Source organism: Phascolarctos cinereus, unplaced genomic scaffold (genome assembly GCF_003287225.1).
Source record: "Phascolarctos cinereus isolate Bilbo 61053 unplaced genomic scaffold, phaCin_HiC Scaffold_4;HRSCAF=312, whole genome shotgun sequence".
NCBI classification, from domain to species: Eukaryota; Metazoa; Chordata; class Mammalia; order Diprotodontia; family Phascolarctidae; genus Phascolarctos; species Phascolarctos cinereus.
The window spans coordinates 90,245,881-90,304,116 of record NW_027555847.1 but is presented as its reverse complement, the minus strand read 5'-3'; the positions used below and the strand labels follow the sequence as shown (position 1 = coordinate 90,304,116).

Sequence of the window (58,236 nt, the reverse complement as noted above, 5' to 3'; positions counted from 1 at the left end):
ATCTCATTTGGCTCTACTTTTCCCATGTTTTTTCATCTGATAATTGTTGGGGAAAGGATTTGCGCTCTGGTGGTCCGACTTCATATTTAGTGTTCTTTCCAAGGTGCTAGAAGTTAATGTTACTATGGTGTTTTAGGGTTTAAAAAGCATTCTACAAGCATCTCATTTAATTCTCACAGCAAAGAAGTCTATTATATTGGAGGGTGCAAATATTATCATCATCTTACAAGTAGTCAACAAGAAAGAAGAAATTATTTTGTTCAAGACCATGGATACATAGTACTTATAGCAATAGACAATATGATAAGGCCTTTTTATACCAACACAAGCAAGTAACATTCTTCTCAGCCTCAAAGAGGTTGTGGCAGTGTCTGACAAATAGGTGCTTAATGAATGTTTAATGATTTATTAGTTTGCGCCTATTCTGACATTAAAGTCACCCAGTATTACAAGCTTATCTTCTTTCCATACATTGATGATGAGGGTTTCTAGGCCTTCATAAAATTTTTCTTTGACCTCATCAGGGTTCATCATACACACTGATAATGGTGGTGTGTTACTTTCCTGCAAGTGGCAATTACATTGCCATAAGCCTATCATTCACTCCTTTTGTAAGGCATACAAGCTTGTTTAACAACATTAGATTTGATTGCAAAACTTACTACAGTTTCATAGTGATACCCCATCACTGAAGCCGCTCCAGAAAAATGTGTATCCATCTCCAACTGGCTTTCATTTGCTAGCCTTATGTCACTCAGGGCTACCATTTGGATGCAATACCTGCTGAGTTGTCTGGCAACAAGAGCTGCTTGTCTTTTGGGTCGACTGGATTTCTTGTTGTCCATAAGTGTGTATGTGTTCCATGTACCGGTGATGAGTGGAATCATGTTTGCAAGAGTTTTTGTGCATGTTTTTGTGTTTCAGTCCCAGGGTGGGACCCCCACCTGCAGAGGTAAGCAGGCCAGGGTTAGGTGAAGTGAACCATTTTTAGGGCACCTTTTCTAGCCCCTTCATCATGCCAAGAGGTGAGCAATGCAGTCCATAAGAAGACTGTTCAGAAACCTAGGGAGCTACTGAATCTCACTGCTGCTTCAGTCTAGTGAGAATAGGACCGTATGGCGTGGACCACCTGTGTTCAAGGTTGTGATTATACCTCCTAGTGTATCCACACCTGCTGCTTTGTTACTAGCATCTTACCACAGGACTTTGAGGTAGGTAAAATAGTAATGTAATAAAACAGTAAAATAATTGAATAGTAAAATAAAATGGTAAAATTATTGAATAGTAAAATAATAAAATGATACAATAGTATAATAGTAAAATGGTATGGGTGATGCCTTTTGACTTGTAGGTAAATTAGATTTAAGTGAGGCAGGGTTGTACAAGTTCTAAGCCCTCCACAGTGCCTGCTTTGTGCCACCTTCATAATCCATTGAAACAAAATATTCACATCTGCCTATTCTGCCCAGGAAGTCTTCATATGCTTGGGGTAGACACCCCCAACTCACCTATAGATGTGAGGCCCATTGGTTGCCCTCAACCTGGTTTATCGTGTTTGCCAAGATGGTTTTTACAAGGGTGTGGCCACTGTACAGGATACAGTTTCTTGGAACCACAGGTAAGAGGTGGGTGGCAGGTAGACACCAAATGTGGATGCTTACTCTCCTGCTTTTTAGCGTGATGTTTTCAGCAGTGTTGTCAGATGCCTTCAATGAGGATGAAAATGGCATCAAGTCAACTATCACACTGACATTAAATTATTTAACTTGAAAAGGCTACAAGCCAAGACTAAAGTGAAGGGAGAATTGGTGTGTGACTTTTTGCTTGCAGATGATTGGGCACTCAATGCAGCTGCTGTGGCTAAGATGCAACAAAGTATGGATTGATTCTGTGCTGCTCTTTCTAATTTTGGCCTGACAATTAACACAAAGAAAACAGAGTTCTCCACCAGCCAGCACTGCACCACGGAACCATCAGTTACAGTAAATGAAGAAATTTTGAATGCTGTGGATAAGTTCACTTACCTTGGCAGTATATATTCCAGAGGTTGATGCACAAATTGGCAGAGGTAGCTCAGCTTTTAAGAGGCTTTGAAAAAATGTGTGGTAGAGAAGAGGTGTTAGGCTGCCTACCAAACTGAAGATCTGTAGAGCCATTATGCTGACCTCATTGTTGTATGCCTGTGAAACCTGGACAGTCTACCAGTGCCACACTGGAAAATTGAACCATTTCCAATTGAATTATCTTAGGAAAGTTCTGAAGATCACCTGGCAAGATAAGGTACTGGACACTGAAGTCCTTTCTTGACCTCAACTGCCAAGCATTCAGATTCAGAACAGAGAGCACAACTCCAATGGGTTGGCTATGTTGTTCAAATGCCAAATGCACGTTGCCGAAAAGACTATTTTATGGAGAACTCACATAAGACAGGTGCTCACATGTTGTCAGGAGAAATGTTACAAGGACTCTCTCAAGGTCTCTCTGAAGAACTTTGAAATTGATTATGAAACATGGGAGACACCAGCACAGGATCATCCGGCATGGTGTGCCTACATCAAAGAAGGTGTGCTCTGTGAGCACAGCCGAATTGCAGTAGCTCAAAAGATGGCTATACAGACTATTTGTGCCTGATCTGTGGTAGAGCCTTCTGAGCTCATATTGGTCTGATCAGCCATAGCTGGATACATTATACATTGACACACTATACCAACATTGTGATATCATTTTGGCCTTCTTTGAGCACAAAGGACAAATGACAATAACATCAATGATTTATTATATTCCGATGGAGGAATATAGCATGTAAAGGGGAGCTGGAAAACAGGTAGGGAGAAGGGGATTAGTTGGAATGCTGGGAAGCCCTGTGAAGGCTTGATCCCAAGCAAGATAAAGCAAAAAGTTCACTTATCAGAGACTGGGACTCAGGAATGGGATAAAATGTTCCAGTGGGAAGGGGATGAAGATGATGGCTAGAAAGCAGCCACAGCAATGAGGAGGCTGCCTAGAGTATGTGGCGAACAAGGTTCATCTCTACTTATGAAATGCCTATTCTGGGGCTCAGTTTATCCGTAAGGCAGGACTAGATGACTTCTAGGTGCTTCAGTGTCCTCTGAAGTAATCAGAAATACTGCTGTCACCGTTGAGCTATGGTTTTCTACTGCTTTAGTCTTTCTGCCACATTTACCTCTATGGGGCACCACCACAGTATTGTTCTTTGCAGAATTCTCTGGCATTTAGAGGTATAGGATTGGCTTTCAGAAGGAACCCTGTCCAGGAGTAAATCAGGCCCAAAGCAGGTTCTGGAAACAGCTTCTTAAAGCGATTATAATACATCCTTCTGTTCATCAGAAGTAGGCAACAATGTGTAGTCAAAGAAAAAACATTTACACGTGTTTGTAACTGTGTGTAACCTGTTATAAAAGCCTGATAAGATGAAGACAAGGAGTGTTATGAAAAATACAAACTGAAGGAAGCTGGTCCTCACAGAGGTAGTGTAGCACAGTGGAATGAACACTAGTAATAGTAGTCAAGGCTGGGTTGTAATCCTGCTACCATTTTCTAGCTGAATGGTTTTAAACAGCATTTAACCTCTCTGCAGCATAGATTGCTAGACTAAATTGAGATAAAAATCTATTAGTCTAAAGGCAATGGACTAGCATAGGCATTTTTTTTTTTAATAAGGCAGGTGGAGTTAAGTGACTTGCCCAGAGTCACGCAGTTAGTAAGTATGATATGTCTAAGGCCAAATTTGAATTCAGGTCCTCCTGGTTCCAGAGCTGGTGTTCCACTGCACCACCTAGCTTCCCCTTAAGACAGGTATTTCAAAGAGCTCTTCAGCTTTAAAGACTTTTATTATGAATTCTATGGTCATTAGATTATAAGCTTCTTAAGAATAGGATCTCCAGGGGCAGCTAGGTGGTGCAGTGGATAGAGCACCAGCCCTGGATTCACATTCACTGAAATGGTAAAAGGCCAAAAATTTCACTGTGAGGTTCCTTTATTCCTTTCCAATTTATTTTTGGAGTAATTATATGTAGAATTGCCAGAACAGAACTGGATCCACTATTGGCCCTTTTCCATCTTGCTTTCTTGATTCTGATATTATTACCCAATGCCATTTCTAACCCAACCAATTTGGAAAGTCAGGGGACTAACACACAGCCTTCTAACTCTGGGAGATTAGCTAGGGAGGTGGTGGTTGTACATTCTACCTGTAGCAATACTCATTTTCTTTTTGCTCGTTATGACATCTGTCAAGCTCCCTTGCTGCTACTTCCTGATTATCTTAGCTGTGCTACCCTTTGTCTTTGGAGGACTGATATCTAGACCGAGTCCCAGAATACCTGCTTTAGAGTCTCACTTTGGCATAGATCGTAGGGGCGGAAGAAACCTTGATTATATACCACACTCACAGGGAAGAGGTCTACTTTGTGGGGTTGTCCTATCTGAAAATCCACTGAGTACAGATTTCACCACCCTTCCCCTTTATGTAGAACTAATCTTTCAGCCTGGGGTTGCAGTGGGTTTAGTGGATCTAGTGAAAGGTCTAGTGGGCATTCATGTAGAAGGAGTGACACGTACAAAACAAACCACAGTGTACAGAATTGGGCACAACACTGCAGCCATGTTGAGGGAGTTTTTTGGACCGTATTTCCAAGTCTGGGTGTAAACGGAGTGTTTGAGTATATAAGGAATATTTCTGCCAACGTTGAGAGGTTAGCACAGGCTACGACTCAGGCCGTAGCTCAAACAACTACTGCTGTCACCTCCATACAAGTGGAAATTGATTCCCTTGCAGTGGTAGATGGTTTTGTGGCACCCTCTGGTATTAGACTTCCTCACTGCTGCGCAAGGAGCATGCACTGTCACCAACCAAACTCGCTGCTCCCACGGGAGATATTACCACCAGTGTCCATGAACTTAAACAAATTATGTCAGTTTTGCAACAAATTGGCAATGAAACCCATGCACAAGGAAGTGGCTCCTGTTGGGATCTCTCTTCTCGGTTTGCCTCACTATTTTCCTGCTTTCAAGGGAGTGGCATATTTGTCACTGTCATTAAGTGGGCTTTCATTACCCTGGCGGTCATTATCATCCTCCTTCCCTGTGTTCAGCTCTGTGCTGCTTGTTGTACTAAAGCATGCTCCAATTTGGTTCCTAGATACATCATGGCAGTTAGAGATGATGATAGGAATGAGAATATGTTGAATTATATAACTTTTTTAAAATTAATTTGTTTTGATTTATCAACAATCACTTCCATATGCTTTTGAGTTGAAAATTTTTCTCCCCCTTCCTCCCCCCCACCCTCCCCAAGACGGCGCACAATCTGATATAGGCTTTACATTTACATACCCATGAAACATATTTTCACATTAGTGAAGTTTTAAGTAAAAATTAAAATCAGTAGGGGGAACCATCAGAAAGATGAAACAAAACTCAACAGAAGGTAAAAATAAGTGATAGCGATTCGACTTCCATAGTTCTTTCTTTGGATGTGGGCAGCATTTTCTATCACAAGGCCTCTGGAGATGTCTTAGATCCTTGTAATGCTGAGAAGAGTTCAGTTTAACAATCTTAGTCATTGCATAACATGGCTGTTATTGTGTACAAAGTCCTCTTGGTTCTGCTCACTTCACTCAGCATCAGACCATATAAGTCTTCCCAGGTTTTTCTGAATTCTGCTTGCTCATCATTTCTTATAGCACAATAGTATTCCATTACATTCATATACCACAACTTACTCAGCCATTCCCCAATTGATGGGCATCCTCTCAATTTCCAATTCTTTTCCACCACAAAAAGAGCTGCTGTGAATATTTTTGTACATGTGGGTCCTTTTCCCATTTGTTTGATCTCTTTGGGTTATAGCCCTAGAAGTGCTGTTGCTGGATCAAAGGGTATGCACATTTTTGTAGCCCGAATTATATAACTTTTAATAGCATTTTTTGCTTTTTGTGATCAAGCTTTCTGCCAATATAGATGAAGTCTTTAGACTTAGGTTTAGACTAGATTTCGGTCTTTGGATAATGATGGAGGAAATTATGGAATATTAATCAATTATTGACCAATCACTTATGTTTAATCACATTCTTTAGTTACATATATAGTTTTATTCTTATAATCGTAGTAGATTAAGAAGTGTGTATCAGTTTCTGTGTAAGCTGCTGCAGCTCAGCTATCAGACTACATTCCCCATTTCTATTAAAAGCCTCTGTCAAATTAAGTTCCTTATTTCCAAGAGCCTTGTTGTGGATCATAGTCATAGTTATGCTGTGATCAAATGTAAGTCACATGAGGATGGAAAACACCCTGCGTATTGCATGTCTGTTAAAGTTCCCCATTCCAGTGGAAGTTCCCTGTTCTCATCAAGGATGTGACAGGCTTCCATGATGGCAATGGAAACTTCCAAAACACTCCAGCCGATAAGAATGTGTAAACACCCATGTGAATTAATGCCATGTTCCTCATTTTGGGATTCATGTTCCTCATTTGTTGTTTATATTTCTCATTTGTGGGGATAAAAGTCTTCTGTAAACTCAGTCCAGGGTCTTTGTACCAACTGAGGTGATCTTGTACCCACTTTATTGGCAAACTGCTAATAAACTGATTTGCTTGGAGCTCTTTGCCTCAGTTTCTCTTATTCACAGATTTTAGTCATGATAATAGACTGTTGAGAGGTGGATTTTATATTGAGAAAACATAGATGTGAGAGGGAGAGACTACCAGATGAAGATAAAAGCAGAAGAGGAGAGTGAGTATGGGAAGATTAAGGAACAGAAGACACATAATGTGATAAAACAAACAAACAAACAAACAAACAAACAACTGTTTACAGAAGACAAAATAAAGTTAAACTTACAGTCATACTCTGCAGATGTTTTTGCTATAATAGTGCCGATTGGAAGAGATACATTGTGTTTCTGAGAGCTAAGAGCAGAATGGCTGGAGCAAGGCAGAATTGCTAACTGAAGCTTAGATGGCATTTGCAACTTCTAGGTCAATAGAGGAGAGCTGAATCCTGCTGCTGTGTGAAAAGCTGTCTAGGCTAATTTCCCTCCAATACTATCAACAGTCTGAGAGAGAGGAAGCTTCTTAGCATGTCAGTGATGCCTTTTACTGCCCGCTATCTTAAAAGTGGGACAGACAGGTTTTGCTGCTGTTTTGGGCTGTGCTGACATATCTTTGCTTAAAAAGTATTATGAAGACCAGAAGGGGAACAGATAGCAGAAGAGAAGTTTTGCTTAGAATGTGACATGTGGTATAGACCACTTTCTAAACAGATCAAGGAAGTCTAGGCCTGCCATCCAGAATTGTGTGTTGCCCTGGGCATGTGGACTTCTCTATTTATTTCCTTTCTAGCCTTCTGTGAATATGTGACTATTCTCCCTCATGGACAATTGTGTATTGGTTTATGGGAAGATTGTTATATTTGATTAGCCCTGCTTTTGTCTTCTGTTGAATAATGTTATCATTATTTCTGCTTCTGATTTCTACTGATTAAATGTTATCATTGTTTTTACTTTTGCCTTCTTTAGTAAATGTTTTTTTTTTGGCTAGGCAATAGGGTTAAGTGACTTGCCCAGGGTCACACAGCTAATAAGTGTTGTGTGTCTGAGGTCGGATTTGAACTCAGGTCCTCCTGAATCCAAGGTCGTTACTCTATCCACTGCACCACCTAGCTGCCCCTAAATGTTTCATTTTTAAGAGTTGATGGTATCATTGTGACTGACTTTGTGTAAATAGGAAGCAAGCTGGCTGGGGGCTCAGGAACTCAAGTGGTGAGTAGTAGGAGTATATCCTTCCACTTTGGGAAAACCCCTGAGATCTGTTAGCGTGATGTTATGTTGAGGGTGATTTAGTCAACCCTGAGAGAGAAGGGGGTACCAGTGTTGGGGCACTGTGAATGGGTCAGTGCCATCTCTGGGCTGTGTTAGATAATGTACTACTTCTTCCGCCCCTGAGGTCTACCCCTCCAAAAGTGCCTTGTAAACCTTAAAATTCTTTAGGAATAGGAGTTATTGATATCATCCCCACATCACAGAAAAGGAAACTGAGGCTCAGAGACTTTAAGTGATTTGCCCAGGATCTCAGAGAAGATGAGTGGGAAGGTCAGCCCTAGAACCTGGTCTATCAGAAAAGTACTCCTATGTATAACCTAGTGTCTATAAACTTTTTAAAAATCTTAATAACTAATTCCACATAATTGGTTTTATACTCATGACAGCAGTTCTTTGAGACTTTTTCATCTTTCCTTATCCTCCCATGGCTTTCTGTCATCCACTCTCAACTGAGAACCTTGCCTCATATTTGAAAAATATTAAGGACATTAGCCAATAGGTCCCCCCCTATCCCTTTCTCCTTACGTCAGATTACCCTGATGCCTTCTACCCATATCTTACATGAAGAGGTGGCTTTATTTTATTTTATTTTTTTGCCAAGACAAACCCTTCTGTGTGCACAAGTGATCCGATTTCATCCCATTTTCTTCAGCAGAATGTTCCTTCCAACATCCCTCTCTCACTTATCTTCAATCTTTTCATGTTTATTGGCTCCTTACATACTGCCAATAAACATGCTCATGCCTCCTTTTTCAAAAAATTGTTACTCAGTCTGTCTCCCCTACCTAGTTATTATCCCATATCTCTCCTCCCTTTCGTGGCTAAACTCCTTGGAAAGGCCATCTGTAATAGATACTTCTCCTTCCTTTCCTCTTACTCCCTACTTTAAAGTCTGTGCAGTCTGGCTTCTGACCTCATCACTCAATCTTAATTTTCTCCAAAGTTACTAATGATCTCTAAATTGCCAAATCTAATGGCCTTTCCTCAATCCTCCTTCTTAATCTTCCTGCAAGCCTTTACTATTGTTGATCACCCTTTTCTTGATACTTTCTTCTCAGTAGATTTTATAACACTTCTTCCTACCTATCTGACTGTTTCTTCTCAGCTTCTTTTTGCTGACTCTTCATCCAGGTCACACTTGCTAATCATGCTAACTTTTTGTGTTCCACAGGGTTCTGTTGGGGGCACTCTTCTCTTTTTTCTCTATACTGTTTCACTTGATGATCTTATCAGCTTCTGCAGATTAAATTATCATGTCTTCATTGATGATTTTTAAATCTACTTATCCAACCACACGATCTTTGCTAACCTCAATTTTGCATCTCCAACTGCCTATTGGACATTTCAAACCAGATATCCTCCATACGTCTTAAATTCAACATGTCCAAAACTGAACTCATTATCTTTCTCCCTAAAATGTCCCCTCTTTCTAAATTCTCTATTACTTATTAGGACACCTTCCTGGGTGTAGAGTGTACCATCATCTTCCCAGTCACTCAGGAAGGCAACCTAAGTGTCACCATTGTTTCTTTACTCTCTCTCACTCCCCATATTCAATCTGTTGCCAAGGCTTGTTGATTTTACCTTCAGAAAGAAGTTAAGGAGATGAATAAAATTTTAGAAAAGTTTAGATATAGACATTTAGGGAATATTGAATGGGAATAGAAAGGAGTATACCTTTTCTCAGCTGATATGTGGCACCTTTACAAAAATTTATCACAAATTAGAGCATAAAAACCTCACAAACAAATGCAGAAAAGCAGAAATATTAAATATACCTTTTGGGGATAAAAATGCAATAAAAATTACATTCAATAAATGGCCCTAGGAACACAGATTAAAAAGAAATTGGAAATTAAATTATTCTAAAGAATGAATGGGTCAAGGGGCAGCTAGGTGGCACAGTGGATAGAGCACCGGCCCTGAAGTCAGGAGTACCTGAGTTCAAATCCGGCCTCAGATCAAACACTTGACGCACTTACTAGCTATGTGACCCTGGGCAAGTCACCTAACCCCAGTTGCCTAAAAAAAAAAAAAGAATGGGTCAAAAAATAAATATTCGAACCAATAATATCATAAAAGACAATAATGAGATAACATATCAAAATTTGTGGGATGCAGGTAAAGTAGTACTTAGGAGAAAATGTATATCTCTAAACATTTATATCAATAAAAGAGAGAAAGAGCAGATCAGTGAATGCAACTTAAAAAAAGGGGGAAAACCCCCCAAATCTTCAGTTAAACATGAAAATAGAAATCTTGAAAGTCAAATAAAATTGAAAAGCTAAAAGAAAAATCATTAAACTGATAAGTAGAACTAGAAGCTAGTTTTACGATGTTACTTTTGGAACATCTCTCACATTTTTTTCATATCCCCAACCCCCGCATTTTCACTGACTGTCCCTTCATTCATAGAGTGTTCTCCTTCCTCATCTTTGTCCTCAGACTTCCTTCAAGTCTTACCTAAAATCTTACCTTCTACAGGAAAGCTTTCCCAATCCCCCTTAATTCTAGTGCCTTCCCTTTGTTGATTAGTTCCAATTCATCCTGTATTAATCTTGTTTGTATATAGTTGTTTCCATACTGTCTCCCCTATTAAACTGTGAATTCCTTGAAAGCAGGAGTCATCTTTTATGTTTCTTTGTATTCACAGCACTTAGCACAGCACCTGCCTAACATAGTAGGTCATTCATTGAATATTATTGAGTGACTCCTGTGTTGTTTTATTTTATGCATTTAAAAACATGATTCTGAGAAAAAGTCCCTGGAACTTCAGTAGCCTGCCAAAGGGGACCATGAAAGGAAAAAGGTTAACTTTCAGAACATCACTGATGACTCTATGGTTGCTGTCCATGACCTGTATTACTTGCAGCCTTTAGGAGGAAATGGTTTCTGGGATAAAGAAAGATTTTTTCCCCCATTTACTTACACAAGAATCATATTTTATTCATTTGGTTTAGGGGTGTGTGGGACAGTGACCACCAAAATCAAGAGTTTGGAGTCTGAATCAGAGATCAGAAAAGGTCTTTATTCTTTCTCATGAGAAAGGGCACAGCCGTAATTGCTCAAGCAGCGGCAGCCAGGGAGTGCGGGAGATGGCTGTGAGAAGCAAAGTTTTATAGCCCTAAAGCATGTCCCCTCCCACTCTCTTACCTCTTTCCTCCACTGGCTGGGTACTCAAGGGGTACGGTCTAAACACGGCAACTAATACCCAATAGAAGCAAACATACCCATATTTGGGAACTAGATATATGCGTGTGCCAGGAAGCGGGAGCGACCAGGAACTACCTGTGCTGATGGGGATTTTTGAGAAAGGGGAAACTCAACTCAGGCTTTCTAGAAAAGTGAAACTTAGGCCTGAGGAAACTGCACTTTAGGTCACCTCTCACAGGGGTTAGATGATGAGTATGTAGGGTGTAGGGTAAATCTATGGTTTTGGACTAAATCTAGAAAAAAAATGCCCGACAATTTTAATTTGAAGTTAACATATTTTTATATAATATTATAAGCTCTGGGACATTCTTATCGTAACTCCCAGTCCAACAGATGAGTTGTGCTCCAAGACTGACCGCCACTTTACATCCTCTATAGGTTCTAAAAACCCTGGAGGTCCCACCCTCGGCAGACTCCCCAACCCGACCATTCCTTTCTCTCGCTGCTGAGCCAGGCTCAGGCTTCGGAGCCGGTGATTGGTTCCCAAGCCTGGAAGCCTGAGGTCCTCCAACACCTCCTATCACTGAGACGAGGACCAGCCAGATGGCCTAGAAGGGACTGACTCTATAACGACGGCGGAAGTTCCCGGAAATGATGCAATGACTCGTTTCCGGGTGCTCCGCTGTTTGGTGTTGGGTCCGCTAGAGATTTTACTGCGCCTGCGCCCCAGCGATTCCGGGCCCGAGGGATTCGTCCCAGCTTCTCTGCGTTGGTGAGTAAATTTGGACTCCGAGGCCGCGGACCTCCGGCTGGAGGAGCCGCTGCCTTCCGAGTCCCTCAGCCAGGGGTCAGAGCAAGGCCCGGAGGGAAGGAGCAGTGGCTGCCTGAGCCGCCAGCCTTTCCCTTGGGCTCCTCCTCGCCCCGCCGCGGGGCCTCCGGCGTCTCCCGCCCTTGGCCCTTACGGGGGTCGGGGGCTCCCCTCATGGCTTGGTTCTGCTTTACTCCATCCTTTGGGAGCTAGGGTCCGAGAAGCCGGCAGATTGTGAAGGTGCCCAGGCTTTTTTGAGCAGCATCTGTTTACAGGAAAGCAGGCTGGGGGTAGGGGGCCTTCGGCAAACCTGGCATCCTCCTGGTCAGGAGCTTGGGCAGGGCAGCCCCAAGCCAGGGCAAATTCCCCCTCATTCTTTTTGGTCTCTGGGGGCAGGGAAAGGTAAGTGGAAAGAAATAGTCGATCCTGTCCGTCTACCTGCTTTTGAACAAGTCGTTACTTGTCTTTTCGGGGGAATAGTTCCTCTATCTGCAAAGTTGAAAGATTGTACTAGAAAAAAATTTTTTTAAATTGTACTAGGTGATCTCTGAAGTCCCTTTCATTTAAACATCCCGTGATCCTACGACTAATTCAGTTTGAAGATTAAATTGGTGAGGATGGGAAGAACGCTTTTAAAACATTTTTCAAAGTTTCTTTGCTGGGAAATAGAACATCCAGAGGTAGGTGATGGGTTACCTACTTTGTTAAACTTAAACGGCTTTGACATTCATGTAAGTAGGTAGTTAATTGTGAAGGGCACAGAAACAGACCGTTCATGTAGGGGAGGCTTCCTTGACACCTGCAAGCCTTGGCATAATCAAGTGGACCATAGTCTAGAAGTCCAAAGATAGCGGATTAGTAATAGATTTTGAGAAAACAGTATCAGCAAAATTTAACTAAAATGAGAGTTACATAGGGATAAAAACATCCACTACATTTGATTTCTTAGATTTGATTATAAAGCCAACCTCTGAGTTTAAAAACATAGAATTTAACATTTTAATTTTAAAACAGAATGCATTTAAAAACACAGAATGGCAGAACTGGCAGCATTCATTGAACCTAGACTGTCAGATCTTAAAAGTGAACTTTCTGTGCTCTTGTCTAACTCTCTCATTTTACAGTTGGAGGAAGAAGCATGTTCCACAAGTCAGCAAACGTTTATTAAACACCTACTGTGTGCAAGACATCATGATAGATGCTGGGGGTGTCAGGACAAAAAAAAAATCACTGCTCATTCCTTCCAGTAGACTGAGCTTCTTTAGAGCAGGAACTGGTTTTCTTTTGCTTTTCTTTTTATCTCTATCACTGGTCCATATTAAATGCTTGTTGATTTGACTTATTGGGCAAAGTTTATAGCTTTTTGCGGTTGTATATAGGGAATGAGGAAGAGGGGTTTTGTAAACTGACAATAACATTTAAGTAACATTTAATGTTTAACAAGATGCTTTCCTCACGACAACCTTGTAACATAGTTATTATAAAGAACATTATTCCCCTTTTACAGGTAAAGTAACTTGGGCCCAGAAAAGAGAAGCAGCTTGCCTGTGTTTATCCTGTTAGTAATGTGTCAGAACTAGAGTTTGAAAGCAGCTCTCCTGGCTCTTTGTAGTGTACCATACACCTCTTATATGAATAAGAAAATGTCCTTTGTCCATTTAAAAAGCTGTGAGCTGGAATTATACTTGCAGGCAGTTTTCAGATTGGCTACCTTAACTTGGAAGTGTGGGATAGTTGAAAAAGCATCAGAAGATGTGGGTAGAAGTCTCAGCAATGAAATTTGTTGACATATATAATAAACCCTATAACTTTTTAAATCTTAAAATTTTATAAAGATATATTCCTTATAGCTTGAAGACCTCCAATGAGAAAGAAACCACTACTTTCCAAAGCAGTCCATTCCATTTTTGGCTAGGTCTCTTAGGATATTTGCGTCTTAGTAACTTTGTAACCTGTTGCTGCTAAGAAATAATGGCCACTTGCCCTTACTAAGACAGTTGGGAAGGATTTGAGGGAAGAGTTTGAAAATTTGGGTAGAGAGCCTTGTATGTAATCGGTCTTCCAATAAACATTTTAGTTGATTGATGCCAATGTGTCAACCTGAGGGAATAAGCCCATGTCTATTATGTTATTCTAGAAACAGGCTTCATGGCCTTCAGGGAAATTAAGCCAAATCTTTTTGGTTTTTCTTTCATTCCTCAGCCATGTCTGACTTAAGAGACAGAACTGTTTTTTGAATTTTCTTTCCCATTCTTCAGGCCTCCCCTTTTACAGATGTTTAGAAACAAGTCACATCTCAGGATAATTTGGCTTGCTTCATCCTTCAGTAGATGTTTAGGTAGTGAAGTCATGAAAATCAAGGATGTGGTCTTGGAAGCCTAAGCAAGAAGTGTCAGAAAGTTTGCCAATGTGAGTCAAAAGAGAGACTTCAGGTTTTCTCTCCGCTCTGTTAGCTAACTTGCCATGTGACATTAAGTAGATCACTTAATTTCTTTGTTTGTTCTATGAGGATACAGTTTCTGCAAATCTTTCCTCTTTTTTTCTATTGTTTCCTTATCCTATACTCTGGGGGATGATCTCTGTTACTTTTCCTTTGAGATTTAAATTCAGTTTTAAGGTCCTACTACATAGAGACAGGAGAAAGCAGTCTTGGGGACTTCACCTAGACTACTTTCATCTCTAGTCTGTGGCAGAGATGTTTCTGCCTCCTGACCCCTGAAGAAAAGTTCACTTTTATGAGTCTCTGTTTTGTTCATAGTTGAAAACAAGGTATTTTTGCTTTAACTGAGTATTCTCTTTCCTTATTCTTCTAACATTGGATGGCAAATTTCATTCCCCATGTCTGATAGTTTACCTCAGGATCTCCAAATTCCGTGCTGCCTAAATTGGAGGTATTCAGTAGTGATTTGTGTGTCTGTGAGTGGGCACTAAGCAGTTAGTGATAAGCTGAGAGAAATCATGTGCTTAACAATGAAAAAGAGGTGGAAATGGAGAGAGGGAGGTGAATGATTAAAAGAAGAAAGAAGGATAGAAAAATTTAAAAATTAGAAAAGAAATAGAGAAAAGGGGGAAGGTGAAAAGAGAATAGGAAAGAGTGAAAAGGTGTGAGAGAGGAGGTAGGCCAAAAATGGATCAAGAACAGGAAAAGAAGGAAGAAAAGGAACAGAGAAAAGGCTCCAGTTTTGCAGTGAGAGAGAGCCTGATGAGATATTTCTTGCTGTGGGATCTGGACATAGAGAAATCATATCTTTTTGCTGGCAATTACCCTGACTGAACAGATTTAAGACTTGAGAGAAGACAACAGGGCTGAGAATGTTGTTAAAGTTCATCTTTTCTTTCCAGCTACCTTGTCTTCTTCCATTTATTGGCTATACCACTGGGATTTTTGTGTTGCTTTCAAAGGACTGATGGAGATATAAAATTACCAGAAAGGTTGAAGCCATGGGAAAAATCAGTACATGAGGAATAAGATGGAAATTTGAGGGGAAACACATTTGCAACACTGTCTTTTAGCACTCATAATTTTGTAAACATTTTTACTAAAGAACTCTGTTATATACTACTTTATTTTTATAGCTTTGAAGATACATAAAAAGTGCCCTCCTTCCCTTTTTTTCCCTACTTGTGGGGTGTAGGAAAAGAAGGAATTATTTTTTTTCCTTACTTTTCTTGAGTACTTTTTTCTGATTCTCCATAGCTCTAATTTCCAGCAATAGAACACAGTGTTTCTTAAGTGCCCCTCAGTTGCAATGTCTTTCTTCCCCCCCCCAAAAAAAAACCCCAAAACAACAAAAAACAGCTCTTGTAAGAGGCAACTTCACTATTGGTGGCACTACTTGGCTTAGAAATAGTTGATCATGGGTGGAGAGAGGTATGAGCCAGAGGCACAGTCCTGACAGATGGTTGCAAAATGGCAAAGCTATCTTTATAATGCAGAAAAATTTCATGTTGGGAAATCATGAGATATTTTAATCTCAATATGGCTCTGGCTTCTGTCAGTGTCTCCCAGCCCTACTGTCCCTAACATCTTACTTATTATCCTTGTCTTTTATCATTCCCTACTTCCTTCACTACCATAAGGTATTTTTCAGGTATGCAGAATTTTAGTCATGTACTTTTAGTACATACTTTGTGTCATTTGAAGAGGTTTTTTCCATTCATAGTATGAGGAATATGTGATTTATATATGTCTATATCTCTTGTCAGATGGTGAGACCAAGTTTAAGATTTCATAAGAGGGAATTTCTGAAGAAGCAAAATTAACACAGGACTACATGAAGAGGATTCTAGAAGGGAACAGTTCCCAGGAACTTGTGTTTGGAAGACCTCTGAAGAAGATGGGAGTTTAAAAATTCAGGAGGGAAACAGTGCTGTGAGGGAGAGACTGAAGAGAGGAAAAAGAGACTTAAGACAAGTGAGAGTCAAGGACAAGCAAATTCCTTCAGGAGAGGATCCAGAAACATAAAGAATTTATTTCATTTTAAAGAATTCATACCAGGATGAACGAGGAGATAACCTCAAATCAGAAAAATTTAGAAGAAAAAGAAGCACACACATTATAACTTTAGATTCCAAAGTCTCTTGCTCCAAGGATCTAATTTCAGAGAAGGTGAGAGACTAGAGAGGCAGTGGGGAAACCCTAAAACAGAGACAATGAAGAGAGAAAGGAGAGGTTTCAGGCAAGTGGCAGTCAAAGGCAAGAAAAACTCTGCCAAAGAAAGAAGCCAGAAATATAAACAGTCTGAAAAAAGCTTTTGTCAGAGCTCACATCTCATTTCACAACAAAAAATCCACATTACAGACAGACCCTATGCCTGTAAAGAGTGTGGAAAAACTTTCAGTCAGAGTGCAAACCTTACTGTGCATCAGAGGATCCATACTGGGGAGAAACCTTTTCTTTGTAATGAGTGTGGGAAAGGCTTTAGTCAGAGATCCCACCTTATTCGACATCAGAGAATCCATACTGGGGAAAAGCCATATGAATGCAATGAGTGTGGGAAAACCTTTAGTCAGAGCTCAAATCTGATTGTACATCAGGGAATCCACACTGGAGAGAAATCGTATGAATGTGATGAATGTGGGAAAGCCTTCCGTCGGAGTTCAGGTCTTACTGTCCATCAGAGAATCCACACAGGGGAGAAACCATATGAGTGTAATGAGTGTGGGAAAGCCTTCAGTTGCAGCTCATATCTCATTGTACATCAGAGAATACATACTGGGGAAAAACCCTATCAATGCAATGAGTGTGGGAAAGCCTTTAGTCAGAATTCCCATCTAATTCTCCATCAGGCAACTCATTCCCGAAAGAAACACCAGATTCCTCCATTGGTTAGAGCCCAGTGTTAATGGGATCAAGCATTCGTATTGATTCCTTGTTCTGCAGTCACAGCCTGTACTCTACCTTTGCTCACAACTGAAACTCAATAAGAAATTATAGACAGCTCTAGACAACCTTTATGTATGACTGCCAAGGGACAACACATTACTTTCCACTTGTGTGTTGATTGGTGATTGTATTTCAGTTCTTTTCACATCAGAGGTAATTAGTCTGAGTTAGATTTTAACCACTGAAGCTAGGCACTCAGTCATCTCCCATTTTGAAAATAAATGAACACCTTAATTTATTAGTTGCTTTTGAAATGTGACAAGTAATTGTTAATTCATAACCAGATAAGTTGTTTGACTCATCAAATATAAAGCATTGATTCAGCCTGATTAGGTGCCTGAATCAAGCAGAAATGAAATCCAAGTTGAACCCTTTTCCAGACTGTGCTGGAAATGTAGTTCTCTGATGATCTGTGTCTAAAGAGCTGTCCCATCAAAAATGTGAAATTGATCCATGAACCCATGAGTGTATGTATATTTAACCCCTTGGAAGCCATCAGAGGAGACATACTATTACCAAATGCAGTCACTTCCTCCTTCATAGAATTCACTTTTTTGTTAGAGCTAAAAAAACATATGCTTTCCAGTTGGTCCAACCCCTCATTTTATAGATGAGGGAAAGTAAGGTCCAACGACATGAAATGGCTTGCCCAGGATTACATAATTGATAAGTGGCAAAGCTGGGATAACGTAGATCTCTTGATGAAGTCCAGTGCTTTTATGGTTACAGTCAGTTTATACTTAGTCATTTTCACCTATCTAGTTGCTTTCTGCAAAACCAGTCTCCTTACCCTGTTCTTACTGCCTTGTTCCCAGTCTCAAGTTTGCAAGGTTGATGTCATTTTTGACATATATCTTACCAGCTTTGTGCAGTCAATTACCAGATCTTGGTGAATCTTCATTATTCTTGAATTATTACTGTGGCTATCATGTATGCCTTATTTCTAACCACTTCCCACTCCTATTAGTACTAAAGTACCCCCCCTTCAGAATCAGTCAATAAGCATTTATTGAGCACTTACAGTATGTGGGCACTGTATTAAATGCTGGAGATTCAAAGACAAAAATTGCCTGTCTTTCAGGGAGCTCGCATTCTGATGGGAGCATAAAGCCTGTACATAAATATGTATATGTAAGCTCTATACAGAGTAGATGGAAGGGAAGGCATTAAACTGGGGGGATCATTTTGCAGAAGGTAGTATTTGAGCTGAATGTTGAAGTCAGGGAAGCTAAGTATTGGAAGTCCGGAGGAACAGAGCATTTCAGTGGTATACTGTGGAGAGGGAATGTTTCATGCAAGGACCATCAAGCAGCCCTGTTTAGCTGGAGGGTAGAACTTATGGAGGATAGTAAAGTAGAAGACTGGAAAGGTAGGAAGGGGATAGGTTGTGAAAGACTTTCTATGCTAAATATGATTCTGTATGTGATGTGAGAAGTAATAAACTACTCAAGTTTGAGTAGGAGCATGACATGGTTAGACTTTAGGAAAATCACATTGACAGCTGAATGGAAAATGAATTAGAGCGTGGAGAAATAAGGTAGCAAGACCAGTTAGAAGGCTGTTGATACAGACTAGTGGAGAGGTGATGGGGGCTTGTGCCAGAATGATTTCTACATGAGTAGAGAGAATGGCACGCATACAAGAGATGTTGTGAAGGTAAAAGTCACATGATTAGACATGTGGCAGGTCGCTGGCACAGTGGATAAAGTGATGGGCCTGGGATCAGGAAGACAGGAGTTCAGATCTGTCCTCTGACACTGACTAGCTGTGACCTTGGGCAAGTCACTTAACCTGATTGCCTCAGTTCCTCAGCTTTACAATGGGGATAATAGCAGCACCATTTTCCCAGGGTTGTGAAGATCAAGTGAGATAATTTGTAAAGTGCTTAGCACAGTGGCACGTAGTAGAGGCTATATAAATGCTAGCTATTGTTATGTGGGCTGTTGAGAAGTTGTGAGCCTGAGTGACTGGGATGGTGATGGTGCCCTTAGCAGTAATAGGAGAGTTTGGAAGAGGGTAGGGTCAAATCAACAAACATTTATTAAGCATCTGCTATGTGCCAGGCACTGTGCTAAATACTGGGGAAATAAGAAGGGCAAAAATAGGTTCTGCTCTTGACACTTACAGTCTAATGGGAAAGACACAACTGCATACAAACTATATGCAGACAACTATAGGTAAACCGATTGTAGAGAGGGTAAGTTGGAGAACGTCAGTGGAAGGGAGGGGCGTGGGAAGGGCTTCTTGCAGAAAGTAAGGTTTTGTTGGTGTTTGAAACATGAAGGAAGCCAAGAGGCAGAGATGAGGAGTGAGAAGATTCCAGTCATGGGAAACAACCAATGAAAATGCCCCGAGCTGGGGAGGTGAGCGTCTTGTTTGAGGAACAGCAGGCAGACCAGCATCACTGTCCTCAAGGAGTACCTTTGGGAAATAGAGTGAAAGAAGACTGGCTTTGAATGCCACAGGGTTTAACTTTGATTCTGGAGCTGATAGGGAACCATAGATTTTTATTGAATAGGGGGAATGACATGATCAGATCTAAACTTTAAGATCAGTTTGCTGTAGATTATACCCTGTTTTGCTGACTAAGTTCTTCTTGATTGTAAACCTATATCTTTCACTTTCTGCAGGATCGTATTTCAGACTCATTGCTTCTTTATAGTGGTGGCTGCTAAATCTTAGGTGACCTTGACTGTAACTTCTTGGCACTTGAATTCTTTCTGGCCCTTTCTAATATATTTTTCTTTAACCTGGAAGTTCTGGATTTTGGCTATAATGTTCCTGGGAATTTGTATTTTGGGAATATTATTTCTTGTTGCCTCAGGAAGTCATTAAATTCAATCTGGTCCATTCTAATTTTTGAAAAATCTGTTGCTTGGATAAGGTTTTGTACCTTTTGTGCGAAACAGTTAACGAGGTGAGGTAGGGCAATTGGGTTCAGTTACTTATAAACACTTGCTATGGTCAAAAAAAATTCATCACCTGATAGCCAGCCTGCTGGTGATGAATCTCTTCTTTACCTAAGATTTACATCTGTGTTGAAATATGAGTGCACACACTGATAAAGTCATAGATCTTTTAGAGTATGGAAGACCTCTAAAACAGTGTTTCTTAATCAGTAGTTTAACCAGGGGCCAAGTAACTGCAGACCTTTTTTTTTTTCCCCCTTATCAAGCAAGTTACTAAAGTGTCTACCGTATGTTAGGTAAGCTATGAAATCCTCTTCCTCTAAAACCCTGAATGCCCAAATCTGAGAGCTAAAGCTGCCCTATTGAGAAAGAAGATTTGGTTCCCTGGATTTTATTGTATTTTACCTAGTAAGTCAGGCTGCAGCGAAATTTTATACTTATAAATATCTACTCAGAGACCCTAAACAGTTGCTCAACACATTTGACATAGACTATTTCACATCATCAGGAGAAAGGTGGTAAAGTGCCTGTCGTTGGGAGTCCAGTCTAATTGGGGAATGTTACCTCATATGTGAAGGAAGAACACTCATGAAGCAAGTGTCCAAATGAAGATGTCATATTTATCTTTCCAGTAGCTGACAAGCAGACTCGACTTGGAAGCTCTTGTGACTTAAAATGGATATTTTTATGAGTTGGAGTAAATGCTAGAGTAGTTTTCAATGCACGTAAAGCTATATGAATTATAGAAATGATCTCCAAACTTGTCTTGCCTCAAGTTTTTATTGCATATACTGATAGTAATGTTACCATAGAATAATCCTTATGGGGCACCTCTTTCATCAGATGCTCAAAAATTTATAATTACTTCCTATTGGTGCATAAAGTCCTAATTCTACATGGTGTCACCCATTGGTCAGGTCCTTTCTCATCTGTGCTCCAAAAGTCCTTGAGGCCAGATTCAGTCCTGGGGCCTGACCTGAAAAAGATATGTTTCTCCCCTTCACTCATTGTCCCCACCCTTGAGTTTCACTGCAGGGAAATCTCCAGAATGGGGGTTTGGTGTAGCTCATCTAGGTTTCCTCAAAAGTAGATAATAAGGTCCCCATTTCCCGCACAGGAACTTAATATACAATGTGAGTATTGGACATAGGACAGTATCTATTTCACCCACTGCAGAAAATGTATGACACAAAGGACTCAAAAGGAGTGAGCAAAACATTCAGAATAACTCACCAGATTCCCCCAGAAGGTAAAGATATTCTGGGATTGCTAAATGAGTATTCCCCATTCACCCAGAATGTGTACTGTCCCAGCAGCTCCCAGATTTAGCATGGGAAGTTGGGAAATACCAGATCTCCTGGACCCCTAAGATTTGGCTTCCAGACTCCAGCAGCAGCAAGGGTTTACATTTGTGGTCCTCTTCCTTCTTGTTGAAGACATCTTCCGCTAGGTCTGGTCCTAAATATTTGAGATCAGGAGTTCCCAAACTTGGGATTACAAGGTAACTCGCTAGGCTGAGAAAATCCATTCCGAATCCATTTGTTTCTGCCTCCTGAAAGCACATGCCTACCTCTGCCATATGCTTCTGAAGTGTCTTAGCAATACCCTGGTTTCTGCCATATGTTGGACATGGAAAATAGTTTTTGGAGTCTAGTCTCTGACCTGCACTTAGAAAGGGAAACAGGTAGTAGGCAGCTGGGAATTGAAGGTTAGAAACTTCAGCTTTGCCATGTACTTCTGTAAAATAATATTACTGCTGGCTTGTGGAAAGAAGAGGGAAATACCTTTCTCCCCCACCCACTTATTAGAGTCAAATCTGGAAGTTCAAGGGAGAAAAAGGATGGAAGGTGCAAGCCTATTGAGTGATGAGGATTTCACTGTACTATGCCTGCTCTGTGTACTGCACCAACTTCCCAGCCTCCTCCTGTCACACAAACCCTTTCCCATACTGAGAGCAGTATTCATCACAACTATGCCTGGCAATGACATCAAGTGTCAATAGTAGCTTCAGCACTCCAGCCCCCATTGTTTGACTTCTCTTTCCAAAACATGGCTTCCTTAACACTCCCCTCGTGTGTTGCCTTCCCCTATTAGAATATAAGCTCTTTGACAGTAGGGACTATTTTTTATTTGTATGCCAGGTATATAGCACAGTACATGGCACATAGTAAGTGCTTAATATTTTTTCGTTCCTTTTACATAGCAGAAAAGAGGTGGGCTTTTCAGCCACACACCTCAATCAGCCAGTCGATCAGGAGGCAGTCCTAATCTCTGAAGGTCAGTTTTCCCCATTCACCCTCCCCTACCTTACAAGTGCACTTCCAGCCAAGCTCGACAAATCCCAGGCTCTGGGGCACAGGCATAGTATTTCCATAATGACGTTATGAATTTTTCAGGTTTGAGGATTGACATTCAGTTGTATGTCCCAGGATTCTCATTAGGCATGAAATGTGTTGTTTTGACCCTGGCCCCTCCCTGTGATTGAGGGAAGTGTCTTTCACTCGGGGGTACTTGTCTCTGTCTCTGCTGAAGCCACTGTACTTGACTGTCTGGTTCCCTTGGTGGGAGATCAGGTGCGTGATGTCTAGGCAGACAGATTTCCCACCATCATCCCTTCACCAAAGCAAATTACAAGATCAAATAGATTTTCAAATGTAATTGTGGCATATTTTAAATTTTATACAATAACTTGTTTAGGCAGTAGTTTCAAAAAATTGCAACTGGAACGAACATTACTTCAACTGACACCAAATTCTGACTAGGATCATAGAATTTTAAAAACATTTTTATTGACTTTTTACTATTGACTAGTTGGCTCTATCCCTCCTCACTCCTACATAAGACTTTTTATAAAAAAGAAAAGGAAAAAAATTCAGCATAACCATTCTACACCAGTGGACCTTGACTAATATAAAGGAATAGAGGGAGTGTTCTCACATCTCTTTGGATCCATGCTTGTTCTCTATAATATGACATCGTTTTGTTTTGGGGGGTTGTTGGTCATTGTGTAGTTTTCCTGGTTCTGCTTACTTGACTGCATCAGTTCCTGTTGTCTTTCCAGGCCTCTCTGTATTTGTCATGTTGGTTTCTTAGTACAGTAATATTCTGCTGCATCTAGGTACCATAGCTTGTCCAGCCAGTGTGCAATTATTGGGCACCTTCTTTGTTTCTAGTTATTTGCTGTTACAACCTAAGTGGATATAAATTATTTTAGGTGTACAAGGAACTTTTTTTTTTGTCATTGACCTCTATGGGAGATATGCCTAGCAGTGGAATCTCTAGTTCAAAGAAAGTCAAATTCTGAATTGCTTTCCAGAATGGTTGTACTGATTCATAGCTCCATCAACAATGCACTAGCCTGCCTATCTTCCCTCAACCCCTCCAACACTGACCATTCTAGTAATCTTCACCAATTTGTTGGATAGCAAGTGAAACTTCAGGGTTTTGATTTGCATTTTTCTTCTTAGTCATCTGAAGCCTTCTACGTGATTATTACTGGCTCACTACTGCATTGGGAAATAGTAGTTCCTATCCTCTGACCCTTTTTCTATTTGGGAGCAGCTTTTTGATCACTTATTCCTCTTAGTTGTATACATACCTTAGAACTCAAAACTTTGCAGAAATTTTTCCCCAGTCAACTGCTTTCCCTCATGCTAACATGTGTTTTTCTTTTTTTGTGTGGAAAAGCCTTTCAATTTCATATAATCAGAATGATCTATTTTTTAGTTGTCTCCATCTGGACCATAGAATGTTAAAAACTGAAGGGACCATAAGAAATTGTCCAGTGGAATCCCGATTTTACATGTAAAGAATCTCAGTCTGAGGAGTGAGGTCACTTGCCTGAAGTTATAGGCAAGCAGCAGAAGCAGATTTCAAATCTAGGTCCTCAGATTCCAGTGCCCTTTCCAGTACATTAAACCGAAGTACAAGGTAACTTTTTCTGTAAGAGTCAGGGTGAAAATCTAAGGTAAAATGTTATCTCACTCCTCAGCAAATGAGAAAAACAGACTGTTGACAGGTGGGTTGTTTGCTTATCGTATGACTGTAAATATATTTGCTTTTTAAATTTTACAAATGACTCGTGTTTTACACCAGTCATTTTTGATATAGTTTACCCCTCCCCCATGGAATCTCAAGAAACAGAGCCACTTGAGCAAAATCCAGTCCCAGGTTTGCCTCTTCAGCCTTTCACTCCCATGGTCCCATACCAGAGGGATGTGTTTATCCTCTCTTCACCAGAACCAGTATTAGTCATTGTGTTCAATCCTAATGTAGTTGCTTAAATATTTTCACTTGTGACAGCCAAGGTGTATACTACGGTTTGGCTCACTCTTGGATTTGGAGTAACTCCTGGTGCTGCCATTTGCCACCTACGTTGAAACACTTAAAGTGTCTGGGCTTCATTTGTCTCATCATGTAAAATGAAGGGGGTGGGCTTGATGAGCTGGAAGAGAACTTAGAGATCATCTTATTCAACCCCCTCATTTTACAGATGCAGAAACCTGAGGTCCAAAGAGGTCAGTGGCTTGACCAAGCCTGCGATCTGAAACTAGGTTCTCTGTTAAGACCAGTGCTCTTTCCACTTATGACGCTGCCTCTCAATACCATTTTAAAATGTGGATTACAGAACCCTTATTCTCCACTTTCTAACCTTACCCACACCCAACCTGTTTGCTGCAGAAAAGGGAGGGGGGTAAATTACCCTTTAGAGTCTACCATCATTTCCCTAGAGATCTCCCAACCTCCCTCATGAAGGTCTAAGAAAGTAAGAATCTTTCCCATGGGGGAGGGGGATCTACATTTTTAGTAAGATTTGGCCTGTAGTATATCCTTGAGACTCTTTTCTCCTCCTTGCACCCTTTTGCCATATACATGAAAAAATAGCTCAAAACATATTTGATCACTGACGACAAATTTAAATATGGCTCATTTCATACATAGATAGGTCCAGGAAATTTATTGAGTTCTTAATTTAAGGTCCTCCATAATTTGACCCAATTTACCTAATCAATTTTTACCACTATACCCCAATATTTGTAACCTATCCCTCTTATTTAACCCCCCGCCCCCCACCAAATCATTCCTAACTGCCTTTCCTCTTTCTGTTCCCTTTATCTGGAATGTCCTTCCCTCTCTTCTCCATTTATCTATATCCAAGTGATGTTCAACATCCAACTTAACTCCCATAGCACCTAGCATTATTAGGCAAATGGAAGAGCACAGAAATATTTACTGAACTAACATAGCTGACTTGCCCTGTCAAGATGGTGCTCTAACCAGTGCAGCTAGCTTATGTTTCTTTCGAGCATGAGTTGTTTGATGGAAAATAAGATGTGAGCTCTGACCAAAGGCCTTCCCACACTCATTACATCGATAGGGCTTCTCCCCAGTGTGGATTCTCTGATGGACAATAAGATAGGAACTACAACTGAAGGCTTTCCCACATTCATTACATTCATAGGGCTTCTCCCCAGTGTGGATTCTCTGATGGACAATGAGGCGTGAACTTCGACTGAAGGTTTTCCCACATTCCTGACATTCATAGGGTTTCTCCCCAGTGTGGACTCCCTGATGGACAATAAGGCTTGAGCCCTGACTGAACATTTTCCCACACACATTACATTTATAGGGTTTTTCTCCAGTATGGATTCTATGATGTCGTATAAGGTGTGAGCTCCTCGTGAAGGCTCTCCCACACTCCTGACATTCATAAGGTTTCTCCCCAGTGTGGACCCTTTGATGTACAATAAGGGTAGAGCTCTGACTGAAGGCTTTCCCACATTCATCACATGCGTAAGCATTCTGGATTCTCTTGTGTGTAGAAAGTTTTGAGCCAAGATTGAGATTTTCCCCCAGTTTTTCACAGTTCTGGCTTTTCTCTCCTAAGGAGCTTGTTTTATCTTTCTCCATAATTCTTTGGAAATCTTGGTTCTCTTCTTTTACTATCTTCCTTACAGGGTTTATCAGCTTTCTCATGTCCCCCCCATGTTCCCCTTCACAAGCTTCTACAAACTCAGATCCCAGGGGAATATCTTGCTGGAGTCTTCCTGATGCCACTGTATGGGATCCTTTTTCTTCAGAGAGTTCATCACTTCCAGGTATGGTCTTACCACCTGACAGAAAATAAATTACAAAAAAATTAAATTATCACCTGTTTTGCAATGCTAAGAGGGAACTGGGTAATAAGTGACTCTTAAAGAGATAAACTCTTTAGATACCTGCACAATTGTTTCATAGTATAGTCAGGGGCTGAATTCAGATGAGCAAAAATAGCAGTAACAGAAACAACTTATATTGATATTGGCACTTCAAGGTTTACCTCAACTACAGCCCTAATCTGATGCTTCATCATAGCCTGAAAGGTGATCCTGGTTCCCAAAGGCCATAATAATGGAGCCCCAGCTGTGGTGGTGCTGCCAAGCTGTGAAGGCTTCAGCTATGGGCCACTGGATTTCTATGACCCAATCTCTAATTTGAAGTAACTGACATTATCAGGGTGGCCACAAGGTGATGAATTTTTATGGCTACAGAAATTCCCAACGACTATCAGTGAAACTGCTGAAGGGTTTTGATATGTGTTAGTGAAGTATACATGTTGACAAAATCAAAGGTAAGTGCAGCTCTGAAGTATTTCAGATTGACACATCACTTCCCACACAACAATATAAAGCCGGCAGTACAATTACTTTCATTTCTGTAGATTTACAGGTGAGGAAACTGAAGCTCCTAAAAGTTATCTCTCCATGGTCACACAACTAGTATATGGTTTGAGTAGAAGAGATCTGAATATTGGAATTGTGGTAGGAGCAATATCCTAAAGCCCTGCCCCATGTGGGTTAGCCTAGTGTTTCCTTAGAAGTTACTGAAACCATCCTCAGGTTTAGTTGCCTCAGGGGACTAAAGCTGAAGCTGCTGAAGTTACTTCCTGGTCGTCTAGGCAAAAATGGCCACAGGGAACTCTGACTGGGCTGTAATGTTTGACTGGTGGACTACCATGGGCTTATCCACAGAAAACTAGGGAATACTGCTCAGCTTAATCCATTGTCCCTACTGAATTTCCTTGTTGAATATTCTTCTGCTATGGTTAAGTAAATCTCTTATTAACTGTTAAATGTCCTGCAAGTGTCATTTTGTTACAATTTCAAACTTAAGACTACTAAGAGTAGTTTAGGAAAGCCTAAGTCATGGATGGTGACCACAGGGGTATGGCAGGGAAGAGGGAAATCAGTAGCGGGGGAGGAGAGATGGCACAGACAAATGACAAAACTTCCAATGAAGGTTATCTTAGAGACAAGCCAAGAACAAATATGACATTCAAGGAATGAGGAGGAAGACACGAACACATTAGGTGAAGGCTAAGTACAGTGAATGAAGGAAATCAACTGAAGGTCAAATTAGTGAACAAATATTTACTAAGAAGCTATTATGTGCAATGCACTGAAAAGAATAGAAAAATGCTCAAGGTATAGTCCCTGCCCTTAGGAACTAATTTGCTTTGGAACCAGGTTCTAAATTCAGAAGACAGTTTTTTTTAAACATTCAAACATGTTTTGAACTGAGGCTTTAGTGTCCCATCAAGGATGAGGAGGGTTCTCAGACAAGGGCAGGGACCTTTAAGGGGTTTGTCAATCCCCTTTTTTAGGAACCTGAGCAAGCACTGTTTTGTTTTGTTTTGGGGGTGGGGTGGGAAGGAGTAAAAAGATGGAGTAGGACAGAGCTATATTTTAAGGTGTGATTTTTAGGATTGGCTAAGCTGGAGGAGGCAGACAGCCAAGGAGTGTTGCCTGATACTTCCTTATATCTCTTCCAAAAGAATCTGCTAAAAAGATACAATTTAATATAAAAGCTCAAACCTGTGAATTCACATTTCACCGTCACACAGTTATCATCAAACATACCAGGCACCATGACTGCATGGTGGGTGACTTGAAGCCTAGGATCTGTCAAGTCTTGATATATAGATAGATAGATAGATAGATAGATAGATAGATATACACACATACATGTAGAGATAATACAATTAAGCATAGTATCAAGGTACCAAGAATGGTATAAACAATGAAAGACAGAGTTTAGAACAGAGATCAGCAAAGAATGGCAGATGACCAAATCTGGCCTGCCCCAAGTTGAGAATGGCTTTTACATTTTAAAACAAAGGCTTATTATTTTATTTAAAAATGTAAACTGACTGGCAGGATTTGGCCCTCGGGTAGCAATGTGCCATCCTTAGACTCAAAGGCAGAGAAAATACTTTCGAGTGGAAGGCCTCCTAGAGAAGGGAGGAATCGTGGATTTAGACCTAGGAAAGGGCGTCAGGGCCAGCTCCTCCAAGCCCTTCATTTTACATATAAGGGCACACAGGGAATAAGCAGCAAAGCCAGCATTTGAAGCCAGTGCCTCAGACTACAAATCCTTTTACCACTGTGCCTCCCCCTCAGCAGCCTAAGTCAAATGCACATGCCTCCAACAGTTCGTGGACAGTTGTAATGATGTGGCTCTAGGGGAACAGCAGCCACAGACCAAGACAGGCAGGATTTCTTCTCTTCTAAAATTTTGCAACCCTGACACTTTTTCCCTCCTACCCACCCCCAATCAAGTCTAAAGCAAAGATGAATGGAAATCATATCTCGAAAGATGGGAGTGTGGGTATTGCTTAATACTGATGTTGGGACCTGGGAGGAAGGGATTTGAACTGGAAAAGAAATCTGGTTCAGGAGTATAGAAAATTTCCTCAGAAGAGATGTTTCCTTGGGAGTCCTTGGATTGAGGGAGGAGGAGGAGAAAAGGAAGGAGAGACCACCCCCTCCTAAACCTAGAACAACAAAGAAAGTTCTCCATTCTAGATAACTGGGAGAATAGGAAAGGTGAACCCTTAGGGAGATAGAACAAAATTTCAGAAGGAGCAGGAACTCTCAGGGAACCAGACATTCCAAGTGGTCCTTAATCTGGCCTAAATCTACTTTTCCAGTTATACTCACAGGACTCACCTACTTAATGGTTACCTGAACATACCTAGAACATCCCTGGTTCCATGCCTCTGTTCAAATTGTTCCATGTATCTAAAATGCTTATTCCTCCCTTCTTTTTTCTTTCACAGCCAAGAACTGAAATCTTACCTTCTTTACTTGGCCCTTCCTGACCTTTGTGCACAGCAACCTCTCTCCTCCTCTGAACTTCCAAAGCACTAACTGTATCACTTCACACATCACATGTTGCCTTCCACATTCTAAGGTCTCTTTTAGCTCTTACCATTCTATGTTCTAATGTTCCTTTGAACTCTAGGTGACTCTAAGACTTACCAGAGACACGTGGAGATTTGGGGGCTTGGTCAGAAGCCCAAGGTGTCAATTCCTTGAGTGAAGGAACTGTGTCTTACACGGCTGTGTAACCACCTTAGTATCTAGTACAATACCTTGTACGTGGCACAATAATTCAGTTGAACAAATAAATAACAATTGGTTGACTGGATGACATATTGTCCTTCTTTGTAGCCAAAGTAACCTCAAGACTAATTCTGAAACTGGTAAATGAAAATTCTGTCCAATCAATCAATCAATCAACAGCTATTTATCAGTGGCCTACCGTGTGCTAGGCACTAGGGATACAAAAACAAAAAAGTAAGTCCTTGCTTTCAAGGAGCTTACATCCTACTAGGGGAAATAAAATCTACACGTGTAATTAAAGATAACCTATAACTGAAGTAATTTACAGGAGAAACTAGCTAAGCAGAACAGGGTGAGAATCAGAGAAAGCCTCATATAAGAAAAAGTTTTCAGAGACCCCACAGACACTAACAAAGACAAAAAGAAGCCAAAAAAAGAGGAAACTCTAAATCAAGGGAAAGATCTTACCCAGGGAGGCCATGCTCCCATGATTTCTGTCCTTGGATCTAGTCATCACAGTAGCTAGCAAAGAGGTTCCAGTTGATGAGTAGTTGTTGGAGGACATCAGACTTGACACCTGGGCTTTTCCCAGGGTTGCTTTTTTTCCCCAGGGTACTTCCAGTCTCTGGATAGGGGCTGAGACCTGGAGGCACGGGTTTATAGTTAGACTCATGACAGAGAGACACAAGAGAGATCGCAAGTCTGTACTCTTCCTCCCAGCTCACTCCCCTGGCACATCTTACTCTGGCTCTGAGATGCTCTCCCACAAGAATTCACTTTCTGAATATATGAATAGTGAGCATATGTGATAATTAATCTGGATAAAATGGGTGAGGCCTGAGAGCCTATAGATCAATTTATAGAATAGTCCTTCCTGAGATACGAAGTTAGATATAGTTCACAGTGTCTACCACAGAGACCCTGTTCTTATTAATATCTGAACACTGTCTCTACCTTACAGGGTTTGTGAGAAAATCACTTTGGAAACTTTAAGTGCTATATGATTATAAATTGTTACTATTATTATAGGTTATAGGAAACTTTGTCTCAAATTCAGCAGAAGGGGTAAGGGCTGTGTAGAAACCCCATGAACTACATACAGCTTGTCCCCACAGATCTAAATCCTATAAACTACATCATGACAGCCTGGATGCTATTTCAATAAGGACGCATTTCGATTACATTCATGATAGTTAAGGGCTCAGACACTGACAGGAGAACAGAGGATAACTTGAGATTCCTGTTTCTAACCATACCTCTCTCCCTTCTCCCATGGGTCAGACCAAGGGTGGGGAACCTGCAGCCTTAAGGTCACATGTGGCCTTCGGAATCCTTAAGTGTGGCCTTTTGAGTGAATCCAAATCATTTGATTTGTCTGTAAAATTTGGATTCAGTCAAAAGGCCGCACTGAAGGATTTAGAAGGACACATGTGGCCTTAAGGCTGCAGGTTCCCCACCTCTGGGCCAGACCTTAAGTCCATTTCTTATTTTCTGTCCTGATCCACCAAGGCCAGCCTAAAACATCTTCCCCATAACTGTGGCCTCAGTGGATTCATACAGGTTTGCTACCTGACCCCAAGTGTCTTCATCCTCTTCCTCCTCCTTTACTGACATAGGGCCCAAAGGATCCAGGCCTGTTCCTATTTTATCTTTTGTGGTCATCCTCCTCATTCAAGGAATGGCCTCTGTACTCTTCTTCCCACTCACTCCTCTGGCTGGCTGGGGTCTTCCTGGTGGAGATCAACTCTTGTCTGACTTCTGCTTCCCTGAAACTTCTTAGAGTTGGAATGAGTATCATCTACTGAGACATAAAAAGTCATTGTTAACATAAGAGAAACAAACTGATCCCAAAGAGCTGAGTTTGAAGACAATAAAGACCACTCACCAGGGCCTGGCCCATAAAGCAAAATTCCAGGAAAGAAGAGAACACTCCCCACAATGCTCACTTGTGAAAAGATGCCTTTCCCGCACAAATGCATACATATCCAGTCTAACCTTGTCAGCATTTAAGTGTTTACTATGTGCATGCCAGGAACTAGGTTAGGCAATGAGAATATAACAAAGAGAAAAAAAAGGCCAGAGGAGAGGGAAAGAGTGCCAAGTGGGCAGTAGAGCAAATAGTCCAGTGTGGCTGGGACACAGCTTCAGCAAAAAGGAATAATGTTCAAAAGAGCGTGGGAAAGTGCCTCGGGGGAGTCATCACTTTCAAGTTCCTCGGTTGTAGGGGTTGAAGAAGATGGGGAAAAGCACATTCCTAAATCTGGGATCACAAGGAGGCTTCCCGCTCTAGGCAAAGAGGAGGATGAGGAAGGTGAGCCAAAGACCAGAGTCAGATGTAAAAGGCAAGCTGAGGAGTGTGAGCCTTATAGACAACAGGGAGGCATGGAAACCTCTTGAGTAGCAGAATAACATGGTCTGATTTGTTTTTTAAGAAGATTCTGGCAACTGTGTGGAAGGCAGACTGGATATGGGAGAGACTATAAGCTGAGAGTCCAATTAGGAAGTGGTTGCAGAGGTTCTGATGAGTGAGGATAAGAGCTTGAACTAGTAGTTGGCCTTTGAGGGAAAGATGTGAAAGACAGCACTGACAAGACTTGGAAACTAACTGGATATGGGGTGCAGGTGGGGAGGGGCAGAGAGGAAGTGTAGGAGTAAAGAATGACTCCAAGGCTGTGAAACTGATGGTGCCCTTAATAGGAATAAGGAGTGTCTGGAGGAGGACTGGGTTTGGGAGGAAAAGTACTGAGTTCTGTTTTAGACATAATAAGTTTGAGAAGTGTGTGAGAAATGCAGATGCAGGTGTCCAACAGGTAGTCAATGCTGCTAGGGCTGGATATGTAGACAATAATAATAACAGTAACATTTATATAACACTTAAAGATTTGCAAAGCACTTTAGAAATATTACATCATTTTATCCTCAACAACCCTGGGACAAAGGTGCTATCATTGTCCACATTTTACAGATGAGGGAATTGGGGCAGACAGAGGTTAAATGACTTGGCCAGGGTCACCCAGCTAATAAGTGTCTTAGGCTTGCCTTGAACTCAGGTCTTCCAGACTCCAGATTCAATGTTCTATCCATTGCACCCCCTAGCTGCCTCATAGATCTGAATGTCCTTTTTATAAAGACAATAACTAAATCCATGGGAGCTAAGGCAATCCCAAAGAAAGAAGGCATATATAGAGAGAAGTGGTCCAGGACAGAGCCTGGGGAGATACTTACATGCAGCAGGTGGGAGGCAGATAATGATTCAATGAAGGAGACTGAGAAGGAATGATTAGAGAGGGAGGAGGAAGACCAGGAGAGAGCAGTGTCACGGAAACCCAGAGAGGAGAAAGTAACCAGTAGATGGGAGTGTATAAGGGCAGGGGCTGATGCACAAAGGAAGACTGAGGCCTGCAGGTGCTGATCTCTGTGTGAATGGAGGGAGAAAGACTTAGAGACCCAAAGATAACTACAAATGTGATGGGACTGGATCAAAGATTTAATCATCTGTAAAATTGTTGCTGTTGTTTTGACTCTGTGACCCTGTGTGTCATACTGTCCATAGGGTTTTCTTGGCAAACATACTGGAGTGGTTTGCCATTTCCTTCTCCTGAGGACTAAGGCAAACTGGTTAAATCACCCAGCTAGTAAGTATCCAAGGCCTAATTTGAACTCTGGTCTTCCTGACTTGAGGCCCAAGCGGTCTGGTCTACCCACTGAGCCATCTAGTTGCTTCGGTCTGTAAAATCAGAACAATACTTTCAATGCCTATCTCACATCGCTGTGACAAAGTACTCTTTAAGCCTCAAAGCATTGGATTGTAGTCAGAATGACCAGGAGCACCACCTTTGACATCGTGGTTGTGTAATGTATGGCCAGTTGCTAGGCAACAGTCAAAAACCGTAGAAGAGTTACGAATCTGCATAGGTAGAGGGCATTTTCTCACCAGGGAGATCCTACACCAATAAACCCATGGGTCCTGACGGAAAAAAAAATACATAAAACCATTCCTAACAAGGACGTTTTCGGTAAACCCAAGGCTTTGACTAAGAGCCGTCTGGCTGAAGGCAGCTAGCGCTCGTTCAGGCTGAGAGAGCAGCGTCCATTCCCAGCACAAAAGGGGCCACGGGAGGACAGGGCTGGCAAACAACCATCCAGAGCCTCTTAGGAGCTTCCAGTACGTGCGAGGTAGTGAGTTTGGCTTCATTCGGTCAGAGGAAAGGCTCGCATCACTGGGCTTCTCCGTATGAAAATTTAAAGGATAATAAATGTATTCTGAATTAGATTTCCCTTTACAGGAAAAAAATGATCTGAATACAGTAATAAGATTTGTAGCCCATCTCACTGCTCTGCAAGAAGTCACTGCTTCCAGCCCTGATCTCCTTTGGTCCTCCGCCATCCTATGAGGTCATCCGCCATCCTATGAGGTCATCCGTGATTACTGCCCCTATTTTGGGATCCTGGGATCGGAGACTTTCACTTAATCCCACCCTCACCACGGAGGAGGGGAAGGCGAAGGCGTATAGGAGAGGAAGGAGCGCAGGAGAAAGCAGAGAGAGAAGGGCGGAGGGCAGGGAAGGGGGCGAGGGGACAGCTGGCCTCTCCCGCAGGAGGGGCTCCAGCCGGCGGGGAGGGTCGCCCGGAGCCCGCGCTGGGAGAGCCCTCCCCGCTCCCCCAGCCCGCCTCACCGAGGAAGAGGAGCGCAAGCTGGCCTCGGGCCGATCCGCCCAGCGCGGGGACGGCGGCCGGAGCGCGGAGAGCCCAGCGCCCGCCCCGCGCTCGCCGCCGCCTGAGAGGACAATGGCCCTCCCGAACCCGGCCTGGCCTGGGACTTCCTTTTCCTCTCTAGGCAGCCCGGAGGCCTCCGCGTCTCGGTGGTCTGCCCGTCCTCACTAGCCTCGGGCCGCCGTTGGGGAGGGCAGGGGGTGACGTAGGAAGCTGAGCCCGACGGTCTCCTAGTAGATCCAATGGACGAGCGGTTGGTTTCGTTATTATGGCTTCCTAGTATAACGAAAAGACAGCTAGATGGTTTGGTGGATAGAGTCCTGGGCCTGAAGTCAGAAAGACTGTTTTCTGAGTTCAAATGCAGCCTCGGACACGTACTTGCTGTGGGACCCTGGGCAGGTCACCTAACCCAGTTTGCCTCAGTTTCCTCATATGTAAAATGACCTAGAGAAGGAAATGGCAAACCGCTCCGGTATCTTTGCGAAGGAAACCCTCCCGGGTCACAAAGAGTCGGATACGACTGAACAAGGCGTAACAAAAGCGCTGGAAGGGGAGTCCGGGGACCTGGATTCCGACCGAAGGTCTCGGTGGTGTGGACTAAAGCAAACCGCTTCTGCTCCCTGGGTCTGTTGTTTATTTATTCACACACACACAACCCCCCACCCCGACCCGCGTAAAATAGGAATGGTAGACTTGTCTCTGAGGTTCTTTCCAATTCTGCTCTGATCTTGGTCCTTGAGATTCAAACCCAAGTCCTGCGACTCCAAATTCAGTGTGCACTCTATGCCAGCCCCCTCATTTAATACGAAGAAAGCATCACAGAATGTGAAAGCCAGAAGGGACCTCAGAGGTCTGAATCTCTTATTTTACAAGAGAGGAAACTGAGGCCAGGAGGATGCCTTGCTCAAAGTCATGCAGGTATGAGTATTGACAGGATTTGATCCCCGAACTTGTGAATTGTAACCCAGTGCCCTTCCTGTGACCACCCAGCCACCTCACACATCTCTCCGCACCCCCAGCGCTGCCCTACACTTAGCAGGTGCTCGGGAAACAAAGAACTAGGCCATAGGAAGCTCCTCTCACTTGAAGATGATAATGCACTTAATTAAATTGAAGTAAAGCTAACAGATTTTTAAAAGTATATATTATGCAAGTACCTATTTTGGGTTCTGGGAGTATAAAGATGAAGAAATATTCTTTGCCCTCAAGAAAACTTGGCTACTTCACCTCTCTGGCTTCAGTCATTCCATTGTTTATGAGCGGCTGCTCTGATCTGTAAGGTTCCTTTGAGCGTTAAGATTTCTATGACCTATGTTCTCACTTCTAATCCTGGCTGTTCCAACCATCAACTATGTAATCGAGCAAGTCCCTCACCCTCTTTGAACCTGTCTTTTCATCTGTAAAATGAGACTACCTGCTCTGCCTGTTTCACAGGACTGTTGTAACAGTCAAATGAGATCACAGAAGGGAAAGTACTCAGTTAATCTTCCAAGGATACACACACTGAAGCTGGCATTATTATTTAAAGATCTTCCTAGTACTTAACATTTATAAAATACTTTGCCAGTGAAGGTTGCCTGGCAACATGTTATCATAAAATTCCTCCATAATCCCAAAGTTATCAATGTTTTTGACACAAATATAAATTCTTAGAAAGGTATCATTACTTACTGGTGCCAAGTATGGTCAAAGAAGTCAGAATAGTTTAAGAGGACACTGTAGTGTAGTGAAGAGGACGAGATAAGCACTAGCATGTGACCTTGGGCAAATCATTTCATCCTCTATTTTGAGGAAATAGTATAAAGTGGGGATAGTCATTATGCTACCTACCTTAGAGTTGTAAGCATTTTGTAAATTGTGTAAATCTTGAAGTTTGGTGGAAATTATGCCTGTTATTAAAAACAACCCATAATACAGCAGCTGAAGCTATCCAAGCTGTGATGAGATGTCTCAAAGGTTCTATCCTCTTACTGGGACTAATCAAAATAGAATATTTGTGTCTCAAGACAATTTTAATTTTTTTTATTTAGGCATGAGAACATTTAGGTTTTTTTCCATAAAATTTTGTTGATATCTTGTGATTTCCTGGGTATCCTTTCCCCTCCCCAAGAACTGTCCCTTATAACAAAGAATTTTTTTTTAAATAGAGAAATAAAAAATTCAGCAAAACCAATAAATATATTGAAAAAACCTGATCAATACTCTGCACCTGTGAACCTCCCCCTACCTCCCCACCCAGAAAGTGTGTCTTCTTTGGGTCTAGGCTTGTTCTTTATAATTTTACAACATTTAATTTTGTAGTGGTTCTTTCCATGCATATTGTTGCAGTCTGTCTGTATGATTTTCCTGGCTCTGCTGTATCTCTGCTCTCTTTTGTATCAGTAGATTTTTCATGGCTTCTCTGGGGAATCTCTATATCAAAAGTTATGGACAATTTGTCTAGTTTATTTGCAAAATTCAAAATTGCTTCCCAGAATGTACTAATCCATAGTTTCACTAACAATACATTCATATGCTTGCCTTTTCATAACCCTTCCAACTATATCCATATTTTGTCACCTTTGCCAGTTTGCTGAGTGTGTTTGTTTTGATTTGTTCTTTGGAGAAATATTTGTTGCTATTTTGTAGACGAATGTATTTAGCAGTTTTAGTGGCTGAAATATGCCAAACATATAGACAAACATTCTCTTGTCTATACATAAGCACAGCTGAGAAAAGCAAATACTTGCCCCAGTTTTGTTTTTTTTTTCCCCCCACTGCTCTTAGGCAGGAGGCACGGGGGCGGGGGGGGGGGGAGCTTTCCTAGCACTAGCAGGTTCACTCTTAATCTGAGCAGACAAGAAAACAGGAACGGAGATGTTTCGGTGTGAGAGGTTGAGAGGTTGTGACCCCTCAAAGACCAGAATACAGGATGGGTTGTCTGGAATGAATTCACAGACTCAAGCATTCTTTAATTCAAGGTGGCAAAGTTTGTTACGCTTTTCAGCAGGCAAGGATTCTTAAGGATCCTGCGAGAGACTGAGAATGCAGCTAGGGTTTATATGGAAAAGAGCATGGGAAAAGAATGCCAGGAACACTGATGAGGTAATTCTAAAGGTGCAAGTGTCTTTGGGGGCTATGGCTGGGAAAGTACAGGGAGTATACTAGACAGGGAGGGAGATGACAGAGGTATGGATCTTTGGAGTCTGGCAGGAGGAAAAGTCCTTGGGCTGGCCAAGGACAAAACTCCTTGGGCTGGGCAAGGCACCCCTCTCCCTCTGTCTTGATGAGAGAATGTTCTGCAACAAGCGAAAGCTTTCTCACAAGACAGGAACTTACTAAGGAATTGGGAGGCTTTCAGACACATGATCTGAGGGCTGGGGCCTGAGCAGCCCAGCTCTGTGTAGCTGTACCAGGGATAGAGATAAGGGTCATGCTGAGGCCCGTGCATGAATAACTGCTAGGCACAGTGTCCTTGGGCTGGGGAGAAACTGTCAGGGATAGTGTTTCTGAAGCTAGGGAGAAACTGGGGTACAAGTACAAGCACAAGCACCCAAACACAAGCACCAAAGCACCCCATCAGAGACATGATGAGAGGTTAAATAATTACTTTATTCTAGTCTAGTCTTCTCAAGAGGGTTGCTGATAATGGGAGTACCATCTTCTACAGCATTCCCTAATCACGTTTCTTGCAGGGGTGAGTGAGAATAAGAGTAGGAGCACAGCTCCTACAGGATCACCTAAATCTCAATGGGAGACACTTGAGATAAGCACACACCTTCACAAAACCCCCCAAGGCTTGATGGGGGCAGATCAAAACATGTACAGCATTCCAGCTTGTGCAATCCCCTTCTAAGCCTCAATGGGACCAGCTGAGGCAGACATATGCACATTCCCCTTGTGCATTCCTATTTCCCACTTACTGACCAGTGTCCATTTGATTTATAGGGTAACAGACAAAGAAGGCAATTTGCCAGCAAAAGCTTCACGTTTACTTTAACTCTAGCAATATTATGCTGACTTAGCATTGCGCAGATGCAGTAGAAACTGTTTATGTGAAATCCTGGAAACTAGAGATTGTTATGACCATGGATCCTGGGAACTAGTATCTAAAAAAGAATAACAAAATCCACCTTACTGCTAAAGAAATTAATGGTTAAAAAAGGAAGATCTCACAAACCCCAAAATATTCAGAACAGTTTTTTTTTTTCTGGTAACCAAAAACTAGTAACAAAGTAGTTGCTCATTGATTGGGGAATTGGTAAACAAATTGTGGTACATGACTGTAATGAAATATTACTGCACCATAGGAAATAACAACTATGGGGAGGAAAGCCTGGGGAAGATTTCTGTGAAGTGATGAAAAGTGAAATAAACAGAACTTAGGAAAACAATATACACAAAGACCAGCGTGTATGTGGAAAGAACAACAAAATGAAACAGCAGATTTATTTCATAATTACTGTCCTACACATATACTTCATTCTTTTTTAAATTTATTTTTAACATTGTTTTTTTTGAAATTTTGAATTTTGAATTTTTTCCCTTCCTCCAGTCCCTCCTCCACCCACGAAGAAGACAAGCAATGTGATATCAGTTACACAACACATACTTTATTCTTGCCAATTCTATGGCTCCCAAACTCAGCATGACATCTGACTGTGCATTTGTAGAAATTTTTCCTTGGTGACATATAACATTCAGGAGAAATATAAGGTAAACGTTAAAGACCAATTATAAGGGACTAAATAAGGTCAAATTGTTTACTTCAGATATGTGAAAATATTAGTATTCTTATGATTTGTCACCATTATCTGGGTAGTTTGAAAGAAAGGCATGGGCTGAGCTGAGTATGATGTGGTCATTCTAAAAATAAAACTGTAGAAACAAAAAAGGGGTAATTATCTCATACAAATGAAGCATGAAAGGAAAAATTGATACAGAAGAACCTAGTTGGGGGGAGGGCAGGTAGTGGTAGAACCTTACTCTCATTGGGAATGGGTTAAAGAAGGAACAACATATATATCTAGAAGGGTATAAAAGTCTCCTAAATTCAGAAAGAAATAAAAGGGCAAAAGGATAGGGTGGGGAGACAGCATAAGGGAAGACTCTTAGAGGGGTAGGTAGGTTAAGGAATAGGAGAGCAAGGTGGTGGGTAGAAGTAAAGCAGAGGAGTGAGGAGGGATAAGATAAATAGGGTGAGAAGGATAGTGAGGAAAAATAGGAAGAAGGAAAATACATAACAAATAATTGTAGCTTAGAATGTGAATGGGATGAATTTACCCATAAAATGGAAATGGATAGCAGATTAAAACTTTGAATTCAACAATATATTGCTTTCAGGAAACATAAAAATGTGACATACAACACAAAGATAAAGGGTAGGAGTAGAATTTAGTATGTAAAAAAAGCAAGTATTAGCAATCATGATCTCAAAATTGAAAACAGATTTAATCAAAAGTGAAAAATAAAGAAACTACACTATGTGTCAGCAATATTATTCAACATTGTTTTAGACCATTTAAAATAGCTAGACAGAATAAAATACCTGAGCATATACCTGCCAAAACAGACACAGGAACCATATGAACACAAACACAAAACACTTTCTATACAAATAAACTCATATCTAAACAATTGAAGTAATATTTATTGTTCACGGGTAAGTAAAGCCAACATAAATTTTAAAATGACAATTTTACCCAATCTATTCAATGTTAACCCAATTAAATTACTAAAAAAATTTTACTGAGTCAGAAAAAATATTAACAAAGTTCATTCAGAAGAACAAAAGGAACTTGAAAGAAACCAGGGAAAAAAGATGTAAAGGAAGTAGATTCAGCAGTAAACTTAAACTATATTATGAGAGCATTGTTGAAATGTAAAAAGGATAATTTGATTATTTTAAATTAAAATTTTCTTGTATAAATAAAGCCTATGTAGCCAAGAATAGAAAGAATGAAGAAAATTTTTTTTTGGGGGGAAACTTTCATAGACATAGATTGAAGGGTTGGAATATTGTTCTGGTATAGGAAACAATCCGGTTGATTTAGAAAAACATGGAAAAACTTGGACTTATGAAAGAAGGTACTATCTACCTTTACGGAAACAGATGACAGGTGGAAATAAACATGGTATGGTCTTACATATATGTATATATGTGTATGTTTATAGATATGTATGTATATATGTATATATACATGCTTAACTGTAGCCTCCTTTGGGGGGGGAGAGGGAAAGAGGGGAAAAAATAAAGTAAAAAGTGCACAGCAGGGAACAAAAGAAAACCAGCAAGGAAACAAAGAAAAGCCAGACAGATTTGAAAACTGTGTAGTATTTATTATATAGGTTTTCCTGAAATGGAAATTTATTGTTTTATATTGAATCTTCTCTTATGGTCTGCTATGTGTATGGCAATTTTTTTTCTTTTCTCATTTTGTATTTACGTTTTAAATTAAAAAATTTACCAAAAAAATTTGTTCCTTGCCTGATAATGCACTCCATCCTTCAGATTCCCTATCTTTTTTCAGGTTTAACTTGGATACCACCTCCTTTTTGATGGATCATTATTGTTCTCCACATAGTCCTAGAAGATTTTCATCTCTTGTTTCATTATTCCCTACTTTGTAATATACATATCTATGCATATGTTTTATCCATCCCTTAGAATGTGAGTTCCTTGAGCATAATGACTGCTGGGGTTTTTTGTTTTATTCCTACTGCCTAAGCATGGTGCTTTGCACATAATAGCAGTTTTATAATTCACTTTAGAAATTTTATGAGTTTTATGACTAATGGTAGTTTCTCATCAACAAAGTGAAACAATTTTGTATTGATGCCATTAGGCTTAATTTCTCTCAGGTCCTACATTGAACTTTATTGGCTATTAATCATTGTGCACCTGTTCATCCGTATGTATTATTTAGCCCTTTTCTTCTCCTCCTGCCTTTTTAATCAGAAGTGAAAAACAGAGAAACTACACTGTGTCAGCAATATTATTCAATATTGTTTTAGACCATTTAAAATAGGACTGTGAGCTCCTTGAGATTAGAGACTTCCTTCCTTCCTTTCTTTTCTTTCTACATAGTAAGCACTGATTAAGTACTAATTGAGTGACTGATACTCCCTGTGGATTCTTTCATGTAGAATGAGGTGTGAGTTGGAATTGAAAGCTGTCCCATATTCACTGTATTCATAAAATTTCTCCCCAGTGAGTATTCTGTGATATATAGTCAGACTTGTCTTCGGCCTAAAGGCTTTCCCACATAAATGGGTTTTCTCTCTATTACGCATTTTCAGATGTATAAGAGCTACAAGTGAAGCCTTTTCACATTCATTACATATTTAGGATTGCTCTCCATTGTGGATTCTTCTGATGTACAATAAGTCATGAGATTTGACTGAAGGCTTTTCCACACTCATTACATGCATAATTTCTCTCTGCAATATGTTGTGATAAACAACCAAAAATTTTTCCATGTACATAGGGTTTCTCCCCATTATGACTTTTCTGATGTAAGATTTGCACTCTGAACAAAGGTTTTCCTATATTCCTTACATTTATAGCATTTCTCCCCAGTATGATGTTGAATAAATTATGAGCTATGACTGAAGATTTTCCCACCCTCACTATATTGAAAGGATTTTCCCCTAATGTGGATTTTCTGGTGCACAATAAAATTAGAAACTGAGCAAAAGCTTTCTCAGATTCATTATGTGGGAAAGGATTAGGAGCTAGGCTTCCATAACAGAACAAGGGAATTCTAAGGACTTCCAAGATCTTATGGATAGTCCCTCAACCAATCAGAAAGTGCCCCAAATATTCTGCAAACAACTAGTTCCTTAAGAGCGAGCCCCGGAGGCTAAACCCGGTTGCAACCTGTTGGGGTAAAGGATGGGGCAAAAGCTTTTCTCCACTGCTCTTGCTTATTAAGCTTATTGAATATTAACTGACACACTCCTGAGGGTGGAGATAGCCGCCATTTTTCAACATGGGACACATGAACTAACATGACAAGGAGGAACATGGAGAAATGTGGGATGTGTGGGTTCAGGATAAATATAACACAGATAAGTTGGTCCAATCCTGGGCTCAGATGGGAGGAGTATGGGTTTTACTAAGCATTTAAAAGTTGATTCCACCTCCGTACCAGCAAGCATGTGCTACTAGGGTGTGGTGTGCTCACTTCTCGTGAGAAGCATAATAAAGGCTTTTTTTCACTTACTCCTGTAGTAGATCTTTGCTTCAGATTTTTCTAACAATTATATGATTAGGACTTCTGCCCAGTGTGTATCCTCTGATATACAAGGTTCCCACTTTGAATGAAGGTTTTACCACATTCATGACACTCATAGAGTTTCTCCCCATGTGGACCCTTTGATTTGATGCCCAAGATTTGAACTCTGACTGAAGGGCTCCATTAAATGTATACTTTCTCCTTGGGCAGGAATTTTTGATATATAACCAAGACTAAATATTTTTCTAGATTCCTGATTTTCTGGCTTCTTTCTTCTGTGAAAATTTTATTATCCATTACTACCAATTGTTGAGAATCCTTTTCAGTTTTTCTTTGCAGGTTTCAGGTGTCTTTAGATTCACATATTTCTCTAAATATAGGTCTTTGAGATTTCTGGGCTTTTCCTGAGGTTGTGATGTATTCTTTTGCTTTTTGATAAATATTTTGACTTAGAAACAATGAATCATTCTTATTCCTGGTACTGGTCAAGTGGTAACCTGACACAAGAAATAGAAAATACAAATGTCACTTAATCCTATTCCTTCTACAAAAAATAGTTACTAGGTGTATCTAGTATACTAATTTTATATCTCCAAGAAATAACTACATTGTATGGAAGAAAACTGATGAGAGGGGAATGAGATCAAGAAAAGTATTAAAGGAAGGCAAGTCACAGAATCTCTAATGTCACTGTATACAATCATTACCCAAACAATAACCCTAGATATAATATCACCAAATGGACATTATGGTTTTTTAAAAAAAATTTTTATTTTCAGTTCCAAATTCTCTCTCTCCCTCCATCCTCTTTCCCATTTATTCAGAAAGCAAGAAATACGATGAAGCCATATAAAATGTTAGCCATATTGACGGTGGTGGTGGTAATCAAGAAAAATAAAGAAAAAATATATTTAATCAGTCCATCAGTTCTCTCTCTGGAAGTGGATAGCATTTTTCAGCATGAGTCCTTTGGAGCTGTCATAGATCACTGTATTAATGTCTTTCTTTCTTTTTTGTTTGTTTTTGTTTTTGCTAGGCAATGGGGTTAAGTGATTTGCCCAGGGTCACAGAGCTAGTGTCAAGTGTCTGGTCTGAGACTTGGATTTGAACTCAGGTCCTCTTGACTCCAGGGCTAGTGCTCTATCCACTATGCCACCTAGCTGTCCCCATAAGTCTTTCGTAGTTAATTATTATTACAATATTGCTGTTACTATGTACAATGTTCTTCAACTTCTGCTCACTTTGCATCAGTTCATATGTTTGCTAGTGAGAAGATTAAGATTTGATCCTTTATCATTTTCTTATTCACCCTATTTACAATTAATTGATTTTTGTCCCATAACCACTTAAGTCCAAGTTTTACAGAACATATCCTTTTATTAAGGGAATTTGTTCTGTGAAGTTTGGATTCAGTCAAAGGGCTGCATTTGAGGACATAGAGGGGCATATGAGGCCTCGAGGTCACAGATTCCCCACCCGTGGTCTATTTGGCCATTTCAGAGGGATATGCTTCTTTCATAGCTTTAATTGTAAGGAAGGTTTTTCTCACACTGAACCTAAGTCTGCCTTTCTGTAACTTCTACCCATTCCTCCTAGTTCTTCCCTCTGAGGCTAAGCAAAATTACTCTAAACCCTTTGCTGTATGACAGCCCTTCAGATATCTGAAGATAGCTATCACTTGTGCCCTAAATTTTTCCTTTTCTACTCTAACCATCCTCATGTTCTTATTGCTGATCATCATATAGCATGGTGTCCAGAACCCTCATCATCCTCATTGCTCTTCCCTGCATTTTCCTCAGAGTGTCAGTGTCCTCCCTCAAATGAGGCACTCAGAACTAAACACAACAGTACAGATGTGGCCTGATAAGGGCAGAACGTAGCAGGATTACTGCCTCCCTTGTTCGAGACAATAAACCAATTTTAATGCACCTTAAGATTGTGTTAGGTTTTTCTGGCTTTCTGTCTCTCTCTTCCTCTTTCCCTTTCCCATTTTCTCCCTCCCTTCCTTTCTGTTTTAATCTCTGTCACTCTCTCTGTCTCTCTCTCTCTCTGTTGTTAAGCCTGCCATCCATGAAAGCTTCCATCTTTTTCACATGACTTCTCTCTAGCTACTCTTCATCTGTCCTGTACTTGTGCAATTGACAGTCTTTGAAATGTGGAGGAGAGAAGAGATAATGCTAGAAGTATGTCCAAGTCCCACTTTAGACCAGCAACAAGTACTCTCTAGGAATTCAGAGTTTTCCTCATTTTGCTGTTTCTCTAGCCTCTATCTATAAGAAAGAAGTGTAGGGAAGAAGTCATAATTTTTATTGGTGGCCACTAGCTTGGAGTAGAAATCACTTACAGGCTATGTATAATTTAAATTAACAATTAAAGGAGATTAGATTTAAACCCAGATCTTTCTGTTCCAAACTCCCACATTCTATTCACTATTCTAAAAAGTGAGAAGAAATCTCTAGACAGAAAGTACAAAATGTAAGAACTATATGTCTAGAAGTCAAAAAGGCCATTCTATAAAAAGTCCCAGACTGTTTTAGAATTATTGGATCATACATTTAGAGTTGTAAGAGATAATGTGATTCAACCTCCTTGTTTTATGGTCTGGACTCACAGTAAGAGATTTAAAAGGAAGATATATCTATAATATTGGGAATAGCACTCAGAGGCTAATGTAATAATTAACAGAAAAAAAGGTTAAAAATCTCTTTAAAATGGCAGGCTCTTTGAGGGGAAAACAATTTAAATAGACTTTTTTTTAAAAGTTAAGAGATGGAAAAATAAACAAAATTTAAAAACAGCCAAGACTAGAAGAAGTACTCAGATCTCTATAGATCAAAGCAACATAGCTGGAGGGCTGAGTTAAAAGAGACAAACAGAAAATTACTATAAATGGAAAATTATTATATTACCATAATCATATAAAGAAACAACCATATCATATTACAAGAATAATAAAAGAAAATTGCTGTAATTATTGAAAATAGAGGGCAAAACAAAATTTATAGGAACCATAGGACCCTGGAAAGCAGAGGCCTGGTATTTAATTCTCAAAGAAATATACTTCCTAAGTTCCCTAGCTTTATAGTAAATAAGTTTCTGGTTTCATTTGCCTCCATATCTATCTTTATGCTGAGCTTGCCACTTTACAATTTCTCTTAACTACTAGCATAGTAACCCTTCTATTCATACCCTTCCCCTACCAAACCCAACCTTTGGCTACTTTTGATCCTTGTCCCTGGGTAACCTCCTATATCCAGTATCTTAGCTCTTGCAATAAGCTTGCTTAATGTCCCAGCAGAAAAAAATTCACAAAATTGAACTGATTTCATCCATTAACAATTCATGTCACAGCTTACTTTTCAAGTATTTTGCTGTTCAGCTGTGTCCTCCTTTTTGTGATCCCATTTGGGGTTTTCTTGGCAAAGATATTGGAGTGGTTTGACATTTCCTTCTCCAGCTCATTTTACAAATGAGGAAACTGAGGCAAACAGGATGAAGTGACTTGCCCAGTGTCACACAGCTAGTGAGTGTCTGAGGCCATATTTGAATTTAGGAAGATGAGTCTTCCTGACTCCAGTCCCAGCTTTCTATCCAGTTTGCCACCAAGCCGCCTACTTTTCTTTTTTGCTTTTTGGTAAGGCAATCGGGGTTAAGAGACTTGCCCAGGGTCACACAGCTAGTAAAGCGTCATGTGTCTGAGGCCGGATTTGAGCTCAGGTCCTTCTGACTCCAAGGCCTGAGTTCTATCTACTGCGCCACTTGTGCTGCCCAGCTGCCTACTTTTCAAGTACAGTTTCTGGACAATTCATTCAGATTCTCATAAGTTGGCTCCTTCAGATTTTCTTCACTAAACATCTAAATTACTGCAAGATTTCAAGATTACATTGCCAGACTGTTAGGAAGGCTTTCTCTTCTGCTTTCCCCTACTGCTAATTTCTCACAGAGCACAGAAGCATAGAGCTTAGATGTCATCTGGTTCAAACTGATTATTTCACAGATGAAGAAACAATATTAGAGTAGATATTTCACAACTAGGTCTAAACCTTTTCTCTGTCACTTACAATATGGCCTTGGGAAACATCATTTCCTTTCTCTGGACCTCAGTTCATTTGCCTATAAGATGGAGAGAATATTACTTGCATACTCCACCGAATAGGCTTGTTTGTTGCATTAAATACAAGAATATATGTAAAATGCTTTGTAAACCCAGGTTTGTGTCAGATATTGTCTAGCAGCTTGAAAAGGACACTGTACATGAAGACAAACCATCAGAGCTCAAATCGTGACTCCCACAATTACTGGAGGAGTCAGTCAGTCAATAAACATTTATCAAGAGCCTACTATGTGCCAGGTACTATAATAAATTCTGGAGTAGCTGTGGATCATTCATTAATCAAGTGATTAAATGTTGCTCGTCCTTCACTCTCAAACAGGATCATGGCATCAGGAAGGTGATGCCCTGACTAACAAGTGAATTGGATTTAAGTGAGGGAGGGCTGCACAAAGTTACCAGCCTCATTTTTCCCGAGGAGCCATCTGGGTCCAGTGGCCAGATACAAATCTTGAGGACTGGAGACGGCCCCTGATGCAGTGGGAGACCTTGGCCTTTTTAAGCTAAGGTCATTCTCAGGTCTCAGTTTGAATATAATCAAGTTGAACAAGACATTACATAAAGCACTTAAAACAAGACACACATACATGCATGTATACATATCTGTGTGTCTACGTGCGTATGTACATACACACACATATTGAATTAGAGCTAGTAAGTGGCTGTGGAGCACCACATTCCTCCTCTGTAAAATGGGGATGCATACATGCACGACGTATTTCAGAAGACTGCAGTGAGGACAGCACTGGATAATGTTCAAGTTCCCAGAAATGGCAGTCCCTATAGTAAACCGTACCAATTCTTACAAACCCACCGTGCTGGCCCAGGCCTAATAAGGTCCTGAGGGCCTGGGCAGGATGACGAGGGGAATCATTTGACGTCATCGAAATAAAGGCCTGGCTCTTCTCGAAGGTTATTGGCTATTTCTGAGCACATCCAGCTCCTTCCTAAGTGGAATAACTCGTCCCGTCTCCTCCCCTCCCCTACTGTACTCCCCTCCCCTAGACGGCCTGCCCACAGAGAAGCTGAGGGGCTACGTGACAGTCCTCCCTGTAAAAGCAGGAAAGACCCACCAGAAACTCGCCCCACTGCGTGTCCCTCCAAGCGCTTCTGGAGAGAAACAGGCCGTAGCAACACGGGACGGTGACGCACTTCCGGCTAAGTCGAGGTTCTCTTCCGCAGAGAACTTTACGTTTGTTAAGTTTGTTACGTAACTTCCGTAACGAATGGTGCGGAACGCCGCTATCTATGCTCTTCTCCGAGACAGGGTCTCTGTCCCTACCTCTCTCCGGCTCCCTCTGCTTGGGTCATTGAGTCCAGCCGGGGAACCAAAAAGTCCCAAAGCTACCGCGAGACAAGGAGAAGTCGGGGACAAAAGGGGGAGAATGGAGGGGCGGCCCCACAGGGTGCCGGGAGAATTGGGAGAGTGAAAGGATAGGAAGAGTATCCCTTCTCTGGTTCTGCCTGGGTGGTTTCAGGACCGCGCGCATGCGTAGCCTCATCCATTGGGAACGTGGGAGAACCGGGAACTTGTTCATAAGATCACAGGTGAGCTCAGGGATATACTGAGGAGTTATCGCGAGAATTCCTTCGTCTGTTGGCGCTCCGCCCCCGCCTGCCCCCCCCCCCCCCCCCCCCCCGTTAACGGGCAAGGAACTGGCTAGTCAAATGAGCAAGCGTTAGTTAATGCCGGCTCAGTGCGAAGCGCCAGTTCGGGAGGCGCTTGTGTTCAGTTCTAGGTTGTGCCCCTGACTGACCGTGGGACCTTGAAGAGGCTGCTTCCTCTCTCCGAGCCTCAGTTTCCCTTACTTGTAGAAACCTCTCCTGCCTACCTCTCATAGTAGCTGTGATCACGTTTATAGTGTTTTAGAAATTGCCAGATATCTATCTAGATCTTATTCTTCATGGCCGTGTCTATTCTGGTTTACGGTCTGGTCTGAGCATGTGTTGTCTTGGACATTGCTGGAGAAATGGTGACACATTCTTATTGTCACATCTTTTTCCTAGATGATCTTTTTCCTAGATTTTTTCATCCTAGATGAAAGGGCTTAAAGCAACTTGAAAATATCTGGCCCAGCTGCCTGCTTTCAAGAAGGTAACCTGTTATCTATCTGTATTATCTGTTATGTCTATTATCTTTTGTTACCAGAGATAGCTGGTGCACAGTGGATAGAACAGAGGACCTGGAGTCAGGGAGGCCTCCTCAGGGAGGCAAGTCACTTAACCAGTGTTTCCTTCATCTGTAAAGATCTTGGGGAAAGACTATTCCCAGGAGAGTTGAGGGAGGTAAAGGATTTGTAGATATTCCTCCAGAAGAAATTTAGCTTTTTGCCTTCTTTCTGGGAGGAAAATGGGCAACTCCCACAGTGGAAACATGAGAACTGGGAATAAAGCTCAACTAAGGGGACAGAGCCAGGATTTCTTTCAGAAAACAGGGTGGACAGAAAATTTTAGGCCTCAGTTTAAGTATGAAACTATTACTTCCAACTATTCCCAGAGCAGAGTCCCTCAAAAGTAAGCATTTTCACCAGGGGAAAAAGTACATAAAAGTGCTGCTTCAGAGCCAAAGGAATTCTAGGCCTCTCCTCAATTGGCCATCCCACAAGCTAAGGGATTAAGAACCTCACAAGCCTGAATCACCACTCAAATGAGTGTTGGCAGAGACTTTAAATCTTCTAACAAGGAAACTGTGAAACCAAAAAAGGCAGATTCTGAGTCATGGAAAAACAATTCTTACCCAGGATTACCAGGTTCCCCTATTTCTCCTTGTCCTCTGAGCAGGAACTAGAGCTGCCCATTCTTTCTGGGTGAAGTACATGGCCCCATCTTCAAAAGTCACCCACTTCTGAAAAAAGACGATTCTGCTGCTTAAGGACAATCTTACCATATTGCTTGTTTGAAGGGCATGGCTAGACCCACTAAAATTCAGGGAGTATATATGATGGAAAGAGAAGATTCCATTAGAAGAAGAAAGTCATCATACAGGGAGACAAGACTTTGTGACTTCCTATCTATCTCTAACTCTCCTACTTCTAGAAGAAATCTACATTCCATATGCTCACCCCTGCAGGTCTATGTGCCAGTAGAGATGCTCTCTCTTCTCATCTCTGCCTCCTGGCTTCTTTCAAGTCCCAACTAAAATCCCATCTTCTACAGGAATCCTTTTAATTCTAGTGCCTTCCTCTTTTAATTATTTCCAGGATGGTCCATTGTTTTCTTCTTGCTTGCAGCTGTATGTCATCTATATTTCCCTTATCCCTATGTTTCCCACCCACACCACCAGGCACACATTGGTGATCAGGCTGCGTTGCAGCAACCTTCTGAGAAATCTGATGGAATTTTATTTGTCTCTGCTTAGACAGACACTGATAAGGCTGAGGGATTCCTTCTGTCCATCCTCTTCCAGGCCATGTGTACTGCTTAAGATACATCATCAAGACAAATAGAAGAAACATTCTTGGTCTTACTTGGTCACATCAATAACCTTTTCTTCTAGCCTCTCCTCCTGGCAGCTAAGATTGGGTATCAGGGAAGGAGTGAAAAGGGCAATAGTTATGAAAGGCCTCATTCTGCCTCAGGTGGCAGAGAACTCATAGGCCCTACTCCTGCCTGCTACAGAGGCTGGATTTGGAGGCTGAGGGTCTGGGTTCAAATCCCTATTCTACTACTTGCCACCACTGTGACTTTGGGTAAATCAATTAAGCTCTCTTGGCCTTTTGTTTATTTCTCTGTAAAATAAGGGGGTTGGACTGGATTACCTCTAAAGACCTTTCAGCTCTAATTTCCTAATTCTTGTGGTTCCTCTAGACCACATTTAGTCAGCTCAACCTTGTCCCAATTGGCTCTCTACAGCCCCTTCCCCTTCCATCCCTTCTGAGACCTGTTGAATTTAATTCAAATGGAAATCAAGTCCCTATGATCTTACATATTTTGTATCTCAGTCTTTTCTACTGATAGCATGTCCATCCTCCAATAACTTCAAGGCCCACCTAGAAGCACAAGTTGGATCATTGCACCATAATGATGAGAGAAAAAGCCCAGGGAAACCTGGGAAGACTTGTATGAATGGATGTAGAGTAAATTGAGTAGAACATGAAGAACAATTTACACAGTAACAACAACATTGTGAAGGAAAACAACTTTAAAAGACTTAAGAACTCTGACTAATGTGATAACCAACTACAATTCCAGAGAATCCACCCAGACAAAGATTTTATATTTTATGCTAGAGGCAATAGGGACTCACAGACTGAGCAGGGGCAGTGACAGTCAGATGAGGGCTTAAGGAAAATTAGTTTGGTAGTAGTATGGAGGATGGACTACAATGGCAAGAAGCCAGTGAGGAGAAGGTTGTAATAATATAGGCGAGAGGTAACAAGAGTCTAAACTAAGGTGGTTCTTGTGTAAATGGAGACAAGAGATCAGATATGGGAAATATTTAGAAGTAGAAATGGCAAAATTTGGGAACTAACCGGAGAGGTAGGGTGAAGAGACTAGGATGATAAGGTTACAAATCTGGAAGGCTGGAGGATGGCGATGCCTTTGACAAAAATAGAGTGTGTGTGTGTGGGGGGGGATTTGAGAAGAAAGGTAACAAATTCAGTTTTGTACATGTCGAGTTTGTGATTTCTCTTGGACAGTTGGATACAGTTTGGGATTTCCAGTAGTTTTCTACTGGTGATGGCGGACTAAATCTCTGAAACCAGACTACAGTTGGATATACAGCTCTGTGAGTCATCTGCATGAAGATGATAATTAAACTAATAGGAACTAATGAGATGGTAAAGAGATGGATGGCCTAGACCACCAAAGTTATAAAACATGATATGCTTGACCAGTCAGCAAAGAAACTACAGAAAATAGCACAAAGGTAGGAGAAGATCCAGGAGAGAGTAGTGTTACAGAAACCCAGAGAGGAAAAAGTATCCATCAAATCTGTAATTCTGTGTCTTTACAAGTCCAATGTGGATTGCGGCTTCCATTGGTCAGTGGCGGGTGAAGGTTCTGTCGCACGCCCTTCGCCTGCGGCGTTCTGGTGGGGGCCGCTGGCCGCGGGGCTCGCGCTGCACACGTGCCCATAGGGTTCTCCCGCCCTCCCTTTCCTCGTTCCCCCTGCCCCCCACTCCCGGCTGGCCCGTGGGGACCGTTGCCCTGAGTTCCAAGGTGGCTCCTCCAGACTCTTCGCCCGGGCTGTGTCCCGGGCGGGAGCCGGCGGCGGGATGAAGCATCTGCCTTACTTCTGCAGGTGTAAGGTGATTAGGGGCTTTGGACCGGGCTCCAAGCAGCTTGGTATCCCCGCTGCTAACCTTCCTGAGCAAGTAGTAGATAATCTTCCATGTGATTGATTTATCTACTGGAATTTACTGTGGTCGGGCCTCTGTTGGAAATGGAGATGCCCACAAGATGGTTTTAAGCATAGGATGGAACCCGTACTACAAGAATACTAAAAATCTGTGGAAACTCACGTTATCCACATCTTCAAAGAGGACTTCCATGGGGAAATCCTTGGTATAGCCATCACTGGCTAAATCAGACCGGAGAAAAACTTCAGTTCAATGGGGAAATCCTTGGTATAGCCATCACTGGCTAAATCAGACCGGAGAAAAACTTCAGTTCAATGGATGCCCTTATTTCAGCAATTCAGGATGATACTGAAGAAGCTAAGCGACAACTGGATTTACCAGAACATTTGAAACTCAAAGAAGATAATTTCTTCCATATGCCAGAAAGCAAAATAATGAATGGCTCCTGATCAAAAGTCATTGTATTTACTTATTTTTTCCCTTGTATTCCACTACTCTTTATCATTGCTGCAGCCTTGTATTTGCTTAGATTAAGAATTTTCCGATGGCTGTGAATTAGTTTATACAATCAATGTAGTTGCCATTTTATGCTAAATGTTACATTAAACCCATCATGCAGCAGTACCAAAAATGTTCTTTAAAAAAATCAAGATTTTTTAAATGTTGAACTATACAAAAGCTTTATGAAACACACTACAGTAAAAGCATAGAGCATAACAGAATCTTAAGTTTTTTTATGATGGAAATATGTTTATAAGTAAAAACTGACTGGCTTAGCTCTAAGTCATTTGCTGCAGGTGAGACTAGAGGTCATTCTAGTGGCTAAGGATTCTCTGTAATACTTCTGACTTCTAACTAACTGCTGTTAGACCTAGATGCCATGGAGAAATAAAATGTGCATTGTGTGAAGCTTTGGCAGTCTAAGTCCTGAAAGGAAGAAATGGTAGAATTTGTGCTTTGACATGTGTAGTGTAATATATTGTTTGTTAAAGATGAGATTTTGTGAAACTTCATTTTATTTGGGATTATTTATTTAAAAGAAGTTTCTGATTAGGGTCATTATTGCACTGTTTTCCATTTTATATTTATTTTCATGCCCTGAATTCTAAGGGTTTTTGAATTTTAAAAAACAGTTCAGAACTATAGCTCTCAAATTTCCATGTTTTTCTGTTTCATTATAGATGGTATTGTTTGTATTCAAAATTATTTGAACCTTCTTTTACTCCTTAAACTTTGATTTCTTTCTGTTCATAATATTTGCAATTTATGTATGATCTTTATAGTGAAGTATCCAGTTCTTTCCCTCCCCTACCGTTAACTCTGAACAATAATAGATATGCAAAAGTTATTGGATTCCACTTCAGAAAAACAAAACTTTGAATATTACAATAACCCCAGTTTTTAAAGTAACTCATGAAAGTGAGGGGGTCAGGGATAGTCAGAATTAACCACTTGAATAGAAAAAGCCAAAGTTCAGCTGATGTTTCCCAAAGGGAAAACATTTAAAAGCCAATTAAATTATAGAATATATTTTTAAAGTTATTTAACTTATTTTAAATGTAATTATGTATGTTAAGCATGTGTAAGCTCTGCTGCAATTGTGTAATTATGATGTTAATGCCAGTCTTACTAATACTTGTAACTTGAAAAAGGATTTGGAAGGTTTGTAGGTTAAAATTTTCTTTAAATCTTCCCCTTTTAATCCCATGTACTTTTTCACTTTCTAAATAAACACCTGAATTTTTTGACATAATTCCTTTTTTTTTTTTTAAAGAATTACTATTACAAACATTGGATTTTTAGGAAAATGTACTTGAATGAAATTAGCTTTAGGCCCTTAAATAACAAATTACCTCTACTTTATAAACCAAAGTAGAAAAGAGAATTTAAAAGAGATCTTATCCATCCCTAAAACTTCTGTTAATTTGTTTTAACGGGAACTTCATTGTATAGTACCTTAAAGATCAAAATGTTCAGGAGTAGACATTCTAAGAATGTTAAAAGAAAAACAAAATGTCAGGCTTATAAACAATGATATCCCTTGAGGAAAGCTACTGTTTTAAAAATGCAAAAACTAGAGGCAGCTAGGTGGCTCAGTGGATAGAGCACTAAGCCCTGAAGTCAGGAGGACCTGACTTCAAATCTGGCCTCAGACCAAACACTGGATACTTACTAGCTGTGTGACCCTGGGCAAGTCACTTAACCCCAATTGCCTAAAAAAAAAAATGCAAAAACTAGTGAAGGATGATTGGATGACTCACTTCAATTAAGTGTTTTAGATTACTTTGTAAAGGACTTATTTTCACAAAGCAGTTCATGGCATTATTGCTTTTATTTTCCCTGTTTTAATATTTAATATCTAATATTTAATTAGCAACCCCATAATTTATTGTCTAGTCTTAAAATGTTAGTGATTTTACAAAGTAAAGATTCAAAGCAAACAATTATAAAGTACAACATGCCCCCATGCTTATTGTTGGAATAACTTTAAAATAGCACTCTACTTGAATCACTTATATTGCTGTTATAACATTTGGGAATTCTGAAAGCTTTTTTGTATTTTACTAGTGACTAGCATTTTGTTAGGTGTCAGCCATTACTTTTTGATTGGATGTTTATTGTTTTTGATGTTTCAGCTTAACTAGGGATTAGTTATAAAACATTGACAATTTAATGTGGTACAAGAAATGTTACTTGTAATGGGATGGTTCAATTACAATTAATTAAACATCAGTGTTTTCATAAATTAAAAAAACAAAAAATGAAAGTGCAATGTGGCTCAACTCTACCTAACTAGATGTACCTCCCACACCATTCCCCATATCCAATTTATTCATATTTTGCTGTGTAGGCTAACTTGCACAGAAGGCCTCTCCAATTTTTGGCAGGTATTTTTATTTATACAATGTTGGACTAAATCAGATGTGTCAAACACATGACCTGCCACACTCCCAAGTGAGGCCCAAATCAGATTAAAATATAATTGGGAAATATTTAACAAAACAAATAAAAATACAATAGACCACAGATAATGTTAATATGTGGTTTTCTAACTGACTATATTCCCAAAGGAATCCTTAGGTACAGTTTAGTGATCCCCATTTCTTTCTAAGTTTTGATACCACTGGGCTAGATGATGTTCATGAGCTTTTCCATCATTTCTAGGATTCTATGGCCTTGTCCCAGGAAACTCATCATTGGGAAATCTCATTATTCTGCAAGACTGAATCTGCCTGGTATTCATGTTCCCAGTTGCTTAATTAGACCCTCTGGTTGGGGCATAACACCATGGGACTCCAGGGCCTCTATTTAAGAAAGGGACTCAGCATTGTCTTTTCTCTATTTCCGATGAGCAACACTGCTTTTGGACTTCTCCATCCTGCCCAAATGCCAGATACCTCCACTCTCTTCCTTCTCCCTTCTGCTTTTCAGCTTCCTTTTGTGTATAGTCTTCCTTTATTAGATTGTAAGTGCCTTGTGGGCAGGGGCTATCTTTTTTTTTTTATACTTGTATTTGTATTCCCAGTAGCACAATTTCTGGCACATAGAAGGAGTTTAATAGATGTTTACTGACTTGACTAGAATATTTGTATTTCCATTTCCTAGGAAAATTTCTTGGCCAGTAGGCCGTCCTTCTCTCAATTTGCATTACTATCTCTGAGCTTGCTCACCTCTATTCTTGATCCCTGGACATTCCTAAGCCTGTACTACAACTCCCCTCTCTCCCACCCAAACATTAATTCAGATAGTGAATACCGTTACGTAAGAACATGTCCATCTCTGGGAAAAGGATTTACTTGCTGAGTTCTTCTATCATCTTATTTGAAAGCTTACCTGTCTAAGCACAGACAAGGGAAACCACAACTTACCTGTATCTGACTGTGAAACACAGAGCTGCCACTGCCTGATCTGTTTTCCTTTTTTGGGAAAAGGCAAAAACTGTAGGAGCTGAGAGAGAAGAAAAAATCCTGTGTGGGCTAGTGTAGTCTTCCATCATCGACTTTCTTTGCTTGCTGGATTGAGTTACCGGAATCACTGGCACCTATGACCTTCTGAGCTCTTGTTTCCATTCTCACCATGCCCATTCCTCTTGTGTGTTTCCTCATCTGCTGGATGTCTCACCTTGTGGTACCTAAAAGAGTGAAAATGTTAGATATGTTATTACAAATGGGGCTCACTCAGTGTTCATCATTCCTGACAATCACACGGTGGCTTCAGGGGAAGCCAAGAATGGTCCATCAAGAAATAGTTTATATTAAGTTTCCCTTGCACCAATTACAATGAGAAAATAGGAAACTCTAGTACAGATGGCAAGAGTAAGCCTAGGTTGGATTAGTCAGTGGATAGAGAGCTACAGGCCCAAAAGATGGGCTCTTGACCTGCAATATAGAGAATGAGTAGAGTAAATTAAATGACAACACTAAAAAGGAGTCAGACTGTGAAGAACTATAATCAACAATCTTGTATCTTGGAGAAATGATAAAGAAACACCCCTTCCTCCTCTTAGGAGGAGGTTGAAGACTGAGGTATAAACCACTATACCTTTAGGTCTCACTTGAATGTTGTATTTTGTTACAAAGAAAGATTCCAGGGGGTTGGGAGTGTTAAGGGGAAATAACTACAGTATAAAAATGAAAAACAAAAATAATTTTTCCTGTGATCCTTAAACTGGGGGATTAACCTGGTATGGAGCTCTGCTAAAATGAAGGGCAATATTGTAATCACAGTGGCAAAGAGAAAAGAGTTAAGTGAGTTTAGAAAGAGTTAATTTAGAAAAGGAGCTATTTTCAGTGGCTCTTCTGTACCATCCAAAAGGGACAGTGCCCAGACTGAATGATAACTATGAGGAATGAAAAGCTTTCAAAATACGGAGACCTATTTGTTGTTTTTCAGTCATTTTTCAGTTGTATTCCACTCTTCATAACCCCATTTATGGTTTTCTTGGCAAAGATACTGGAGTGATTTGCCATTTCCTTCTCCAGTTCATTTCAGCCAATTTTACAGATAAGGGAACTGAGACAAAGTTAAGTGACTTGTCTAGGGTCTCTCAGCTAGTAAGTGTCTGAAACAGTATTTGCACTTAGGAAGATGAATCTTCCTGGCTCCAGATCCAGCATTCTATCCATTGCACCACTTAGCTTCCTGGAGACTTATTGGAAGGAATCAGAATCATGTGGGAACAGAATAATAATTATAATTATTTTACTTAGTATTTACATAGATAGTACTTTAAGATTTGCCAAGCACTTTACAAACATTATTATTTTTTCACATTCACAACCCTATTAGGTAGATGCTATTATTATGCCCAGTTTACAGATAAGGAAATTGAGGTAGGCAAAGGTTAAGTGACTTGCCCAGGGTAACACAGGTTGAAACCAGATTTGAACTTAGGTACTCCTGACTCTAGGTCTAACATTCTGTCCAGTGTGTCACCTAACATTGTCCTATGTGCTACTGGAATTGGGCTAAAGATGATTTCAGTAAGAAGGATAAGCTTGTATCCTAATTCTAACATTCATTTATAAAAAGCAGTTATTTTATACACTGAGGCAACAATCTGCAGAATATTAAGCATATTAGGAGAACAGGGAATTGTTCCAAGACTGTTTCTATCTGAACTCCATTGATGAGTGAGATGAATGAGATGAAGCATAAGAGCAGCTGGCATCTAGATCGTACTTTAAAGTCTACACAAGACTTTATGGATATTGTTTCATTTGGTCCTCAAGGCCACAGGAGGTAGGTGAAAGCTAGGGTGACATCAGCCTGCTCGAAAGTACCTCCAACCTAGGAGAAAAGGTTCATCAGGGTAAGGTCCCTGGCGTTGTGTGTGGGACATAAGGAGATCCTGCTCTCAAGCCGCTTAAATTCTAATTAGGAGGAACACTTGTAGGTGATTAGCCATGTTATGAGGAAAGGTAACAGGTAGGGGAAAAGGACTATGTAAAGTACTATGATAAATATGAAGAAGAGGTCGCCAGTGAGGTAGAGAGTAGGGAAGAAAGGTTTAATGGAAGGGGCAGCACTTGAGCTGGGCCTTGAAAGGATTGGAAGATTATAGATTCAGAGCTACAAGGGACCCTGGTTGTATCTAGTCAAGTCCTTTCATCATATAGATGAGGAAACAGGCTCAGAGCTGTTAAATGATTTGCCCAAGGTCACACTTATTAAGTAGCAGAGCTGTGACTCAAACCCAGCTTCTCTGAGTCCAAATCCATAACACTGAATACTTCTTCACACTGTCTCCTTGAAGGGAAGGGTCTAATAGACAAACATGCATGTTAGGGTGGAGTGTGGCAGAGGTCCGTTCTCTGTTGAGCAAAGGAATTCATTTAACCTTGAATAAAGGTAAAATGAAAGAATGCTACTGAACAAGGGGTGGGGGGGAAGGGGGTCTCAAATGGTTAGAA

At 40.7% G+C, this 58,236-nt stretch overlaps 2 protein-coding genes and 1 pseudogene across 9 annotated transcripts; 2 read left to right on the top strand and 1 right to left on the bottom strand.

Moving 5' to 3' along the window:
- The first annotated feature begins 11,663 nt into the window (after positions 1-11,663).
- On the top strand, positions 11,664-29,565 carry LOC144456779 (uncharacterized). Of its 3 annotated transcripts, XR_013485874.1 has the most exons (5): positions 11,664-11,766; positions 12,343-12,482; positions 16,009-16,411; positions 26,055-26,195; positions 29,195-29,565. XR_013485874.1 is itself a non-coding variant. In XM_078152428.1 (4 exons), exon 3 carries the CDS (start codon positions 16,456-16,458, stop codon positions 17,146-17,148), a length of 693 nt encoding a protein of 230 aa, XP_078008554.1. In that variant the 5' UTR covers positions 11,664-11,766; positions 12,343-12,482; positions 16,009-16,455; the 3' UTR covers positions 17,149-26,195; positions 29,195-29,565. The 3 variants fall into 3 exon arrangements, 2 of the variants coding, with proteins under 2 accessions (XP_078008554.1, XP_078008555.1); XM_078152428.1 differs by having other exon boundaries at positions 16,009-26,195; XM_078152429.1 differs by lacking the exon at positions 12,343-12,482 and having other exon boundaries at positions 16,009-26,195.
- Positions 22,865-34,299, bottom strand: LOC110216951 (uncharacterized). Of its 6 annotated transcripts, none has more exons than XM_078152423.1 (4): positions 34,157-34,299; positions 31,050-31,281; positions 29,949-30,123; positions 22,865-26,210 (listed from the first exon to the last, which is right to left on the bottom strand). In XM_078152423.1, the coding sequence occupies exons 2-4, from the start codon at positions 31,149-31,151 to the stop codon at positions 25,357-25,359; spliced, it is 1,131 nt and encodes a 376-aa protein (XP_078008549.1). In that variant the 5' UTR covers positions 31,152-31,281; positions 34,157-34,299; the 3' UTR covers positions 22,865-25,356. The 6 variants fall into 6 exon arrangements, with proteins under 6 accessions (XP_078008549.1, XP_078008547.1, XP_078008548.1 ...); XM_078152421.1 differs by having other exon boundaries at positions 31,050-31,278; XM_078152422.1 differs by lacking the exon at positions 34,157-34,299 and adding an exon at positions 32,706-34,150.
- A 16,535-nt stretch (positions 34,300-50,834) lies between these two features.
- On the top strand, positions 50,835-53,568 carry LOC110216948 (riboflavin kinase pseudogene; annotated as a pseudogene).
- The last annotated feature ends 4,668 nt before the right edge of the window (positions 53,569-58,236 follow it).

Coding starts and splice junctions, on each gene's coding strand:
- LOC144456779 (XM_078152429.1), top strand. CDS start 16,456: ATGAAGAGAGAAAGGAGAGGTTTCAGGCAAGTGGCAGTCAAAGGCAAG.
- LOC110216951 (XM_078152423.1), bottom strand. CDS start 31,151: ATGAGGAGGATGACCACAAAAGATAAAATAGGAACAGGCCTGGATCCT. Junction 30,124..31,049: donor ATGAAGACACTTGGGGTCAG/GTAGCAAACCTG, acceptor CCGTGCCTCCAG/GTCTCAGCCCCTATCCAGAG. Junction 26,211..29,948: donor TGGGAGCATGGCCTCCCTGG/GTAAGATCTTTC, acceptor ATTTTCTGTCAG/GTGGTAAGACCATACCTGGA.